A 72,089-nucleotide genomic window follows, 5' to 3' on the forward strand; every position below is an offset into this window, starting at 1 on the left:
AGGCGAGGCCTTTGCTGAGAACTGATCGTTCGTCCTCAGTGAGGGGAAGGGCTGGAGGGATAGTGAAAACTCGGCAGGGCTGGGAGCTGGGATCTGGTGTGGGTGTGGAGCTGAGAGTGGGGGCGGAGCCTGTAACTGGAGTGGGGGGAATGGGGGTGGAGTCATGAGCAGGGTTCCACCCCCATTCCCCCAACGCTGACATCATCATCCTAGGAAAAATACTTCCACTGTCTACCTTTGTCATCCTCTAATCATCTTGTATGTCTCTATCAAATCCCCTCTCGCCTTATTCTTGCCAATGAGAAGAGTTTCAAGTCTCTCAGCCTTTCCTCACAAGACCTTCTCTCCAGACCAGGCAACATTCTGGTAAATCTCCTCTGCACCTTTTCCAATGTTTCCAGATCCTTCTGGAAATATGGGCACCAGAACTGAACACAATATTCCAAGTGTGGCTGCACCAGCGTTTTGTATAGTTGCAGTATGGTATTTCAAATTCGGAACTCAATCCCTCCACGAATGAAACCTAATACACCGTATGCCGCCTTAACAGCACTATCAACCTGGGTGGCAACTTTCAGGGATCTATGTACATGGATTAAAAGATCCCTTTGCACACCACACTACCAAGAATCTTTCCATTGACCCAGTATTCCGCCTTCCTGTCATTCTTCTCAAAGTGCATCACCTCACATTTAGTTGCATTGAACTCTATTTGCCACCTCTCAGCCCAATTCTGCAGTTTATCCAAGTCCCCTTGCAACCTGTAACATTCTTCCACACTGTCCAATACTACACTGACTTTAGTGACGTCTGCAAATTTCCTAATCCATTCACCTATACCTGCAGTGGTCCCAAAACAGATCCTGGTGGCACGTGACTAGTAACTGGATTCCAGTCTGAATATTTTCCATCAACCATCGCTCGCTGCCTTCTTTCAGAAAGCAAGTTTCTAATCCAAACTGCAAAATCACCCTCGATTCTATGCCTCTGCATTTTCTCCAACAGCTTACCATGTGGAACCTTGTCAAAAGCTTTACTTTTGTCCATGTGTATCATGTCAAATGCCCTACCCTCAACTACAAGCTTGGTGACCTTCTCAAAAAACTGTATGAGGTTTGTTAGACATGACCTGTGAGACAAAACCAAGTTGACTATCTGAAATCAAATTGATGTTTGACAGATGAGTATAAATCTTATCTCTCATAATCCTTTCCTAAACCTTTCCTACAACAGAAGTAAGGCTCACTGGTCTATAATTACCTGGGTCATCTCTACTGCCTTTCTTGAACAAGGGCACAACATTTGCAATCTTCCAGTACTCTGGTACCAAATCTGCAGACAATGACAACTCAAATATCCAAGCCAAAGGCTATGCTACCTCCTCCCTAGCTTCCCAGAGAATTCTCGGATAAATCCCATCCAGCCCAGGGGACTTGTCTATTTTCACTCCTTCCAGCATTGATAACACCTGTTCGTATCTAACCTTGATAATTTCTAGTCTAATATCTCATACCTCATTCTTCTCCTCTACAATATTCTCCTTTTCCTGAGTGAAAACCGATGAGAAATGTTCATTTAGCCTCTCTCCGATCTCCACAGGGTCAACACTCATCTTCCCATTCTGTCTGTGATTGGCCCTATTCCTACCCTAATCATGTTTTTATTTCTCACATACCTATAGAAAGCTTTAGGGTTCTCCTTTATTCTATTTGTTAAAGACTGCTTGTGTCCTCTCTTTGCTCTTTTTAACTCTCTCTTTAAATCCTTCTTAGCTGACCTGTAATTCTCCATCGCCTCATCTGAACCATCTTGTCTCATCAACACCTAAACCTCCTTCTTCTTCATAACAAGAGATGCAGTTTCCGCAGTGAACCAAGGTTCCCTTACCTTATCACTTCCTCCTGCCTGACAGGGACATACCTATCAAGGACACGCAATATCTGTTCCTTAAACGAGCTCCATATTTCCATTGTCTGCATCCCCAGCATTTTACTACCCCATTCTGTGCATCTAATTCTTGCCTAATAGCATTATAATTGCCCTTGCCCCATCAATAACCTGTGGTATTTACTTATTCCTTTCCATCGCTAAACTAAACTTAACTGAATTATGGTCACTCTCTCCAAAGTGCTCACCTACAACTAAATCAAACACCTAGTCTGGTTCATTACCAAGGACCAGATCCAATGTGGCCTTCCCTCTTGTCCGCCCTTTAACATACTGTGTCAGGAAACCCTCCTGTACACATTGGATAAAAATCGATTCATTCAACGTATTAGAGTTATAGCATTTCCAGTCAATGTTGGGGAAGTTAAAGTCCCCCTTAATGACCACCCTGTTACTTTCACTCCTATCCAGAATAATTTTGCTAATCCTCTCTTCCACATCCCTGGAACTCTGTGGAGGCCTATAAAAAAAACTCCAAGCAGTGTGACCTCTCCTCTTCTGTTTCTAACCTCAGCCCACACTACCTCAGGAGACTAGTCCTCATCAAAAGTTCTCTCAGCCACCGTTATACTCTCCTCGACTAACGTGACGTGCATGGACCCATTGCAGAGCTTCAAACTCCATGAGGCAGCCATACTCTCTGACAGACAGACTCAGTCTGGAACCTCCTCTGTCCTTAAGACCTTATGCACTGCCTGTGCTCCTCCATTTCCCCTTGGCACGGTCCCTTTTCAACCCACCCTGCATCACTCCATGAATGGTGCTGTCAAGGGCAGAAGTCTGTAGAATACCCTCCCTAACCTTCTCTATCCTCCTTTAAGAGGTATTTTAAAATCATTCTCTTTAATCAACGTTTTAATCATCCATGAAGCACCTTAGGAGATTTGCCATTGTGAAAGATTCCATACAATGCAAGTAGTTGTTGTTATTGCTGTACATTAGGAGAATGTACAGCAAAATTCTAACAAGAAAGTCACTGACAGGTGTAGTGTGCAGGCCACCAAATAATAACATCACATTGGGATGGGCAATAAACAAAGAAATAACTATTGCGTGTAAAAATGGTACGGCTATTACCACAACTGATTGTAATCTACATGTAGATTGATCGAACCAGCTCAGTCAGGGTAGCCTTGAGTTTATTAAGTGTATCCATGATAGTTTTCTTGAACAGTTGAAATGGAATTGACAAGGGAGCAATCTATCCAGCATCTGGCCCTGTGCAATGAGACAGGAATAATTAATGACCTCAGAGTTAGGGATCCTCTTGAAAGAAGTGATCACTGTATGGTTGAATTTAGAATACATATGGAGAGCATGAAGATAAAATCTAATACCTGGGTCCTGTGCTTCAACACAGGGAACTACAATAGAATGAGGGAGAACCTGGATAAAGTAGACTGGAAACAAAGATTTTATAGAGGGACAGTTGATGAGCAGTGGAAGATTTTCAAAGGCACTTTACAAAGTGCTCCGCAATGGTATATTCCAGTGAAAAGGAAGGATTGTAAGAAAAGGCATACTCTGTGATGGGTATCTAAGGAAAGCGATCAAATTGAAAGAGAAGACATGCAAAGTGGCCAAAAACAACCTGAAACTAGAACTGGGAAAACTTTAAAGGTCAACAGAAAGCCACAGAAGAGCTATAAAGAAAAGTAAGATAGAACATGAGAAAAATAAACTAGCACAGACTATAAAGATAGCAAAATTTTATATTGAATGAGAAAAGAGTGGCTAAAGTAAATGTTGGTCCTTTGGAAAAGGAGAAGGAACATTTAATTATGGGATATCACAGTGGAGGACACTAATATCTTGCCAATAATTAGCAAAGAGACAAAGATAGGTGAGGATTTGGAAACGATCATTATTAGGGAACAGCTAGTGTTGGACTGTTGGAGTTAATTGAGCTAATGACAGAAAAGTCTTCTGACCCTGATGGAATGCATCCCAGGGTAATAAAGGAGATGCCAGGAGAAATAGCAAATGCACTGGCAGTAATTTTCCAAAATTCTCTGGACTCTATGGCAGTCCCAGCAAATTGGAAAGCAGCAAAATTGACGCCACTTTTTTTAAAAAGGAGGTGGACAAAAGGTGGGGAATTATACACAAGTTAGCATATTCTCTGTAGTGGGAAAGATGCTTGGGTCTATTATCAAGAAAGAAATAGCAGGGAATCTCGATAGAAATTGTCCCATTGGACAGACAGAGCATGGGTTCATGTAGGGCAGGTCCTACTTCACAAATCTTTTGGAATTCTATGAAGACATTTTGAGCATGGTGGACAACGGGGACCCAGTGGATGCGGTGTACCTGGATTTCCAAAAGGCCTTCAACAAGGTGCTGTGCAAGAGGCTGTTGAATAATATAAAGGTGCATGGCGTTAGGAGTAGAGTATTAGCATGGATAGAAGATTGGTTGACTAACAGGAAGCAAAGTGTGGGGATAAATGAGTACTATTCTGGCTGGCAATCAGTGACTAATAGTGCGCCTCAGGGATCAGTGTTGCGACTGCAAATATTTAGAATTGATATAGATTATTTGGAGTTGGCGACCACATGTAGGGTGTCAAAGTTTGCATATGACACTAAGATGAGTAGCAGAACAATGTGTGCGGAGGACTGTGAAACTTTGCAGAGGAACATAAATACATTGAGTGAGTGGGCAATGGTCTGGCATTTGGAATAGAATGTTCATAAATGTAAAGTCCGACTGTTTGGTTGGAGTAACATTAAAAAAGAGATTATTACTTGAGTTTTTAAAACTTGCATCATTTGCTATGCAGGGCCACCTGAGTATCCTTCTGCATGAAGGTTGGTCACCAGGTACAACAATCAATTCAGACAGCAAATGGAATTTTGGCCTTCATTGCTGAAGGGATTGTGCTTAAAAGCAGAGGTTATGTTCCAGCTTTATTTGGGTGCTGGTGAGGCCACACCTGGAGTGCTGCATGCAGTTTATGTCTCCTTACTTGAGAAAGGATGTACCGGCACTAGAGGGGGTGCAGAGGAGGTTAACTCGGTTGATTCTGGAGTTGAGGTGGTTAGCTTAAGAGAGACTGAGTAGATTGAGATTATATTCATTGGAATTCAGAAGAATGGAAACATATAAAATAATGAATGGAATGGATAAAATAGAAGTAGAGAGAATGTTTCCACTGGCAGGCGAAGCTAGGACAAGAGGGCATCACCTCAAGATTAGAGGCAGCAAATTTAGGACTGAATTGGGAAGGAATTTCTTGACCTCTATGGAATTCATTGCCCAGGGAAGTAGTTGATGCTAGTTTAGTAAACGTTTTTAAAGCTAAGGTAACATTTTTTTAAAAGAATTAATTAATTAATTAATTAAGGGATATGGTGAGAACGTTGGTAAATGGTTCTGCGCCCACGAAATGATCAGCCATGATCTTAATGAATGGCAGAGCAAGCTCAAAGGGCAGGACGGCCTTGTCCTGTTCCTAGGTCTTTTGTTGTTATATTTTGCATTCCTCCCGCACTCTTGACTTTCAGGTGCTGGTGTTGGATTAGGATGGACAAAATTAAAATTCACAGAACACCAGGTTATAGTCCAACAGGTTTATTTGGAAGCACTCACGTTGCAGCTTCTTCCTCAGGTGGTTGTGTGATTTTGAACTTTGTGTCTCACTCTTGTAACTGATAAACAGCAACAAAAGCCACAAAGCAGTGCGCATGCACCAGCCAACAATGGGCCCCTGGTGGTTGATGTCAGCGGAAGACCAATGGAAAGGCAGGGGCAGGGCTGGAGGACCTGGCGGGGCATTTGGCCCTCCGACCAATCACAGTAAATGAGGGACGGGACTAGACTATACCACGTGATCATCCTCACGGTGGGCGCGGATGTGCGGGACGTGTGGATGGAGAGCTGTTGGTAAGGAAAGAAATAAACAGCAGGAAGTGGGACGGAAATGGTGTTGGTATGGGCTGAGAGGTTTTACAAACATTTAGTGCACATCGGAAAATACAAATTTGAAACTTACAGTCCCGTTTTTGCAGTAAACTGGAAAATAACCTCATCGTGTGATTGCCGCCATCTTTATTCGGGGCAAAGATTCACTTGGCACATGCGTGGCCGCCAGCTTTGTCGGGGGCAAAGTTCAGAGGGGTGTATGTAGAGCCCTCCCTGGTAGAGAGTCATAGGGCAGGATTTACCTAGAGCACATTTAAACCCAGAGAAATGGATTTTTTTTTCTGGATTTGTTTCTTCATCCATTTAAATGATTTGGATGTGAATAGAGCCAATACGTTTCGTAGGTTTGCAGATGACACCAAAATTGGAGGTATTGTGGACAGTGATAAAGATTGTCTCAGAATACAATGGGATAATGATCAGATGGGCCAATGGGCTGTGGAGTGGCAGATAGGCTTTAATTTAGATAAATGTGAGGTGCTGCATTTTAGAAAAGCAAATCAGAGCAGGACTCACACTGAATTGTAAGGTCTTGGAGAGTCTTGCTGAACAAAGAGACTTTGGAGTGCATGTTCATAGCTCCTTGAAAGTAGAGTCACAGGTAGATAGGATAGTGAAGAAATTGTTTGGTATTCTTCCCTTTGTTGGTCAGAGCATTGAGTAAAGGAGCTGTACAGGACATTGGTTGGGCCACTTTTGGAATATGGTGCGCAATTCTGGTCTCCCTGTTATCAGAAAGAGGCACTGAAACATGGAAGGCTTGAGAATTGATTTTGTAAGGATGTTGCCAGGGTTGGAGGATTTGAGTTGCAAGGAGAGGCATAATAGGCTGGGGCCATTTTCCCTGGAGTGTCATAGGCTGAGGTGTGATGTTGAAGAGGTTTATAAAATTGTGAGGAGCATGGATAGCGTAAATAGACAAAGTGTTTACCCTGGGGTGGTGGAGCCCAGAACTAGAGGATATAGGTTTAGGGTGAGAGGAGAAAATTCAAAAGGTGCCTAAAGGGAAACCAAAATTGTAACATTTAAAAGGCATTTGAATAGGAAGGGTTCAGAGGGATGTCGGTCAATTGCTGGTAAATGGGAATAGTTTAGGTTAGAATATCTGGTTTGCATAGATAGGTTGGACTGAAGAGTCTGTTTTTGTGCTAGACATTTCTGACTGTGGGATCATAAAAGTGAACACTGCTCTGATTCACCTCTGGGCTCCTTGATGTCCACTTGTTCGTTATCTAGCTTCCTCAGTCTCACATGAGTGTATTTTTGCCATGTTTAGTATTTTACTACTACGTTCACAGATCTTTTTGTAAATGGATTGTCCACTGCTGCCTGACTCTTGACCGTATGCTGCTCCATTATCAGGTTATTTTTTCCACAATATCTTTGACAGTCAAGAATTCTTTTTTCCAATAGTGAGTGGATTTTTCTTCCATTTCTGACAGTCAAATTCTGCACCATTTTCATTCCCTATAATTCATATTGCACTCCCTGAAACATCATGTGTATTTCTCCTTCCACAGATACCAGTGATCATTACCAAAGCCCTGTTGCCTGTGGAGAGGGTGATGTTCGACTTCCTTGTACAGCTGCAGTTTGAATGGTGAAGGCGCTCCCACAACGTGGTTGGGTAAGAGACATTACAGATTATTCACTCAGCGATAGTGAAAAGTCGAAGATATCTGTACAAATCAACATGTTTTTAATTTCACAAAAATATTGAAAACTTTTGACATAAGGCCACAGCTGGAGAATATTATGTCCGGTGACCAAAACCATTGCCAAATAAGCAATTTTTCAGGAATGCCTTAAAGGAAGAAAGCAGATGTTAGAGGGTGGGAATTCCAGACCGTGTTGCCTTGGAATCTATAGAAACAGTCACACAGCTGAACTCAAATAAACACATCATTGGGAGTCTAAACTAAAATGAGTTATTGAGATGTGAAAGTGTGTCTGTTGCATGGAGATAGGAATGATTACAGCCAGGAATTAAATCAAGTGTGTGAAAGTAAATTGTTGTTGCTTATAAATGGGAGCCTTTTGATGGATCAGCAAGTTCTAGTACAAGTGAACACTTGGGCGGTAGAGCTTTCAATATTCTGGAGATTATAGGGAGGGTGATTGTGGGATGCTGGCCAGGAGTGGGTTTAGATCATGAAATCTAGAGTTAACAAAATGAATGAATGAGAGTTTCAGTAAATGAGCTGAGACTGTGGTGAGTTCAGGTGATATCACTGAAGTAGAAATAGTGGTCTTGGAGTGGGAATGGGCTATCACCCTCACCTCACCTCTGGAATTCAGCTGTTTGTCAGTTTGTGAATCAAGTCTGCAACAAGATCAGGAGCTGAGTGGCCCTGGCAGAACCCAAACTGGGTGTCACAGAAGGTTATTGCTGAGCAGCTGCGTGACAGCACTGTTGGTGACTCCTTCCATCACTTCACTGCTGAGGGAGTGTGGACTGATGGAGGGAAATTGGCTGGGTTGGCTCTGTCCTGCGTTTTTGTGTTGAACATCCCTGGGAAATGTTCCACAATGTCAGTAGGTGCCAGTGCTGGACTTGTCTTGGTGGGCAGCAAGTTCTGGAGCACAGCCATCAGTATTATTGCCACAATGTTGGTAGGGCCGACAGCCTTTACTCTCCTTCTCCATTTCTTGATCTGATTTGAAATAAGTTTTCAACCAAGTTGATTCATATCTGTGATGTCAGGGACCAATGGAGAAGGCTCATCCACTTGGCACTGCTGGCTGAAGATTGCTGCAAATGCTGTTGTCTTGTCTGTTGCCTGGATGTGTGAGACCCCTCCATCAGTGAGGGTGGGGATATCTGTGATGCTTCCTGCAGTGAGTTGTTTAATTGCCCATCACCATTCCTGACTAGGTGTGGCAGAACTGCAGAGTTCAGATCTGATCCATTGGTTGTTGGATCACAGTTCTATTTGGTGTTGCTTGCGCTGTTTGGCATGCAGGTTGGGTAGCTTCACCAGGTTGGCACCACACTTTTAGGTATGCCTGGTATTGTTCCTGGCATGCCCTGCGGAACTCTCCATTGAGCCAGGGTTGATCCACTGGCTTGATGTTAATAGTTGAATGGGGGATATACCAGGCCATGAGGTTTCAGATTGGGCTGGAGTACAGTTCTGCTGTTTTGGCCCACAGTGAGACAGAAGTTGCAGGGTCAAGAGGGCTAATAGTGTTGTATTTTCCAGTGCATTGGTAGCTGCAATGTGGTCCATACAGTTTCATTCCTTTGTTGAGACTGTGCAGTGATTAATACAATGAGTGATTTGATGGACCATTGTCAGGAATTCAACTTTTTAATAAAGGTTTTGTGGTTTACACATGAAAGAAGTGAAACTATCATGGTATTCGAACAGATGAAAGACTCAACAGACAATCAAGGTATTTTTCAATGGATAATTTCAGTTACATCACACTACATTTTTGCTATAAATTCTGTGCCTTAGAATTGTGCCCTCCACAATCACCTGATGAAGGAGCGTCGCTCCGTTAGCTAATGTGCTTCCAATTAAACCTGTCGGACTATAACCTGGTGTTCTGTGATTCTTAACTGAGAATATGACAGCACTACTAACAGGGCTGCATGTAAACAGGCTCAGTGCAGTTAATCAATACATTCGGAAGGATTTCCTCCAAGTTTGATGACACAATATTCGTCAAATCCGTCAACTTCAATCTGCAATGTTGTTATTAACAAAAACTTCAGGCTGACACAAAGCTCCCCACCCCACTGCAATGTGGTAACTGGGCCCGGCCCAGGAATTGGAACTGGGACAATTGTGGATTGTGATCTCAAAGGAAGTGAGCAAACACAATTCTGACAGATTAGTCCTCAAAGATGAGTAGCAAGTTTGAGACAAGGCCAGTGGTATACCATCTTGCACGTAGCTTAATTGCATTTCTTATTTACAGTCGTGTTTTGCAAAGTATAAAGAACTATGTGTTTTTTTTCATGGTTGGGGAGTTATATCCCAGTTGATCACAGTTGCTGCCTCTCGCTCCCCAAGTCAAATCATAGGATCGAAAACAAAACAATAAACTGCAGGTGCTGGAGATCTGAACCCAGAAACAAGTGCTGGAGAATCTGAGCAGTTCTGAGGGCATCGGTGAAGAGAAATAATGTTACATTTCAAGTTTACTGACTCTTCCTCTGAATGGACAAATGGTCATGAGACTTGGAGCTTACAATGTTTTCCCCCCTCAAAGATGCTGCAGGGCCTGCGGTTCTCCAGCACTGTGCGTTCTATATTGAACTTTATTTACAAACAGATCGGAAAAATACTGATCTCCAAAAGTGAAAGGTTCAATGCAAACATGAGCATAGTTTCCACACTTGAGTTACACAAGCACGTCTCGGTTTAAAAACAAGATTTAACTCAAATTGACATTCCATCTCAAAATTAGCCGAGTTACACCAGTAATAAAGCTCATCCACCCAATGAGGCACTTCAGCACAACATCCTGCAGTGTTGCACACAGCCAATTTTACCAAAGAATGATCACATGTCACAAAATTGAAGGCCAAGAGCATGTCTCTTTAAAGGAGCTGAAGTCAAACTCTCAATTTTTGGAAGGATTTTTATTAAAGCTGATTGAACATTTAAATCTCAGAGCATAATCTTTGTTTAAAAAAGCAAAGTGTGTGGGAAACATCCCACATCTTGGTAAAGGTTCAGTTCGGCCTGATACAAAGGTCAAGCAAACATCACACTTTCCATTCACTTCTACTACATCACAGTTCTTCAGGATTTAAAGTATTTTATAAATTGTTTGTAAAATCATTTGTCACATTAAAGAACTGGACAATAAATGTCATTGTATGCAATAAGAGTGAAGCCTGTGACAGCAGATTGAGCTTTGGAGGGCAGTATGTGCACTTTCTAAATTCTGGGAGCACTTTGGGAGACTGCTCCCAGATGGTGATAATGAGCATATCTGGAATGCACTGTTCAGATTTGGGAATCCTTGGGAGACAATCTGTGGTTTCACTAATACTTGGTTTGCGTTGTTGGTGTACAGTAAGCAATTCATAAAGTTACTTATGTATTGTTGTTGACTACCTGAATGGTATTCAAATCTGCCAGGTTACCTTCAATAGTGTGAATGCATCTATTGGAAATATTTGGAATATTCCAGAACTGCCCAGTGCTTGGCAAATTCAGGGGGGATAAAAAATCACTGAGTAATTTGAAATTAAGAATCCAAGAGGACTTAACCACTGAAGTATTCAATTCAAATAGTTAAATGGAGTGCTCACATTTAAATTACCTCTTATCCATAGGAATGGATGGACTGACAGAATTGGGATCAAATTCCTAGCTGGGGAGTGTGAAATGTGTTTTCATAAAGTCACCTGCATTTATCAACAATAATTTGGCAAGCTCGGAAATTTAAAAAACAATACGAGCTTCATTGCTGCTCCAGTCGGTTCCTAAGCTCTGTGAAAAAAATAACAATGTTCAGGTTTATTGTTTACAGTCTGAAACATGTGTTCCTTCTACAGATCTTGCAAGTTTCCCCAATGCGCATAGTCCATCTAAATGATGTTGCTAACTTTGGCCAACTCATTTCTTTCCTAGCCTCGAGAGCCTGAAGAGTGACCAGAAGCAATTACTCCCCATATGTGGGAACATTACCAACGAGGAATTTTTTCTTCAGCATTGACTTCCATATATTCAGTGCCCAGAAAAAATAAAAAGCTTGTTACCTTTTATAGAGCAATGATTCAGTGGGAGTAAAACACCAACATTTTCTTGCTTAACAATCACGCTGCCTACATTTAAACATGAACACTTCTTAATAGTTCACTAGATCCTAATGAAATATTTTGTGCAAAACAAATCACATGATACATAGTTATTCAGATAATAAAACAAGTTTGTTCATTGAAGAACCCAGAGGAAAAGGTCATGAAATAATGTGAGTTTGATACACCTCAATCATCATTTCAAGTGCATTCTCTGCATAAATTCTCCTTTTCCTCCTAGAAGTATTCAACTTCTTGAATAATTGAGAGAATGAAGTCACAGTTGTACAACACAAAATCAGACCCTTCAGTCCAACTTGCCCATGCTGACCAGATATCAAAAATTAATCTAATCCCATTTGCCAGCATTTGTTCCATATCCATCTTAAACCCTTTCTACTGATTATCAGTTTTATTTTACTTTATCAGCACTTCAAATACTGACATTTTCTTCTCCCATCATTGGCTAAAGAAATCATAAGTTCATTCATCCAAGTTAATTTTGTAATCTTTCACAAAGAAACAAGTGAGAACAACATATAGCTGAGTGCAAAACAAAATACTACAGCTGTGTGATATCTGGAAACACTCTAAAGCTGAGGCACTGATACTGCACAAGTTTGTCAGCACGGTTTCAATTATTGACAATAATTTAGTAATGTCTTAGCCTTCACATAGTTAAGGTAAATGTGAGATATCTGAATTTCATGAATTCAGATTAAACCAAGAATAATTTTTGTTGATCAAAGGAGAAAGTGATGACCAAAAAAGCTGGACATCAGAGTCGAAAAGTGTCATGCTGGAAAAGCACAGCAAGTCAGGCAGCATCCGAGAAGCAGGAGAGTTGATGTTTCGGGCAAAAGCCCTTCATCAGGAATCACAATCTTCAGAAAATTAACTGGCATAAACTTATGCCAATGCATATGTAGAACGGGTCAGAGCATGTTACTATCAGATTAGAGACTAATTTCAGATTTGGTACCATTCAGTGCAACATTTTAGTATGATATTTACATATGTACATAAAAGAGAAGTTGTCTAAAATTACAAGCTCTAGAATGATTATACGATTAAACCTGGAAATAAAGCTGGTGAACAAGAATGGCAAAGTGAAGTCCCATCAGTGGCGCCTTGGGCAGTGTCAGGTAAGAATTTGACAACAGAGTTGCCACTTTGGTGTAACCTGCAGTCTGGCCAAATTGCAGCAAATATCTGTTCAATTTTATCTGCAAACTATTGCATGCAAAATCCTCCTTGCACAATAATGAGGCAGCATTTTGGGATGTCATTTTTAAAATATATTATTTTCAAAGTTACTCACAATTAAGAGTGATCACTTGGTGCTGTCTGCATAACACAGTCCGAAAAGGAATAAACAGAAAAAAACATTATAACCCAAATTCAGAGTCATTGATTATTGCATGGGTCCAGCATTTATAAGTAATCGATTTTTAAAATTAATACAGATACATTTACAAACTATATTGGAGTACAGTCAAGTTTCTTACTGAACACTGACAGGATTGGACAGAGTCCGCATGGATTTAAGAGAGGGGAATCATACTTAGCAAATCTACTGAAAGAATCTACAGAGTTGAATATTAAAGAAAAAAATTGCAGGACATTTAGAAAAGCTTATCATTAAACATGGGAGACTGGGTTTTGTGAAAGAGAAACTATATTTGACAAATTTACGACAGTTCATTGAGGAGACAACAAGCAGGGCTGATAAAGGGCAATCCAATGATGTTCTGTATTTGGATTTTAAAAATGTAAATTATAAGGTGCTACATAAAAGTTAATTGCACAATTTAGGAGCTCATGGTATTGGGGTAATGTATTAGCATGGACTCAGGATTGGTTAACCACACTGGCTTTTGCTGAGTCCTCACTTGGAGTACTGTATACAATGTTAGCTCCCATATTTAATAAAGGATAAACCAACACCTGAGACCATTCAAAAAAGATTCACTTAGCTGCTTTGAGGACGAAAGGGTTGACATATCAAGAATAGATAAGCAGGGGTGATCTTATGGAAACAAGATTCTGAGGAGCTTGACAGGGTAGATGTTAACTCGATCTTCTAGCACCAGTGAAGTCTCAAAACAGGGGACATTACATAAGGGAACATTCATTTTAGAAAAAGTAAAGAATTTTTTCTCTCAGTGAATGGCTAGAGTTTTCTCGCCCAAACAATTGTGAAAGTTAAATGTGGGAGGGGAATGGTTGGGTTACTCTTCAGAGGGTTGTTCTGGCTTGTTGGGCTGAAGGGCCTGTTTCTACACAGTAGGGAATCTGTGATTCTATCTCAAATTATTTTAAAAGACGGCAGATAGATTTTTGAAATATTGAGCAGTTGAGGGCTATGCGGATCAAGCATAAAAGAGCTGTTGAGGCCTGGGTTGGCCCAGCTGTGATCTGATAGAATGGGGGAACAAGCTGAAGGTGATGAATGCCCTATTCCTGCTCCGATTCCTTGAGGCTCCATTTCATGTTTTTTTTGTTTCCGAGGAAGAGCGTTATACAATGTGCGAAAGATCTCAGATGTTGTGAAAATGGGGTGTTTATGTAATGATTCAGATGGCATTGATTCATCAATCACAGCTATGCAGTCATGAGTAGGAAGGCAATTCCCTCCATGAATAAAGGAAATCTACTGCAGAGCTCACACAAAGGGAATTCTTACCCTCAGTAAACTCTCCCATCCCATTACCCAACATATCAGCTAAAGCAGGACGCACTGCGCATGTTCTCGCCAACAAAGTGACCCGAAGTTGATTGATGTCAGCACCGGACCAATGAAAGGACGGTGGGCGGTGTTGGAGGACCTGGCGGGGCGGTTGGTCCTCCAAGCAATCAAAGTGAATGATGGGCGGAGCTAAGCTAAACCATGTGATCACGAGGTAAAAACAATGACTGCAGATGCTGGAAACCAGATTCTGGATCAGTGGTGCTGGAAGAGCACAGCAATTCAGGCAGCATCCGAGGAGAGGCAGTGCTGCCTGAATTGCTGTGCTCTTCCAGCACCACTGATCCTAAACCATGTGATCACCCTCGCGCGCGGCGCACAGTCGCTGTAATGAATGCTCGGCAAGATATGGAGAGAAAGGATACGGTAAGGAAAGAACTAAACAGGGAAACGGGAGAAAAACTGTGTTGCTATGAGCGGAGAGGTTTTACAAACAAATTGTGCACGTCGGAAAACACAAATTTGAACGTCCCAGTCCCGTGTTTGCAGTAAATGGGGAATTGCCTCAGCGCGGCTGCAGGCCTGAGTGAGCGCCGCCATCTTTATTCGGGACAACGATTCACTGGACATGTGCACCGCCGCCATCTTTGTAGGGGGCAAGGTGCAGCCAGGCGCATGTGCAGCCTTTCTGTTGTATAGAATCTTTGGGATCATAGCAGTCAATACTGCTCTGATTCATCTCTGGGCCCCCTCATCACCACTTTGTCAATATCTAGCTTCCTTAGTCTCGAACCATGAGTGTATTTTTGACCTGTTTACGACTGTATTATTACTATTATAGACCCTTTGCAAATGAGTTATTCACTGCGGCCCAGCCCCTGACCATGTGCTGCTCTATTATCAGATTACTTTTTTTCTTGAATATTTTTGACAGTCAAGAATTCTTTTTTCCAACAAGCAAGTGTATTTTCCTTTCATTTCTGACTATCAAATTTTGCACCATTTTCATTCCCTGTAATCCATTTTGCACTCCCTCAAACATCAACTGTGTTTCTCCTTCCACAGATACCAGTGATTAATGCCAAAGCCCTGTTGCTTGTGGAGAGGGTGATGTTTGACTTTCTTGTACAGCTGCAGTTTGTGTGGTGAAGGTGCTCCTACAATGTGGTTGGGTAAGTGGCATTATAGATTATTCATTACAGCAACAGTGATGATTTGAAAATAATGTCAAATCAACAACAGTTTGTATTTTTATTATCATGCTTATAATTTCACAAAAAATACTATTGAGAACTTTAGACATAAGGCCAGAGATGGAGATATTAGGTCAGGTGACCAAAAGCAGGTTTTGAGGGATGTCTTCAAGGTGGAAAGCAGACCTGAGAGGTTTTGGCTGCGAATTTCAGACCATGCTGCTTCAGCAACTGTAGAAACAGCCACACAGATGAAGTAATGAATTAACAAATGGTTGGGAGTCTCAAAGAAAATGGGTTGTTGAGGTCTCAAAGTGTGTGTGGTGCAGGGAGCTAGGGATTATCACAGCCAGGAATTAAATCAAGTGTGAGAAATTTAAATTGAGGGATATTGGCCACATGCTGGCAGGTGAGACTAGATTGGGTTGGGATATCTGGTTGGCATGGACGGGTTGGACCGAAGGGTCTGTTCCCATGCTGTACATCTCTATGACTCTATGTTGTTGCTTATGAATAGGAGACTTTTGATGAATCAACAAGCAGATATTTAGATGTTCTTGAGATTACAGGGAGGTTGAATGTGGGAAGTTGGCCAGGGAGTGAGTTTGGATAATGAAGCCTAGAGATAACACAATGTGGATGAAAGTATATGAGCTGAGACAAGGGTGAAATCAGCTTGAAATAGTGGTGTTAGAGTGGGACTGAGCTATCACCCTCACCTCACCTCTGGGATTCAGCTGGTTGTCAGGTTGTGAATCAGGGCGGTAACACAATCGGGAGCTGAGTGGCCCTGGTGGTGCCTAAAATGAGTGTCACTCAGCTGACTGTTGCAGAGCAGCTGCTGATTGATTTCCCGTTAATGACATTTTCCATCACTTTACTGCTGATCGAGTGTAGACTGTTGGAGGGAAATTGCCTCGGTTGGATTGCCCTGTGTTTTTGTGTTGAACATCCCTGGGCAATGTTTTGCATTTTTGGTAGATGCCAGTGCTGGAGCGGTACGTGGCTTGGTGGGTGGCAAGTTCTGGAGCGCAAGCTATCGGTATTATTGCCAAAATGTTGGCAGAATCATAGCCTTTGCACTACTTAACCATTTCTTGATGTTATTCAAACTCAGTCGAACTGACATCTGTGATGTTAGAAGCCACTGGAGAAGGCTGAGATGGATCATCTCACTTTACACTTCTGGATGCAGATTGCTGCAAATGCTGTCATCTTATCTGGTGCATGGATGTGTGAGGCCCCTCCATCAGTAAGGGTGGGGATTTCTGTGATGCTTCCTCCAGTGAGTTGTTTAATTGTTCATCACCGTTCACAACTGGGTGTGGCAGAACTGCAGAGTTCCGATCTGTTCCTATGGATGTAGGATCACGTAGTTCTGTTGCTTGCTGCTGATGCTGTTTGAAAGGCAGATGGTCCTGTTTGGTAGCTTCACCAGGTTGGCACTTCATTTTTAAGTCAGCCTGGTGCTGCTCATGGCATGCCCTCCTTTACTGTCCATTGTGATGGGTGAGTGCGGGATTTACAACCCCATGAGATTACAGATTGTGCAGGAGTACAGTTCTGCTGCTGTTGATGTTCCACAGTACCTCATAGATACGCTGTTTGAGATCCTACATCTCTTTGAAGTCTGTCCCATTTAGAACGGTAATAGTGCCACTCAACACAGTGGAGGTTTTCTCAACTTTAAACCAAGACTTGTGTCTCCAAAAGGAACGTGTGATTGTCGTTCTTACTGATACTGTCATGGCCAGATGTATCTACAGCTGGTCAATTCATAACAATGAGATCAAGTATGTTTTTCCCTCTTGTTGGTTCCCTCACCACCCGCTGCAGACTCAGTTGAGCAGCTATGTCCTTTAGGACCTGGCCAGCTCAGTCAGTAATTCTGTTGCAGAGCTAGTCTCGATTGTGGACATTGAAATCCTGTACCCAGAGTACGTTTGACACCATTTTGTTGCCTCAGTGCTTCCTCCAAATGTTGTTCAACATGAAGGAGAAGTAATTCATCAGCCAAGGGAGGACGGTACATGGTAATCAGCAGGAGCCATGAGACTCCCAGGGCGAATCCTCCCTGTCTGTACACCACTGTGCCACCACCTCTGTCTGGTCTGTGCTGCCGGTGGGACAGGACATATCCAGAGATTTTAGGAGAAATTGAAGACTGCAGATGCTGGAGGTCAGAGTCGATAGTGTGGTGCTGGAAAAGCACACCAGATCAGACTGATGAAGGGCTGAGGTTCAAAACGTCGATTCTCCTCCTCTGATGCTGCCTGACCTGTTGTGCTTTTCCAGCACCACACTCTCGATATCTAGGATGGTGAAAGTGGTGTCTGGTCTTTGTTTGTAAGGGATCATTCCGTGAGTATGAATATGTCAGGCTGCTTCTTGACTAGTCTGAGGTACAGCTCTCCACATTTTGGCACCAAAAACTAGATGTTAGTGAGGAGGACGTTGCACCATCTAGAGGGCTGATTCTGTGGTTGTAATTTCTAGTGCCTTGTTAGATGCCACATGGTCCATCCAGTTTCATTCCTGTGTTGAGACTTTGCAGTGATTAGTACAGTGAGTCGCTGGCTGGGCTGCTGTCAGGTTGGCAGGATTTTTTTTCACCATTGACAATGGTTTCATGGAAATCAGGAGATTCGTAATTCCAGTTATTTTTTTCGTGAATTCAGATTCTACCATCTGCCAAGATGGGATTCGAACCAGGACTTCAGTCGCTTGTTTTAATATTCTGGATAAAAGCTAAATACATCAGGTTTGTTCACTCATTTTAAATATCACTAACCCTGAATTTGTTTCTTGTAAAACACTGTCCATCATCCTGTCTCCTCTATCCTCCCCTCCAACAACATGAGTGAGGAGCACATGGAGTTTCTCTGTCACCATGACTGAGATAATCCGATCTGCTGCTTCCCTCCCTCCCACTAGCCCACTGAGCCAAACTGCCTCACGTAGTGTTCCTGGTTTTTGTCCTAAACCTACATCTTTCTCCAGTCTCTTGTTAAGCCTTATCAGAGCTCCTCTTTACAATTTACCAAAGCTCGCTAAACCACAGACTTTCCAACACTCTGTCTCCTCCTTCTCACCGATTCACAGATATTGTTCCTTGTTCTGTCTGTCTGTCTTTTCTGGTTATGCCCTTCTCTCCCCTTCTTTGAAAAACTTCCTTTTGACCTCACGGTTTTTGGAAAATCCTGCTCCATTTCCACTCTCCCTTTCCTTTCTGAATTCCTTGCATTTGGTGTCCCTCCAGTATCTATCCTTGCTCTCTCCTGTATCTCACCTACATACTGCCAGGAGTTGACATTGTGAAAAAGCACCATGTTAGGTTTCACATGGACAATGACACTGCCCAGCTCTCCCTCCCCACCATCCCTCTCCATTACTCCACTGTTACTCAGTTACCAAACTGCTTATCACATTCCCACTACTCGATTAGCTGCAGTTTCCTCCAATGAAACATTGTCATGGTTAAACCCATTGCCTTCAGTTGTTATTCCAAATTCCTTTCTCTTACTGCTGAGCCTCTCCCTCTCCCTGGTAACTGTCTGAGGCAGAAATACGTTCTTCACAATATTGCTGTTATATCTGACCCCAAGATGACCTTCTGATCAGACATCTGCACAATCCCAAACACCAGGAATTCCAATCTCTTAAACATTGTTTGTCTCCTCCTCACCCCAGCTTCATTGCTACTGAAACCCCTTACCTGCCTCTGTGTCGCCTTAAACTTGATGAATCTGAAGCAGAACCCTTGATTCCGCGACTGACCCAGAATTTGGTTCCAGACTCCCTTTTCAGTATTAACACTCGGAAACGTCCACTCAGTATTTATCCTGTCAAACCCCTTAAGAATCCCATCTGTCTCAATGAGATCACCTCTCTTTCTCCAAACTCCAGTGAGTAGTGTCCCAACCTGTTCAGCCTTTATTTAAAAGATAATCCCTCCAAACCAGGGATCATCCCAGTGAATCTCCCCTGCTGAAAAATGTGTTGCTGGAAAAGCACAGCAAGTCAGGCAGCATCCAAGGAGCAGGAGAATCAATGTTTCGGGCATAAGCCCTTCAGCTTATGCCCAAAACGTTGATTCTCCTTCTGCTTGGATGCTGCCTGACCTGCTGCGCTTTTCCAGCAACACATTTTTCAGCTCTGATCTCCAGCATCTGCAGTCCGCACTTTCTACGAGTGAATCTTCCCTGAAATGCCTCCAATAAAGTGACACATTTCCTTATCTAAAGGGACCAAAACTGCTCACTTTACTCCAGATATGGTGGTCTCACCACCACTTCCTCACGTTACTCTCAGGTATATACTCCAAACTCTCATACTGAAAACCCTCTGAACAAAACATTCCATTCCCCTTCCTGATGACCTGTTGTAACTATGTACAGTAATCCTGCGCCAGGAGGAGGGGATGGTGTGGGTTTCTAACTTGAACTGAGAGTGACAGATTTTATAAACTTGTATTACAGGATATTACAGGTGGACATTCAGATGGTAATCTCAGTAAATGTTCTGCCAAACTCTGATTGAATTACTCAGTACATCAGGACCTGGATATTCGCATTGTGAGTATTGCATTCCAGATCAATCCCCTTTGCTGCTTAAAATTTCTCCTTTGAATCATCACATTCTCTCAAAAGGTCTCCCCAAACCATCATGTGTTATGTAATCCTTTTATGATGATGTGATGAATGTAATGTTTATTATTCGAATGTGTAATTTTTGTACAAGGATGCCTCAGAGAGGGAGCAGAATATTCTTAAAGGGGAGAATAACCATTTTGAGGGGTGGCTGTTGTTTATTGGTATCAATGACATAGGAATAGAAGAGTTCACATTGTTGGATCATTCGAATCTCTTGTGGGGTAGAATTGACCTCCATCAGAAGGATGGATTTTACCTGCACTGAAAGGGAAGAGTTGCTAGTGCTATTCAGGAGGCATTAAACCAGTGAAGGAATGGAGGTAAACTCAAAAGAGTGAGGAAAGAGCCAAGTCTGAGGCTGGTACAGTTCAGGCGTCAAACAGTCAAGGCAGGCAAAGGCAAGGCACAGAATGAGGTAGGACTGAGCAGTTACACTGCATTTATTTCAATGCAGGAGGCCCGATAGCTCAGGGTATGGTTTTGAACATGGCACTGGGATATTACAGCAATTACAGAGGTATGACTTAAGCTGCTGGTCCTAACCATTCCTAATGTTCCAAGGTATAGATGCTATAGCAAGGATAGAAAGGGGGCAACAGAGCGGGGGGGTGAGGTGGTTTTGATGAGGGATAACATTATGGCTGGGCTTCAGGAGGATATTCCTGGAAGTACATCCAGGCAAGTTGTACAGGTGGAACTGAGAAATAAATAGTCAGCCGGGAATTGAGAAGCAAATTTACTAACAGATCACTTGTCTGTAAGAATAGTATGATTGTATACAAGACTTGACCTTTTTTAATTCATTCACAGGATGAGGGTGTCACTGGCTGGGCCTCAGGGGCAGTTAAGATTCAACCACGTTGCTGTGGGTCTGGAGTCACATGTAGGCCAGACCAGGTAAGGATGGCAGATTCCTTCCCTGAAGGATATTAGTGAATCTCATGGTTTTCTTTTTGCAACAATCAACAATGGATTCATGGTCTTTAATAGATTCTTACTTCCAAATTTTTATTGAATTCACATTCCACTGTCTGCTGTGACGGGATCCAAACTCTGAGCCCCAGAACGTTATCTGGGTGTCTGGATTATCCATCTAGCGATAGTATTACTAGACCATTGGGCAGGGTGAGTGACTGAGGTATCAATGGGGCAGCACATCAGCACCAAATATCCCATGGTCTCTGTGGAACATAGAAAGGGCTGGGGAGGGAGATATATCCCTGGTGGTGGGGTCTGACTGTAGGTAGTGGAAATTGCAGAGGTTAATGCGCTGTATCTGGAGATTCGTGGGGTGGCAGGTGAGGACCGGTGGATTATATTCTTATTGTGGTTGGAAGGGTGGGGGGAAGGTGGAGGTACGGGATGTGGAGGATATGCATTGGAGGGAATTTTTGATCACGTGGGAGGGAAATGCAGTCCTTGAAATAGGAATCCTTTCTGGGATGTCCTGGAGTGGAATTGCTTCTCCTGGAAGCAGATATGGCAGAGGCGGAGGAATTGGGAGTACAAGTTCATGTTTTTACAGGAATATACTCAAGGGAAATCAGATGAGCAAAAAGGGAACATGAAATATCTATAGGAAATGGTTTAAGTAGAATCCAAAGCGATTCTACAAATATATCAAGGATAAAAGAAAAAATAGACAAAGAATACAACTTCTTAACGATCAAGAAGGCCATCTATGGAACAACAAGAGGTGGGAGAGATACTATGCTACTCTTTTCTGGAGAGTTTGGAGAACTTGATACTTAACAACAGTGATAACTTGAAAAGTGTCCATGTTACAGAGGAGGTGGTACTGGATGTCTTAAATGGCATCAAGATGGATAAATCCCTGGGTCCTGATCAGGTGTATCCCAGAAATTTGTGGGAAGCTAGGAAAACAGTGCCCCTCCCTGAGGTATTTATATCATCGTTTGTGACAGGTGAGGTGCTGGAAGACAGGTGTTGTTATTTTAAAAAGGTGGTAAGGAAAGGCCAGGGAACAACAGAACAGGCAGCCTGAAGTCAGTGGTAGGCAAGTTATTGGAAGGGATTCTGAGGGATAGGATTTACATGTATTTGGAAAGACCAGGAAAGATTAAGGATAGTCAACATGACTTTGTGTGAGTAATTCTCTCTTTCTAACTTGATTGAGTTTTTTTGAAGATGTGACAAAGATGATTGATGAAGGTAGACTGTGGACGTTGTCTATATGGACACTGAAAGATGTTCCACAAAGCAGACTGGTTAGCAAGATGAAGTAGTGGAGGCTGATACAATTACAACATTTGAAAGGCATCTGATTGGGTACATGAATAGGAACGGTTTCGAGGGATACGGATCAATAGCTGGGAATAGGATTCCATTAGTTTAGGATTCCTAGTTGGCATGGACAAATTGGACCAAAGGTCTGTTTCTGTGCTGTACATCTCTATGACACGAATAAATGAAAATAAGATGTGTTCCTCTTTTGTAGAGAGCTATCAGAAGCACAGATAATTGTATTTGGAGCTGAGAAGGTTAAGCAGTGAGTTTGACCAGTTGCAAATTTGTGTCTTGGATATTTAATTTGCAGAGAGAAGGGAATTGTGAACAATGCCACAATTTTAGTAACTATTTTCAGGTAATTGGCAAATAATATGTGAACATGTGAACATTATTTTATTCAGTAAAGTCTGAGCATCTGGAACTGTCTGATTGGCAGCTGGACACAGACTCAGCAGTTATTCATAAACAGATTTGGAATTTTACTTTTTAGGGGAAGATTTGGGGGGCTATGGGCAAATGGGAAGGGAATTGGGACAGATGTGCAGCATCTCCAGAGGGAGAGAGTACAGTCCCAATGGGCTGAATAGCCCCCAGCCCCTGTGCTCTGTGATACTGCCCCATTCACTGTGAATGATGAAGCTCTTCCCAGGGCAGAGAGAGGGAGGATCCCACCACTCACCTCACAATGGGCCCCGATGATTGATGTCAGCGCAGGCCAATAGGGGGCAGAGGGCAGTACTAGAGGACCAGGTCGTACCAGTTTGTCTTCCAACCAATTGGAGTGAATGAGGGTATCCTCAAGGCTGGAACTAAAGAAAGGCACATGTAGCAGAGATTTGAGAAACTGGAGGACATGAGATAGGGAGCGTTCTGTGGCTGGTGAGGAATTATATAAATAAGGAAGAGTTGTGAGGCTGGATGAGGTGACAGTGATCAGGAGAGTTGAGGATGGAGGAATTTAGAGTTAGTGAGGATTAGAGTCATAATGTTATACAGCAAGGAAACAGGCCCTGTGGTGCAACCAGTCCATGCCAACTATAATTCCAAACTGAACTAATTGTACCTGCCTCCGCTTGGTCCACATCCATCCAAATATTTCCTATTTATGTACTTATCTGAATGTATTTTAAATATTGTAATTGTATTCACAGCTACCACTTCCTCTGGAAATTCATTCCACACGTATATATTTTTTAAAAATCCTTATGTCTTTTCTCAAACCTTTCTCATTTCTTCTCAAAATGAATGCACCCGAGTTTTGAATCCCCCTCTCCTCCGGCTATTCACCTTATCTGCACTCTTTTTCTGATTTTATAAACCTCTAATAAGGTCACCCCTCAACCTCATGCACTGCAGTGGAAAAAATTCCCAGCCTATCCAGCCTCTCCTTAGAACACAATCCCTCCATTCATGGCAACATGCTGGTAAATCTCTCCTGAACCTGCTCCAATTTAATAATATCCTTCCTATAACAGCACAACCAGAACTGGACAGAGTATTCCAGAAGAGGCCTCTCCAACATCCTGTACGTTCTCAACATAACGTCCCAACTCCTGTACTCAAAGGTCTGAACAATGAAGGTAAGTGTGCTAAGCACCTTAACCACCCTGTCTACATGTAACACAAACTTCCAAGACGTGAAGCCCTCTGTCTCTTCGTTCCCATATCACTACTCAAGGTCCTACTTTTATTGAGTGTCAGTCCTACCCTCGTTTGTTTTATCAAGATGTAATATTTTGCATTTATTCCAATCCAAAAAATTTTCAAGTATAAAGGCAGTAGGAGTATAATTTAAGAAGGAAATCAGGAGGCAAAAAGGGGACGTGAGATAGCTTTGGCGAATAGGGTTAAGGATAATCCAAAGGGCTTTTGTAAATACATTAAGAACAAAAGGCTAACTAGGAGAAAATAGAGATCAGCAAGGCAGTCTTTGTGTGGGGCTTCAGGCGATGGGTGAGATAGGGAAACAAGTACTTTGCATCAGTGTTTACTGTGAAGAAGTACATGGGAGATATAGAATGTGGTGAAATAAATGGTGATATCTTGAAAAATGTCCATATTACAGAGGAGGAGGAGGTGCTGGAAGGAGCTGGTGCAGGGGAAAATGATTCACATTTTTGCATCATTGTGATCTCCTCTGGAGTAGAGTTGACCTGCATAAGAAGGATGGATTGTACCTGATTTGGAAGGTGTCTAATATCTGGGCAGGGAGATTTGTTAATGCTACTCAGGAGGCATTAAACCAGTGAGGGAGTGGGTGTGATTGCAAATAGATAGTGAGAAAAGAGGTATGTCTGAGGCTGGTGCAGTTCTGAGGTCAAATAGTCAAGGCAGGCAAGGGCAAAGCAGAGAATGAGGTCAGACTGAGCAGTTACACTGCATTTATTTCAATGCAAGAGGCCTGACAGGGAAGGCAGGTGGGCTTAGGGTATGGTTTTGAACATGCCACTGGGATATCATGGGTATTCCAGAAAAGTGGCTCAGGGATGGATAGGACTGGCAGCTTAATGTTTCAGAGTATAGATGGTATAGGCAGAATAGAAACGGGGCCAAGAGAGGAGGGGGAGTAGTGTTTTTGATTAGGGATAGCATTATGTTTGAGCTTAGGGAGGATATTCATGGGAGTACGCCCAGTGAAGTTATTTGGGTGGAACTGAGAAATAAGAAAGGGATGATCACCTTATTGGGGTTGTCTGCGTGGATTTCATCCGGGTTCTCTGGTTTCCTCCCACAGTCCAAAGATGTGCAGGGCAGATTGGATTATCCAGGCTGAATTGCCTGTAGTGCTCAGGGATGTGTAGGTTGGGTGGCCCTGGAAAATGCAACGTTACAGGGGGAGGTTAGGAGGCTCTGAGCGTCAGTATCGATGTGATGGGCCGAATGGTCTCATTCCAGACTGTTGGGATTCTGGGATTCTCTGATAATTCTACTAGTTTTAAAATAGTTACAGAAAATAATAGACCAGATTATCCAATTTCGAAACTTAACTTTTCAAAGGTCAATTTTGATGGCACAAGGCAAAAACTTTCATCTGACCCCTCAAACCTGCTCTGCCATTCAATAAGGTCAGGGTTGATCTTTTCATGGCCTCAGCTCCACATTCCTGCTCTCTCACCATAACCCTTAATTCCTTTCCTGTTCCTTAAAGGCAAATAAAGTTGATAGCTCATCTGCTTCACTCAGCAGGGAATTCCACAGATTCACAACCCTTTAGCTGAAGAAGTTACTCCTGAACTCAGACCTAAATCTGCTCCTCCTTATTTTGATGCTATGTTCTCTAGTTTCACCCACCCCTGGTGAACATAAACTCCCTGCTTCTATCTTTCTTACTCCCTTCATAATTTTGTTTTTTTTACCCCATCCAACCTCCCATTCTTCTAAATTACAATGAGTATAGAACCAGTTTTCTCAATCTCTCCACATAGACCAACCCTCAACTCCAGGCCCAAACTTGTGACCCTCCTCTGCACCCCCTCCAGTGCTAGTACATCTTTGCTGAAGTAAGGAGACCAAACCTGTACCCAGTACTCCAGGTGTGGCCTGTACAGCTGCAGCATAACCATCCCTCTAGCAATGAAGGACAATATTCCGTTCACTGCCTTAATTACCTGCTGCACCTGCAAACCAACTTCCTGTGATTCATGCACAAGGACACCCAGATCCCTCTGCACAGCAGCATGCTGAAGGTTTTCACTATTTCATCATCCAGTTTGCTGTTAGTTCGACCAAAATGGATGACCTCACATTTCCCAACATTGTCCTCCATCTGCCAGATCCTTACCCACTCACGTAACCTATCTGTATCCCTGTGCAGACTTACGGTGGCCTCTGCACACATTGCTCTACCTCATCTTTGTATCAAATCTGAACTCTGACACCGTACACTTGGTCCTCAACTCCAAAACATTTGTGTAAATTGTAAACAGTTGTAGTGCCAACACTAATCCAAACTCACATTTATCCCCATTCTTTACTTTTTGTTGGTTAACCCATCCTGTATCCCTGCTAATACATTACCCATAATGCCGTGCAGCCTTTATCTTATACAGCAGCCTTTCATGTGGCAACTTGTCGATTACTTTCTGGAAATCCAGATACACCACATCCACCGGGTCCCCCTTGTCCAACGTATTTGTGATGTCCTCAAATAGTTCATGTAAATGTGTTAAACATGAGCTGCCTTTCATGAATCCATGCTGTGTCTGCTCAATGGGATAGTTTCTACCCAGATAACTCGCTACTACTTCCTTGAGAGGTTCAAGCATTTTCCCCACTACAGAAGTTAAACTAATGGGTGTTTTTTTTTTAAATAGTGGCATCACATTTGCAGCTTTCCAATCTGTCAGATACGTCCCAGAGTCCAGCAAATTTTCGCGAATTATCATGAACACATTTGCTATTTTCCCGGCCATCTCTTTTTGCCCCTGGGATGCATTCCATCACGGCCAGGCGCCCCTTTTACCTTTAGGCTGTTACCTTTCCCAACACTTCCTCTTTACTGAGAATGATTGATTCTCTGTCCACATCTGCCATTGCCTCCATAGACCTGTAAAAATGAGACAATGAGAGTACACAGACAGTATATTCCTGTTAAGGCCAAGGCTGGGAAGTGTAGAGAATGCTGCCTGTCGAGAGAAATTGAGGCTCTGGTCAAGAAAATGAAGGAGGGATATGGCAGGTACAGACAGCTGGGTTTGAGTGGATCCCTGGAGGAGTATAGAGACAGTAGGAGAATACTTGAGGGAAACCAGGAGGGCAAAAAGGGGACAAGCGATGGCTTTGGGAAATAGGTTTAAGGAGAATCCAAATAGATTCTAGAAATACACTAAGGACAAAGAGTGACCAGGCAGAGAATAGGGACCCTCAAAGACCAACAAGACTGACTATGGAACCCCAGGAGTTTGGAAAGATTCTATATGAATATTACACATTGGTTTTTACTGAAAAACGATGTGGAAGCTAGAGAATTTGCACAAATAAATAGTGATAACTTGGCAAGTGTCCATGTTACAGAGGAGGATACCCTGAATGTCTTAAAATGGATAAAGGTGGATAAATCCCTGGGACCTGATCAGATGTATCCCAGAAATTTGTGGGAAGCTAGGGAAGTGATTGTTGGGCCCCTCCCTGAGATATTTGTGTCATCAATAACCACAGGTGAGGTGCTGGAAGATGTGTGCCATTATTTGAGAAAGGTGGTAAGGAAAAGCCAGGGAACTATAGACCGGTGAGCCTGTAGTCAGTGGCAGGCAAGTTGTTGGAAGGGATTCTAAGGGACAGGATTTGCATGTAATTGGAAAGGCAAATAATTGGGGAGAATCAGCATGGCTTTGTGCATGGACATCGTTAACTCGGACTTCAGGAAGACACAATGTTCCACATAACAACAGACTGGTTAGCAAGTTCAACATCATAGAATACGGGGAGAACTAGCTATTTGGATAAAATTCATCACAGAGACATACAGCACAGAAACAGACCCTTCGGTCCAACCCATCCATGCCAACCAGATATTCCAGCCCAATCTAGTCCCACCTGCCAGCACCTGGCCCATTTTCCCCCCAAATCTTTCCTATTCATATACCTATGAATGTTACAATTGTACTCGCCTCCACCACTTCCTCTGGCCACTCATTCCACACACGTACCACCCTCTGTGTGTAAACGTTGCCCCTCAGGTCTCTTTTATATCTTTCCCCTCCACCCTAAACCTATGCCCTCTAGTTCTGGAAGCCCCCACTCCAGGGAGGAGACTTTGTCTATTTATCTTATTTATCCTGTCCATGCCGTTCATGATTTTATGTTTCTCTGTGAGGTCACTCCTCAGCCTCCGACACGCCAGGGAAAACAGCCCCAGCCTATTCAACCTCCCCCTGTCGTGATTTCGACCAGGAGCAGATTTGTCTCCAGGATATTTAGTTGACAGAGAGGGAAAGTAGAAAGTTTGTCACAATTTTTAGTAACTGCATTCATGTAACTGGCAAATAATGCAAGGTAAAAATGAGAAGATTATTTTACTGAGTCAGTTCTGAGCATCTGGAACAGTTTGAACAAGAGCTGAATGCAGATTCAACAGTTAGTGTCAAAACAAATGTGGAATTCAACTTTTTAAGGAAAGATTTGGAAGGCTATGGACAGTTGGGAGGGGAGTTGGGACAGATTTGCAGCATCTGCAGAGGGAGAGAGTACAGCCCCAATAGGCTGACTAGCCCCCAGCCCCTATACCCTGTGATAATGCCCCATTCGCTGTGAATGATGAAGCTCATCCCACCGCAGAGCCATCGAGCCATAGAGATGTACTGCACAGAAACAGACCCTTCTGTCAAACTCGTCCATGCTGACCAGATGTCTTAACCTAATCAAGTCCTATTTGCCAGCACTTGGCATATATCCCTCTATACCCTTTCTATTCATATACCCATTCAGATGGGGTAATTGTACCAGGCTCCACCACGTGTCCTGACCGAAAATTCAATGCATGTAGCAACCTCTGATTGACAGAAGCCCGTTAGGTCCCTTTTAAATATTTTCCCTGTCAACTTAAACCTCTCGTTCTGGACCTGTCTATTTATCCCATTCATGCCCCTCATGATTTTATAAAACTCAATGAGGTCACCCTTCAGCCTCCAACACTTATGGGAGGATCCCACCAACATGACACAATGGGGCCCAGGTGATTGACAACAGCTGCAGACCAATAGGAGAGTTGGCGTGATCCTCCAGCCAATAGAAGTGAATGAGGGGTGTGGCCAGCAGGCCAGCACGTGACCATGAGCTGTGCAGGCGCAGTGTCACTGTGAGTGGGGACTCAGTGAGTGTGAAGGGAGTGGCATAGACTGGGAGAAAAATGGAGTTTGTGGGTACTGGGGCGGTTTATAAACACACGGTGTAGGCTGCTTGACATGAATTACAAGCTCCCGCTAAATAAAAACCAGAAAAAATTGTGGATGATGGAAATGATAAACAACAACCAGAAAGTGCTGGAAAAGCTCAGCAGGTCTGGCAGCATCTGTGAAGACAAGTCAGAGTTAACATTTCTGAACCTATGAACCTTCCTCAGAACTGATGTGACTGAGGGAAAAATGTTGGTTTATATGCAGAAGGTATAGGTAAAAGAGTAAATGATTGGGAATAGAGTGCAAAGAGAGAGATAGGAGACATTGGACAAAGGAGTGTATATCGATCTGGCTGGGGGAGAGTGAATAGCTGTTCATGGGGACTGTTGGTGGCTAATCACAGATAGTGTGTAATAGCAGGCTATGTAATAACAAGGCCTGGTGTGTGGGGTGTAGGGGGCTAGGATGCTAGGACGTGGGAGAGTTCAGGATCTAAAATTATTGAATTTGATATTGAGGCCAAAGGGCTGAAGGGTCCCCGAGTGAGTGATGAGGTTTTGTTCTTCCAGCTTCGTTAACATGTGGCACTGGAAATGCACAGCAGGTCAGGCAGCATCCAAGTAGCTGGAGAATTGCCGTTTTAGTATATGCCCTTCATCAGGAATGTGCGGTGTGGGAAAGAGTGCTGAGAGATAAATAGGAGGGGGTGTGTAGGGCTGGGGGGGAAAGGATCTAGGAAGGCAATAGGTAGATGCAGGTGGGAGGTAATGGTGAGACGGTGGAGTGGATAATGGGGAAGGAAGATGGACAGGTGGGTCAGTTCAAGAGGCCAGTGCCGAGTTGGAGGGTTGGAGCTAGGATAAGGTGGGGTGAGGGGAGATGAGGAAACATTGATGCTGTGTGGTTGAAGGGTCCCAAGGCGGACGATGAGGTGTTATTCCTCCAAGCTTCGGGTGGCTTGATTTGGCGATGGAGGCAGCCCAGAACCTGCATGTCCTTGGCGGAGTGGGAGGGTCCGTTGAATGTGTCGGCCACAGGGCAGTGGGGTTGGTTGGTACATGTGTTCCAGAAATGTTCCCTGAAATATTCCGCAAGTTGGCATCCTGTCTCCCCACTGTAGAGGAGACCACATCGAGAGCAAAGGACTCAATAGGTGAGGTGTTTGAATGTAAGAACTATCTCTGCTGAATGTGGAAGGATCCTTTGGTGTCTTGGATGGAGGTGAGGGGAAGGTGTGGGCACAGGTTTTCCACCTCTTGCAATGGCGAGCGAAGGTGCCTGGGAGTGGAGGATGGGTTCGTGGGGAGCGTGGATCGAACAAGGAAGTCACAGAGAGAATGGTCTCTGAGGAATGCTGAAAGGACTGGGGAGGGAAATATATCTCTGATGGGGTCTGATTGTAGGTGGTGGAAATGGTGGAGGATGATGTGTTGTACCTGGGTGGAATGTGAGGACGTGGGGGATTCTATCCTTGTTGCAGTTGAAGTAGTTGGGTTCAAGGGTGGAGGTGTGGGAAGTAGAGGAGATATGGTGGAGGGTATTGTTGACCACATGGGAGGGGAAATTGCTGTAATTGAAATACGGAGCCATTTGCTATGTTCTGGAGTGTTCTGCCAATTTGTATCAAGCTTCACTGGAACATTGCAGTAAGTATGAGACAGGGATGTTGCCCAGGGAACAGGCTCGTGTGTTGAAGTGGCAGGCAACTGGAAGCTCAGGGTCTTTTTTGCGGCTAAATGTACATCAGCCACCATTTCCATCCCATCCACTGAGATGCTGCTAGACACCAGTTCCTGTTCCCTCCATTAACAGCTATGCGCACTCCCAGCCAGATCGCTATCCAGTCCTTTTTCTTTCCAAATGTTCCTTTGGGCTCTGTCCCCACCTATTATTCACTCTTTAACCCCTATCTCCTTTGCCATTGCACTGGGAGCTAAATTGCCCAGAGTTTTCAGAGATGTGTAGGTTAGGTGCAAGATAAATATTTGTCTTTACTATTCATCCTGCACTGACTGTGAGTGTTGTTGTGTGAATTCATTTTATGGGATATTAATTGAGACTGGGATCTCAGAAACAGGTTTTTACAGTCAGCAGAGACATCAGGACCTGAATATAATTGGCATTTAACTGTGAAAACAGAAAGGTTTGTCTGTTCTGTCTGTGAGAAAATATCTTCAATACTTTTGTCAAGCAAAAATCAGAGAGATGGACAAATTTGTGGCTGGATCACCCTTTGGGTGTGTGCTCTGTTCTGGGCCCTGCAGCTGAGGAAGGAGATATTGCCCTGAGAGGGAGCACAGATTTATCCAAATTGCACCTCATCTCTTTGCAGCAACTGTCAGATTTAGTCCCCCAATCACCCACTTCGTAATGTTAACCTGTAAACTCCTTATTTTCAGTTCTCTGCAAACTACCCACTAAAATTCCTTATGGACTCAAATTCCTTATGAACTAAAATTCCAGCATCTTTTCAGGTGGAATGTTCCAGATTCTGACAACTGAAAATGACAGGGCTGCACTGAGAGTGCTGCTTGGCTCAGTGAGTGTGTTTTGGAATTGGGTGAAAACAGTGAGGTGAGACAGGGAGAAGGTGATGCTGAAACTCAGGTTTAGTTCAGGCCGTTCAGAAATTCATATGCTCCCAATGGGAATAGCCAATTTTTATGAGATACCTGCTGAATATTTTGTAACAGGTTTTAAAGTATAACATGTCAGCTTAAGTAAAGGTCGGGGATTTAGATTATAATGGACATGCTTGAAGTGAAGAAAGGTTGCTAGCTCATTAATGTTCTCGCGATGGGAGAACTAACTGTATCTAGAGAGACATTGTTACAGGAGACCTCAGATCCGCGGTGTTCTCCTCTTGCACAATGTGGGAAATAAGGGATGCTTCCAGTGTCCCTGGCGACAATATGTGCAGGAAGTGTGCCCATCTGCAGTTACTGGGAAACTGCTTTTCAGATCTGAAGCTGTGAGTGGACTCACTGTGGAGCATCTGCAATACTGAGGATGTTATGGACAGCACGTTCAGTGAGTTAGGAAAGGGAATGGATGACTATCAGATCAAGTAAAAGGCTCAGGAAGGAAATGCAGGAGTTCCCAGTGATCATCCCATTATCAAACAGATACTGTATCCCGCTTCGGATTCTGCACCGAACGGAGGAAAGAGAGTAACGGGGATTCAATAGTCAGAGGTACAGATAGGCACTTCTGTGGCCACAGACATGAATCCAGGATAGTATGTTACCTCCCTGGTGCCAGGATCCGCGATAGCATGGATAGGTTATTGGACATTGTGGAGCTGGAGGGTAAACAGCCAGTGGTGGTGGAATCCTCTCACTATGCAGACCATGTATCATTTACATTCTCCACTGCTTCTCACTCATGTCTGCTTCAAAAAGAGGGAATCACTGAGAAACACGGAATAAAATGGGGTCAGAGTCTCTGGTATAAAACTGTTGAACACAATGCCCCCATCTTCTCCATATTGGTCATCAAGCACACAGACCCACTGCGATCATCACATACCTTTTTGATATTAGAATAGATGATAGATGATTGGTTAATGTTTTGGGGAGGCAAATGAGCAGAGAGGTTTAGTAGGAAATTCTGGAGCTCAGGGTGCAGGAATCTGAGTTAAAAATGGGCTATCCTCAAGGCTGGAATTACAGAAAGGCACTTAGCAGAGAGATTTGTGGGGATCGAGATTACAGAGATAGGGAGGATTGTGTGATTGGAGGATGTTACAGAGATGCTTATGATAGCAGAGATAAGGAAGAGTTGTGAAGCTTCATGAGGTGACAGTGATAGGGAGAGTTGTGAACACGAAGACACCGAGAGTTAGAGTTTCAAAGTTATATATCATGGAAATGGACCCTGTGGTCTAACCAATCCATGTCGACTATAATTCCACCTAAACTAATCACACCTGCCTCTGCTTGGCCTATATCCCTCCAAATATTTCCTATTTATGTACTTATCCAAATATCGTTTAAGTATTGTAATTGTGTTCACAGCTACCACTTCCTCTGGGAGTTCAACCCATAAGTGCAAAAATAGAAAAACTCATGTCTTTTTAAAATCTTTGTCATCTCTTCTCAAACTGTATGCACCGGTGTCTTGAATCCCCCTCCCATGCAGCCATTCATCTTGTCTACACACTCCATGATTTTATAAACCTCTAATAAGGTCACCCCTCAACCTCCTGCTCTCCGGTGACAGACATCCCAGCCTATCCATCCTCTCCTTCTAAAACAATCCCTCCGTTCATGGCAACATCCTGGGAAACATCTTCTGAACCTTTTTCAATTTAATGACATCCTTCCTCTAACAGGGGGACCAGAACTGAACACAGTGAAGAGGCCTCACCAACATCATGTATAACCTCATGATAGTGTCCCAACTCCTATACCTAAAGGTCTGAGCAATGAAGGTAAGCGTGCTAAACACCCACTTAACCACCCTGTCTACATGTGACACAAACTGCAAAGACCTGAACCCCTCGGTTTCTTTGTTCCACATCACTACTCAAGGCCTTACTTTTAATTAGTGTAATTAATTAATGAGGCTAAAGGAGATTTTGTTTTATAAAATATAATATCTTACATTTATTCAAATTAAATTCCATCTGCCACATTTCAGCCCATTCACCCAATTGATCAGGATCCCTCTGTATTCGTGGATAACCTTTTGTTACTGTCTACCTTAACAGTTTTTGATGTCACCCACAAACAAACCATGCTTTGTGTATTCTAATTCAAACCATCTACACACATGACAAACAAAAATGGACCCAGCACCGATTCCTGGAGAACACTGCTGGTCACGGGCCTCCAGTGTGAAAAACAACCCTCTACTATTACTGTCTCCTATTGTTAAGCTAATTTTGTATCCAGTTGGCAAGCTCTTGCTGAATCCCATGGGATCGAACTTTACAACTTCGTCTCCCCTGCACAACCTTTTTAAAGGCTTTACTAAAGTCCAAATAAACAATGTCTGCCAATCTGCCCTCATCGATCTTCTTGGTGACTACCTTAAAAATCTCAATCAAGTCTGTGAGACACCCTGTTAAGTAACCATGTTGAGTGTCCCTAATCATTCCTTAACTCTCCAAATACATGCAAATCCTATCCTTCTGAATCGCCTCCAGCGGCTTACCCACCACTGAGGTCTACAGTTCCTAGGCTGCTCCTTATATCCCTTCTTTAACAAAGGTACAACATTAGCCACTCTCCAGTCATCAGGCAGCTCACCTGTAGTTATCGATTACACAACTATTTCTCCATGGTGCCCACAATTACCTCTCACCCAAACTGTTCCTGTCCTATCACTTCCGTCACTTGCCCTGTCTGATCAGACAAGAAAAGGTCAGGTGTTGCTTGCTTCCTGATAGGAACATTTAAATATTGATAAAGAACATTTCTTGAACTCATTTAACACATTCTTTACCAACCAAACCTTTCACACTATCGTAATCACCTACTACTATAACCTTATTGTTGTGACTGTATATCGGAGATCTCTCTGTATATTTGTTCCTTATGTTCTCCCTGATTATTGCAGCGTCTATAGTGCCATCCGACCAAGGTGATTTTTTTTTAAAGTTTGAAAACACAATTTTGTTTTTAAAAAAGCTTTCCTCTGTGATTTAAATATAAATCTCTTTTTGTTTATTCACTCAGATGTGGATGTTTACCCTGAGGGCAGTTGGTCGTTAACCACATTGCTGTGGGTCTGGAGTCACATGTTGGCCAGACCGGGTGAGGATGACAGTTTCCTTCCCTAAAGGGCATTAGTGAACCAGATGGGTTTTTTCCTAACAGTCGACAATAGTTTCATGGTCATCATTAGCCTTTTCATTCGAGATTTTATTGATATCAGATGCCACCATCAGCCATGATGCTACCATCTAACCGTAATCCTCGGAAGATTGCTCATTTTACTCGTCTAGCAAGAAGTATCATCTGGCCATTGCCTCCCTTTTTAGCAATATATTATTTTTTAAAAAAGCTCCATCATTCTCCGTGTACAATTTGAGGTAAAATTACACACATGCAATTTCTGAAGCCGGAGGGGGATTACAGAGACAGAGAGGGATGTGGGTCTAGTGGGGGATTGTTGTCCAAACATCACTGTGGTGTACATGGACTGCAGCATTTCAGGGAGGCCGTTCACCACCATTTCTCCAAGACACATAAAGGTGGCCAATAAATACTGGTCTGGGCAGCAAAGGCAACCTCCAGTGAATAAAACCGAGCAGTGACCTCTCCCAGCTGACTACTTGTGAAGGTATAAACCTCTCTGGAAATGCAGCTTGGAGAAAAGAGAAACAAACAGTGACATTTCACAGCTGCCCTCAGAGAGACCTTGCTCTCTGAGCTGCTCACAGCCGGGATCAGCTCAGTGGGTTTCAGTCTCTTGAAACATCAATTTTAGACGGTTTTATTATATTAATAGTGAGAAAGGTGAGGGTTTCTTTTTCATGTCTTTCGGTCTGTTGTTTAAATGTTTAAAATATAAAGCGTAAGCATTAAGTTATTCTCGGGCAGTATTTTTCGAGCAGTAAGACTGTGCCTTTGTCTTGGTCTGTAGATTGTTAAGGCGGAGAGATGGCCTGTTGTAGAGTGGTGTGCTGTTTCTGTCGGATGTGGGAGATTAGAGAGAGTTTCAATGATCCTGATGATTGTGTCAGCAGGAAGTGTTTTTGCAAATCCTATCAGATCACATGGATTGGTGGAGGAGTGATTAAAGGCAGTGAGGAATTGACAGGGGTCAGGGGTGTGATAGGTGGCAGTCTCAGGATTGCAGGATACTGCAGATACAGTCAGGTACATGGGTTACCTCCAGGAAAGCTAGGAGGGGTAGGCAAGTACTGCAGGAATATCCAGTGGTTATCCCCAGCTCAAACAAGTGTACTGTTTTGGAAAATGTAGGGGGTAATAGACTTTCAGGGGAATATAGCACTGACTGCCAAGTTACTGCAACTGAGACTGGCTCTAACATAAGGTATATCCAGTTCCACGCAAACGATGGTGATAGGGGACACTCTAGTCAGGGGCACAGTCTGCCATTTCTGCAGCTGACAGTGAGACATCAGAATGGGGTGGTGCCTCCATGATGCTAGGGTCAAGGATGCCTCGGAGAGGGTGCAGAATATTCTCAAAGGGGAGAATAGCCAGTGGGAGGACATTGTACATTGGTACCAATGGCATAGGAAGGGGAAAGCATGGGGTCCTGATGAGCAGGGAGATTTGCTAGTTCCACTCGGGAGGCATTAAACCAGTGAGGGAGTTGGGGCAAACCTAAAGAGATAGTGAGAAAAGAGGGATGTCCGAGGCTGGTACTGTTCAGATTAGACTGTCAAGGCAGGCAAGAGCAAGCCACAGAATAAAGTGGGACGGACTAGTTACACTGAATTTATTTCAGTGCAAGAGGCCTGACAGGTCAGGCAGATGTGCTCAGGGTATGGTTTTGAACATGGCACTGGGATATTATAGCAATTACAGAGGCATCACTCAGGGATGGATAGGACTAGCAGCTTAATATTCCAGGGTGTAGATGCGATAGAAAGGGGGCAACAGTACAGGGGGACTGGCGTCTTTGATTAGGGATAACATTACAGCTGGGCTTCGGGAGGATATTCCTGGGAGTACATCCAGGCAAGTTACTTGGGTGGTACTGAGAAATAAGAAAGGGATGACCATCTTATTGGGATTGTATTATAGACTCTGTCCCAATAGTCAGCGGGGAATTGAGACACAATTTTACCAGGAGACCTCAGTTATCTGTAAGAATAATATGGATACAATGATAAGGGTTTTAACTTTACCAACATGGCCTCGGAGTGCTGTAGTGTGAAGGGCTTGGATGGAAAGGTATTTGTTCAGTGTGTACGAGAACATTTCAGATTCAGTTTGTAGGATGTACCTACTAGAGAAGGAACAAAACTTGACCTGTTTTCTTTATTCATTCACAGGATGAGGCTGTCACTGGCTCGGCCAGCATTTATTGCTTCGTTTAACCAGAGGGCAGTTAAGAATCAACCACGTTGCTATAGGTCTGGAGTCACATGCAGACCAGACCAGGTAAGGATGGCATTTTCCTTCCCTAAAGCTCATGAGTGAACCAGATGGGATTTCCCAACAATTGACAATGGATTCATTGTTGTCACAAAATTAATTTTTCCAGATATTTATTGAATTCACGTTCCAAAATCTGCTGTGATGGGATTCAAACCCAGGTCTCCAGAACGTTATCTGGTTCTCAGGATTAACTGTCTAGCGATAATTTCACTCCGTCATCGCTGCCTCTTAGGAAATGAGGCAGGGTGAGTGACTGAGTTATCAGTGGGGTAGCACATCAGCACCAAAGATATTGTGGCTTAGTGGTTAGCGCTGCTTCCTCAGCACCAGGGACCTGGGTTTGATTCCAGCCTCGGGCGACTCTGTGTTGGAGTTGGCACGTTCTCCCCAGTGTCTGTGAGGGTTTCCTTCGGGTGTTCCAGCTTGTTCCCAGAGTCCAAAGATGTGTAGGTTAGTTGGATGAACCATGTTAAATTTCCCATAGTGTCCAGATGGAGTAGATGAGGTTTTGGGATGTGCGGAGAAATCTCTGCCTAATGTGAAAAGATCCTTTTCGGGTCTTGGACAGAGGTCAGAAGGAGGTGTGGCCGCATGTTGTACATCTCCCGTGGCGGCAAGGGAGGGTCAAGGGTGTGGAGCATGGGTTGGTTGGAGGGGGTGGGCCTAACAAGGATGTTGCTGAGGGAATGGTCTCTGTGGAACGCAGATAGGGGTGGAGAGGGAAATATATTTGTGGTGGTGGGATCAGACTTTAGGTAGCAGAAATAACAGAGGTTAATGCACTGTATCTGGAGATTAGTGAGGTGGAAGGTGAAGATTGCAGGGTTATAATCTTATTGTGGTTGAAGTGGTGGGATAAAGGTGGAGGTGCAGGAAGTGGAGGGTACGCATTGGAGGGCATTGTTGATCAAGTGAGAGGGAAATTGTGGTCCTTGAAGTAGGAGGCCTTTCTGGGATGTCCTGGGGTGGAATTGCTCCTCCTGGGAGCAGATATGGCAGAGGCAGAGGAATTGGGAGTACAGGATCACGCTTTTATACTTGAGGGAAATCAGGAGAGCAAAAAGAAGACATGAAATACCTTCAGGCACTGGTTTAAGTAGAATCCAAAGAGATTAAACAAATATATCACAGACAAAAGATTAACTGGACCAGAGAATAGGACCCCTTAAAGATCAACAAGGCTGTCTATGGAACCACAGGGAGTGGGAAAGATATGTGAATATTTCATGTCATTTTTTACTGGAGAAGGATATGGAAACTCGAGAGTTTGGAGAAATAAACAGAGAGAACTTGAAAAGTGTCCATGTTACAGAGGAGGTAGTACTGGATGTCTTAAATGGCATCAAGGTTGATAAAGTCCTGGGATCTGATCAGGTGTATCCCAGAACCTTTTGGAAATCTAGGGAAGTGATTGTTGGGCCTCTCCTGAGATATTTGTATCGTTGATAGCGACAGGTGAGGTGCCATTATTTTAAAAAGGTGGTAAGGAGAGGCCATGGAACAAGAGAACAGTGAGCCTGAAGTCAGTGGCAGGCAAGTTGTTGGAAGGGATTCTGAGGGACAGGATATCCATCTATTAGGAAAAGTAAGGAATGATTAGGGAGAGTCAATGTGGCTTTGTACATGCACAATCATGTCTCACTAACTTAACTGAATGTTTTGAAGTGACAAAGAAAATTGATTAATCCAGGCGGTGAATGTTGTTTATGTGGACATTCAACAAGGTTCCACAAAGCAGACTGGTTAGCAGGGTTAGATAACATGGAATACAGGGAGAGCAAGCCATTTGGATACAAAACTGGCTTGAAGGTAGGATACAGAGGGTGGTAATGGACGGTTGCTTTGCGGACTAGAGGCCTGTGGGCAGCAGTGTGTTACAAGGATCGATATTGGGTCCTTAAATAATTGACTTGGATGTGAATGTGTAAGGTATGGTCAGTAGGTTTACAGAAGGCACCAAAATTGGAGATGTAGTGGACAGTGAAGAAGGTTAGTTCAGAATTCAACAGGATCTTGATCAGATGGGCCAATGGAGCAAGGAATGGCAGATGGAGTTCAATTTAGATAAATGTGAGCTGTTGGATTTTGGAAAGGCAAGTCAGGGCAGGACTTGTGCACTTAATGGTAAGGTCTGGGGAGCATTGCTGAACAAAGAGACCTTGGAGTCCAGGTTCATAGTTCCTTGAAAGTCGAGTCACAGGTAGGCGGGTAGTGAATGCAGTGTTTGGTACATTCCCCGTTATTGGTCAATGCATTGAATGCAGGTGTTGTGACGCCATATTGTGGTTGTACAGGACATTGATTAATGCTCTTCTGGGATTCTGTTTTCAGTTCCAATCTCCCTGTTCTAGGAATGATGTTGTGAAACTTCAAAGGTTTCAGAAAAGGTTTGCAAGGACTTTGCCAGGGTTGGACGCGTTGAGCTATTGGGAAATGCTGAATAGGTTGGGACTATTTTCCTGGAGAGTTAGAGACTGAGAGGTGACCTTAAATGTTTATAAAATCATGATGGATCTGGATAAGGTGAGCAGTCAGGGACTTTTTCCCAGGTTCTGTGGGTTCAGAACTAGAGGGCACAGGCTTAAGATGAGAGGGAAAAGATTTAAAAGGGATCTTAGGGCATCTTTTTCTCAATGAACAGAGTTATCAGAATTTGGAACATTCCACCTGTAAAGGTGCTAGGATTTGAGTCCATAAGGAGTTTACAGGTTAACATTATGAATTGGGTGATTGGGACTAAATCTGACAGTTCCTACAAAGAAATGAAGTGCAATTTGGATCATTCTGTGCTCTCTCTCAGGCCAAAAAAGACCCTGAGCTCCCGGTTGCCTGCCACTTTAACACATGAGTGTGTTCCCTGGCCAACATCTGTCTCATGCTTAGGTGCAGTGTTCCAGTGAAGCTTGATGCAAGCTGGCAGAACACTCCAGAACATACCAAATGGACCATATTTCAAGGACTGCAATTTCCCCTCTCATGTGGTCAACAATGCCCTCCAGTGTATCTCCTCTACTTCCGACACCACTGCCCTTGAACCCCACCCCTCCAACCTTAACTCACACACATTGTTATCACATTGCCTGCCATTACACACTACCCACGATTAACCACTAATTGTCTCCGTTGACAGCTATTCCCCACCTACATCACTCCACGATTGGAGCTGCCAAGGACACAAACCTCTAGAATATCCTCCCTAACCCCCTCTGTCCTCCATTAAGATTGTTGGGCCTCTCCTGAGACATTTGTATCATTGATAGCGACAGGTGAGGTGCCATTATTTTTAAAAAGGTGGTAAGGAGAGCCCATGGAACAAGAGAACAGTGAGCCTGAAGTCAGTGGCAGGCAGGTTGTTGGAAGGGATTCTAAAGGGCAGGATATACGTGTATTTGGAAATGATTAGGGAGAGTTAAAGTGGCTTTGTTTGTGCAAAATCGGGTCTCACTAACTTGAGTGTGTTTTGTTTCTTGAAGAAGTGACAAAGACAATTGATGATGGCAGCCTGTGAACGTTGTCTCCATGGGAATTGAACAAGGTTCCACAAAGCAGACTGGTTAGCAAGGTTAGATAACATGGAATGCTGGGAGAACGAGCCATTTAGATACAAAACTGGCTTGAAGGTAGGAGACAGAGTGGTGATGTAGGGTTGCTTTGTGGACTGGAGGCCTGTGAGCAGCAGTGTGCTGCAGCAATGGATATTGGGGCCTTCAATAAATGACTTGGATGTGCATATATGAGATATGGTCAGAAGGCACTAAAATTGGAGGTGTAGTGGGCAGTGTAGAAAGTTAGTTCAGAATACAACAGGATCTTGTTCAGATGGGCCATTGGAACGAAAAATGGCAGACTGAGTTCAATTTAGATAAATGTGAGCTATTGTATTTTGGAAAGGCAAATCAGGACAGGACTTATGCACTTAATGGTAAAGTCCTGGGGAGTGTTGCTGAACAAAGAGACATTGGAGTTCAGGTTCATTGTTCCTTGAAAGTAGAGTCGCAGGTCGGCAGACTAGTGAAGGTGGTGTATGGTATGCTTATATTTATTGGTCAATGCATTGAATACGGAAGCTGGGACGTCATATTGTGGCTTGACAGGACATTGATTAAGCCATTTCAGGAATTCTGCTTTCAGTTCGAATATCCCTGTTCTGGGAAGGATGTTATGAAATTTGAAAGGAGTCAGACAAGATTTGCAAAAACATTGCCAGGGTTGAAGGATTTGGGCAACAGGGAGAGACTGGGGCTATTTTCCCTGAAGAGTCAAAGACAGAGGGGACTTTATGGAGATTTATAAATCATGAGGGGCATGGATACGGTGAACAGCCAGGGTCTTTCCCCCCCCAGGTGAGGTGGGTCCAAAACAAGAGCACATGGGCTTAAGTTGCTAGGGCAAAGATTTAAAAGGGATCTAAGGGGCAACGTTTTCAAGCTGAGTGTGGTGTGTGTGTGTGGAATGAGCTGCCAGATGAAGTAGTGGAGACTGATACAATTACAACATTTGAAAGGCATCCATGAATGGGATGGGTTTTGAGGGATAGGGCCCAATAGCTGGCTAATGGGACTCCAGTAGTTTAGGATTCCGAGTCGGCATGAACGAATTGGACCGAAGGTCTGTTTCTGTGCTGTCCATCTCTATGACACTAATAAATTAAGATGCGTTCCTCTTTTGTGGAGACCTAGCAGAAGCACAGATAATTGTCCTTGGAGCTGAGACGGTTAAGCAGTGATTTGGACCAGGTGCAGATTTGTTTCCAAACAATTAATTTGCAGAGAGAGAGGAATTGTTAGCATGATCACAATTTTTCGTAACTACTTTCAGGTAACTGGCAAATAATGCAGAGTGAAAATGGGAACATTATTTCATTCAGTAAGTTCTGCGCACCTGGAATAGGCTGAACGGCAGCTGGACACAGATTCAGCAGGTGTTCTCAAACAGATTTATAATTTTACTTTTTAAGGAAGGACTTAGTGGGCTTTGGGCAAGTGAGAGGGGAGTTGGGACAGATTTGCAGCATCTCCAGAGGGAGAGAGTACAGTCCCAATGGGCTGAATAGCCCCAGCCCCTGTGCTCTGTGATACTGCCCCATTCACTGTGAATGATGAAGCTCATCCCAGGGCAGAGAGAGAGAGGATCCCACCACTTACCTCACAATGGGGCCCGGCTGATTGATCTCAAACAAGTACACTGTTTCGGAAAGCGTCGGAGGTCACCCTCTCGGGGCATATCGCACTGACAAGCAAGGTACTGGTACAGAGACTGGCTCCAATGTAATGTGAGGTATATGAGGTTCCTGGTGATCGATGGTGATAGGGGATTCTCTGGTATAGGGCACAGACTGCCGTTTCTGCAGCTGACAGTGAGACATCAGAATGGGTGGTATCTCCCTGGTGCCAGGGACAAGGATGTCTCGGAGAGGGAGCAGAGTATTCTCAAAAGGGAGTATGATCAGTGGGAGCTCATTATACATTAGTACCAATGACATCGGAAGAGGAAAGGATGAGGTTCTGACGAGAGAATATAGCAAATTATCCTGGAGGATAAAAAGTAGGTCTTCGTGGGTAGTAATATCTGGATTACTCTTAATACCGCATGCTAGTGAGAGTAGGAACAGCAGGATAGAGCAGATGAATGTGTGGCTAAGGATCTGGTGCAGGGGAGAAGGATTGCCATGTTTGGATCATTGGAATCTCTGCTGGGGTAGAATTGACGTGCATAAGAAGGATGGATTGTACCTGAATTGGAAGGTGTCTAATATCCAGGCAGGGAGATTTGCTAGTGCTACTCAGGAGGCATTAAACCAGTGAGGGAGTGGGGGGTAAACCTAAAGAGATAGTGAGAGAAGAGGTATGTCTGAGGCTGGTACAGTTGAGAAGTTAGACAGTCAAGGCAGGCAAGGGCAAGGCACAGAACGAGGTGGGACAGAGCAGTTTCACTGCATTTATTTCAGTGCAAGAGGCCCGTCAGGGAAGGCAGATGAGCTGAGGATATGGTTTTGAACATGGGACTGGGATATCATGGATATTACAGAAACGTGGCTCTGTGATGGATAGGACTGGCAGCTTAATGTTCTAGGGTGCAATGGGAAGGATAGAAAGGGGGACGAGAGGAGGCAGAATGGCGTTTTGGATTAGGGATACCTTTATGGTTGTGCTCAGGGAGGATATTGGGAGTATTTCCAGTGAAGTTACTTGGATAGAATTGGGAAATAAGAAAGGGATGATCACCTTGTTGTGGTTGTCTGCTTGGGTTTCGTCTGGTTGCTCTGGTTTCCTCCCACAGTCCAAAGATGTGTAGGATGGTTGGGTTATCCAGGCTGAATTGTCCATAGTGTTCAGGGATGTGCTGGCCAGGTGGATTGCTCATTGGAATTGCAACGTTATAGGGGTAGGGTAGAACGCTCTGATGTTCAGTGTGGATGTGATGGGCTGAATGGCCCGCTTCCACGCTGTCTGGATTCTCTGATAGTTCTACTAGCTTTAAAATAGTTACAGAAAATAATAGACCAGATCTAATAGGTAGCCTTCTAAATTGGACAATTTCGATGGCACAAGGTAAGAACTTGCAAAATTTGTTTGCGGGAGGTTATTTCCAGGGAAAGGGATGGCTGGACAAAAGAGTAACCAGGCAGAGAATAGCAACCCTCAAAAATCAGTAAGGCTGTCTATGGAACCGCAGGCGGTGGGAGAGATTCTGTAAGTATTTCACATCAGTTTTTACTGAAAAATGATATGGAAGCTAGAGAGTTTGGAGAAATAAATAGTGATAATTTGGCAATTGTTCATATTACAGTGGAGGAGGTCTTAAAAAACAGAAAGGTGGATAAATCCCAGGAATTGAGCAGGTGTATCCCAGAACTTTGTGGGAAGCCAGGGAAGTGATTGCTGGGCCCCTCGCTGAGATATTTGTATCATCAATTGCCACAGACAAGGTGCTGGAAGATGGGTGCCATTATTTGAGAAAGTTAAAAATCACACACCAGGTTATAGTCAAACAGGTTTATTTGGAAGTGTGCTTCCAATTAAACCGTTTGGACTATAACCTGGTGTTGTGTGATTTCTAACTTTGTACACCCCAGTCCAACACTGGCATCTCCAAATCATTATTTGAGAAAGGTAGTAAGGAAAAGCCAGGGAACTATAGACCGGTGAGCCTGAAGTCAGTGGCAGGCAAGTTGTTGGAAGGGATTCTCAGGGACAGAATTTACATGTCATTGGAAAGGCAAGAAAAGATTAGGGAGAGTCAGCATGGCTTTGTGCATGGAAGTCATTAACTTGGACTTGAGAAAGACACAAGGTTCCACATAACAGGCTGGTTAGCAAGTTCAACACCATAGAATACAGGCGGAACTAGCTATTTGGATACAAAATTGTTTGGAAGATCAAAGAGTCATAGATGTACAACACAGAAGCAGAGACCCTTCGGTCCAACCAGTTGACCATGCTGACCAGATACCCCAACGCAATGTAGTCCCACCTGCCTGCACCCGGCTCATATCCTTCCTATTCATATACCCATCAAGATGCCTTATAAATGTTGCATTCGTCCAACCTCCACCACTTCCTCTGGCAACTCATTCCATACACGTACCACCCTCTGTGAAAACGTTGCCCCACAAGTCTCTTTAAAGTCTTTCCCCTCTCACCCTAAACCTATGCCCTCTAGTGCTGGGATCCACCACCCCAGGGAAGAGACTTTGTCTATTTATCCTATCCATGCCCCTCATGATTTTATATACCTCTATAAGCTTACCTCTCAGCTTCCGACGCTCCAGGGAAAATAGCCCCAGTCTATTCAAAATCTATTCAACCCCCAGCTGAGCTCAAATCCTCCAATCCTGGTAACTTTCTTGTAAATCTTTTCTGAACCCTTTCAAGTTTCACAACATCCTTCCGATAGGAAGGAGACCAGATTTGTACGCAATATTCCATTAGTGGCCTCACCAATGCCCTGTACAGCCACAACATGACCTCCCAACTCCTGTACTTAATGTTCTAACCATATGCCGCCTTCACTATCCTATCTACCTGTGGCTACACTTTCAAGGAGCTATGAACCCGCACTCCAAGGTCTCTTTGTTCAGTAACACTCCTCAGGACCTTACCATTAAGTGTATAAGTCCTGCTAAGATTTGATTTCCCCAAATGCCACTCCTCAGCCCATTCACTCATTTGATCAAGATCCCATTGTACTCTGAGGTAATTGTTTTCACTGTCCACTACACCTCCAACTTTGGTGTCATCTCACTAACTATGGCTGCTATGTTCACATCCAAGTCATTCATATAAATGACGAAAAGTAGTGGATCCAGCACTGACCCTTGTGGCACTCCACTGGTCACAGGCCTCCAGTCTGAAAAACAACCCTCCACCACCACCCTCTGTCTTCTGCCTTTGAGCCAGTTCTGGATCCCAATTGGCTAGTTCTCCCTGTATTCCATGAGCTCTAACCTTGCTGAGCAGTCAGTGTCTTGGTGGGGGGTGCTTTTAGGACTGGAAGCCTGTGGTGAGCAAAATGCTGTCAGGCTGGGTGCTGGGTCCATTGCTTTTTGTCATTTATATCAATGATTTCCATGTGAATATAGGAGCTATGGTTAGTAGGTTTACAGTAGACACCAAAATTTGAGGTGCAGTGGACATTAAAGTTACCTCAGAGTACAATGAGACTCCGATCAAATGGGCTGAGGAGTGGCAGATGAAGTTTAATTTTGATAAATGTGAGGTTCTGCATTTTGGAAAAGCAAATCAGGGCCGGACTTCTACACTTAATGGGAAGGTCCTGGGCAGTGTTGCTGAACTAAGAGACCTTGGAGTGCAGGTTCATAGTTCCTTGAAAGTGGAATCATAGATAGGCAGGGTAGTGAAGAAAGTGTTTAGTATTCTTGCCTTTATCGGTCAGTACATTGAGTACAGGAGTTGTGACGTCATTTTGCGGCTGTACAGGACATTGATTCAGTCACTTCTGGAATTCTGCTTTCAGTCCTGGTCTCCCCACTATCGGAATGATATTGTGAAACTTGAAAGGATTCAGAAAAGATGTGCAAAGATGTTTCCAGGGTTGAGGGATTGAGCTATAGGGAGAGGCTGAATAGGCTGAAGCTGTTTTCACTGGAGAATCGGATGCTGAGGGGTGACCATAGAGGTTGATAAAATCGTGAGCGGCATGGATAAGGTAAACAGCTAGGGTCTTATTCCTGTTTAGGTGAGTCCAAAACTAGAAAGCACAGGCGTGAGGGAAAAGATTGAAAAGGGATATTAGGGGCAAAGTTTCAAGCTGAACATGATACGTGTATGGAATAAGCTGCCAGAGAAAGTGTGGACGCTGGTATAGTTACAACATTTAAAACGCATCTCATTGGATATGTGATTGGGAAAGGTTTAGAAGGCTATGGGCCAAGTGCTGGCATATGGGACGAGATTAATTTAGGACATCTTGTCGGCATGGACAATTTGGACAAAAGGGTTTGTTTCTGTGTTGTACATCTCTACGACACTAATAAATTAAAATTAAGATAGGTTTCTCTTTTATGGAGAGTTAGCAGAAGGTCAGACAATTCTCCTTGGAGCTGAGAAGGATAAGCAGTGATTTCAACCAGTAGTTGATTTGTTTCCAGGATATTTCATTTATAGAGAGACAGAGTGAGAAATTTTTAAAGTCACAATTTTTAGTAACTACTTTCAGGTAACTGGCAAATTATGCAGGTTAAAAATGTGAAGATTATTTTACTCACTAAGTTCTGAGCATCTGGAACAGTTTGAAAGACAGCTGAATGCAGATTCAGTAGCTATTGTCAAAACAAATTTGAAATTTAACTTTTTAAGGAAGGATTTGGAAGGCTATGTCCAAATGGGAGTTGAGTTGGAACTGACTGGTACCATTTCCAGAGGGAGAGAGTACAGCCCCAATGGGCTGAATAGCTCCCAGCCCCTGTGCTCTGTGATACTGCCTCATCCACTGTGAATGATGAAGCTCATCACAGGACAGAGCTGTAGAGATGTACAGCATGAAAATACACCCTTTGGTTAAACTGGTCCATGCTGACCAGATATCCCAACCTAATCTAAGTCCCATTTGCCAACACTTGGCTCATATCACTCTGCACCCTTCCTATTCATATACCCATCCAGATGCCAAATGGTATAATTGTACCAACATCCTCCACTTCCCGACAGAAGATTCCATACACGCACCAACCTCGGTGGGAAAAGAAATTGCCCCTCTGATCCATTTTAAATTCTTCCCCTCTCATGTTAAACCTATGCTCTCTCATTCTGGACTCACCCACCCCAAGGAAACGACCTTGTCTATTTTTCCTATCCATGCCCCTCATGATTTTATAAACCTCTATGAGGTCACCCCTCAGCCTCTGATGCACCTGGGAGGATCCCACCACTCAGGTCACAATGGGGCCTGGCTGATTGACACAGCTTCAGACCAATAGGAGAGTTGGCATGATCCTCCAGCCAATGGGAGTGAATGAGGGGTGGGTCCAGCAGGCCAACACATGACCATCAGCTTTGCAGGCGCAGTGTCACTGTGAGGGGAGACTCGGTGAGTGGGAGAGACAGCAGAGACTGGGAGAGAGATGGAGTTAGTGTGGACTGGGAGGGTTGATAAACACTGTTTCAGTCTGCTAGAGCCGAATTAGATACTCCGGGTAAATTGAAAGAACTGTGGATGCTGTAAATCACACAGAACAACTGAAAGTACTGGAAAAGCTCAGCAGATCTGGCAGCATCTGTGAAGTGAAATCGGTTCGCATTTTGGATTCGGTGACATCCTCAGGAACTGATGCTACTGAGAAAAAAATGTTGGTTTTTATGCAGAAGGTAGGGGTTAAGGAGTAAATGATAGGGGGGGATAGAGTCCAAAGAGAGAGATAGGAGCAGTTGGACAAAGGAGTGGATAACGATCTGAGGGGGAGGGTGAATAGCTGTTTATGGGGACTGTTAGTGGCTAACCATAGGTAGTGTGTAATGCCAGGCTATGTAATAAAAAGACCTGGTGTGTGGGGTAAGGGGCAAAGACACTAGGACGTGGGAGAGTTCAGGACCTAAAATTATTGAATTTGATGTTGAAGCCAGAGGATTGTAGGGTCCCTGACTGGGAAATGAGGTGTTGTTCTTCCAGCTTGTGTTAAAGTGTGGCGCTGGAAAAGCACAGCAGGTCAGGCAGCATCCAAGGAGCAGGAGAATTGACATATTGGGCATGTAAGCACTTCATCAGAAATGTGGGAGTTGGGGGAAGAGGGCTGTGTGATAAATAGGGAGGGATGTTTGGGGTTGGGGGGTAAGGGAGCTACGAAGAGACTAGGTAGAGGTCGATGGGGTAGTGGTGAGAGGGTGGAATGGATAATTGGGAAGGAAGATGGACAGGTGGGACAGTTCAGGAGGCCAGTGCCGAGTTGGAGGGTTGAATCTGTGATGAGGTGGGGGAGAGGAGATGAGGAAACCTTGATGCCGTGGGGGTGAAAGGTTCCAAGGTGGAAGATGAGGTGTTCTTCCTCCAGGCGTCGGGTGGCTTTGATTTGGGGGTGGAGGACACCCAAGACATGCATGTCCTTGGCAGCGTGGCGGCGGAGGGGATGTAGCTGAAGTGGTCAGCCACAAGGTGGTGGGGTTGGTTGGTGCATGTGCCCCAGAAATATTCCCTGAAATATTCCACAAGTTGGCGTCCTGACTCCCCAGTGTAGAGGAGACCACATTGAGAGCAAAGGACACAATAGTTGAGGTGTTTGGGTGGGCAGGGAAATTTCTGCTGGATGTGGGAGGATCCTTTGGTGCCTTGGATGGAGGTGTGGGCACGGGTTTTACACTACTTGCAGTGGCAAGCAAAGGTGCTGGGTGTGGAGGATGGGTTGGTGGGGAGCGTGAACCTAACGAGGAAGTCACAGAGGGAATGGTCTCTGTGGAATGCTGAAAGGGGAGGGAAGGGAAACATATCTCTGGTGGGGTCTGATTGTAGGTGGTGGAAATGGTAGAGGATGATGTGTTTTATCTGGGTGGAAGGTGAGGAGTGGGGGGATCCCATCCTTGTTGGGGTTGGAAGGGTGGGGTTCAAGGGCAGTGGTGTGGGAAGGGGAGGAGATACACGAGAGGGGAAATTGCAGTCCTTGAAATAGGAGACCATTTGGTATGTTCTGGAGTGTTCTGCCAGCTTGTATCAAGCTTCACTGGAACACCGCAGTAAGCATGAGACAGAGATGTTGGACAGGGAACAGTCTTGTGTGTTAAAGTGACAGGCAACTGGAAGCTCCGGGACCTTTTTGCAGCCACAATGTAACTCATCAGTCACCATTTCCACCACCGCCACTCAGATGCTACCAGGTTCCTGTCTCCTCCACTAACAGCTTTCCACCCTCCCACCAGATCGTTATTCACTCCTTTGTCTTTCCAAATGTTCCTGTCTCTCTTTGCGCTCTGTCCCCACCTATTATTTACTCTTTAACCCCTATCTCCTGTAGTCCAAAGATGTGCAGGTTCAGTGAATTGGCCCAGCTAAATTTCCCGTAGTGTTCAGCGATGTGCATTAGTCCGGGGAAATGGTGAGTAATAGGGAGGGGAATGGGTCTGGGTGAAATGAACTTCAGAGGGTGGGTGTGGAATTGTTGGCCCGAAGAGCCCGTTTCCACGCTATAGGGATTCTACGTTTCCCAGCTGTTTTCGGTTCTAATGAAGGGTCACAGAACCCGTGATGACCCTTGGTGTTTGCAGGAGGCGGAAAGGGGAGAGTGGCAGCAGAAACCGGATGAGATGTATCAGTGTAGACTGGGAGGGTTTAGTCATACTCTGTGTAGGTCGTTAATCTGAATTAGAAAATCCTGGTCCCACATTTGCAGCAAAGGGGAAAACAGCTGTGGGCCTCAGGCAGTGAGCGGTCCTGGGTTATGGCCGCCATCTTTATTTGGGGTAAGGTACAGCAAGGCGCATGCACATGTCCTCTTTTGGGGGAGGGGGGCGGGGTGATTTCAAGAGGAGTGTTTACACATCAAACACATACCAAGAGAAGTGTTCGCCTTCACTATTCATCTTGCACTGATTGTGAGCTTTGTTTTGCGAATTCATTTTATCGGATATTAATTGAGAATAATTGAGACTGGGATCTCAAAAACAAGTTTCTACAGTCCACGGAATAATCACGATCTGAATATCATTGGCATTTAACTGTGGAACGAGAAAGGTTTGTTCAGTCTGGGAAAATATCACCAATAGTTTTGTCAAGCAAAAAGCAGAAAGATGTTCAAGTTCATGGTCAGATCACCCTTTGGGTATGTGTTCAATTCTTGGCCCTGCAGCTGTGGAAGGAGGTATTGGCCTGAGAGAGAGCACAGATTTATCCAAATGCCAGATTTAGTCCCAGTCACCCATTTCATGATGTTAACCTGTAAACTCCCTACTTCCAATTTCCTGCAAGCTTCTCATTGGATTTCCTTGTGGACTCAAATTCCAGCACCATTTCAGGTGGAACATTCCAGATCCTGACAACTGTCTGTTCATCCAGAAACTGCTGAAGTCCATGTTGACTCTGGGGTTGCAAAGGGCTGAATTGAAAGATGAGATGCTGTTCCTGAGCTCCCATTGAGATGCATTAGAACAGGACAGGAGGCCGAGGGCAGTGTCGGTGTGAGCAGACATTGAAAATGACAAGGCTGTACTGAGAGTGCTGCTTGGCTCAATGAGAGTGTTTTGGAGTTGGGTGTAAACAGAGTGAGGTGAGACTGGGAGAAGGTGAAGCTGAAACTCAGGTTTAGTTCAGGCCATTCAGTAATTCACGTGGTCCCAATGGGAACAGCCAATTTGTCAGTGATACCTGCGGAGTATTTAAGTTTTTAAAGTATGACATATCTGCTGAAGTAAAGTTTTTTTTTATTATAATGTACATGTTTGAAGTGAAGGAAGGTTGCTCACTCGTTTAAATTTTCTTAATGGGAGTAACGAGATGAATGTAGAGAGATGTTGTGATATGGCACCTCAGACCCGTGGTGTGGTCCTCTTGTACAGTGTGGGAAATAAGGGACGCTTCCAGTGTGCCTGACGGCTATGTGTGCTGCAAGTGTGTTCATCTGCAGTTACTGGGAAACTGCTTTTCAGACCTGGAGCTGTGAGTGGACTCACTGTGGAGAATCTGAGAATGTTATGGACAGCATGTTTAGTGAGTTAGTCACACTGCAGGTGAGGGCTACACAGGCAGAAAGGGAATGGGTGACCATCAGATCAAGGAAAAGGCTCAGTAAGGGGGTGCAGGGGTCCCCAGTGGTCATCCCCTTCTCATACAGATACTGTATCCCGCTTGGGATTCTGTAAGGGCGGGAATGGGTGGGGTGGCCTCTCAGGAAATCAGCACCAGCTAGGGTCATGCCACCACAGAGAGCTCCGCTGCACAGAGCGGGAGGAAAGAGAGGAAACACGGCTATAGTGACAGGGGATTCAATGCTCAGGGTTAGGGCGGACCACAGACATGAATCCAGGATGGTATGTTACCTCCATAAAGCTAGGATCCGCAATATCATGGGGAGGCTGCAGGACTTTCTGGAGCTGGAGTTAAACAGCCCGTGGTGTGGAACACACAGATACCAACGACATCGCTAAACAGGGGGATGAGGGCCTGAAAGCTAGATATAGGGAGAGCAGAGATGCATTAAAATGTAGATCATGAAATGTAATAAGGTCAGACTTACTCCCAGTGCCATGTGCTCGTGAGAGCAGGAATAAGAGGGTAAATCAGCTGGATGTGTGGCTGGGGAAATGGTGTACCAGAGAAAGGTTTAGATTCTTCAGGCACTGGGACTGTTTCTGGGGGGGTGCTATACCAGCCTGACCGGTTACCCCTGGGCAGAGCTGAGACAAATCTGATGGGGGCTTTTGCAGTTCCATTGGTGAGGTTTTAACTAGTCTGGCAGGGGGTTGGGAACTAAAGTGTCGGCTTAGATGGGTACGATTCAGGTCAGGGAATGGGAGGTAGAATATTAGTGATGTAGTCAGCAGCTCAGAAAGCCAAAGAAAAGGAGGATTAAACGAGGATTGAGTCCCTCTTCAGCCATCAGTCCTGCCATCTCAGAAATGTGAGTCAACAAAATATGGAGCTGTATACATGTCTATGACTTTGTGCTTCAACAAAATGGTGGACATCTGCAATAAGAGCATAAATTGCTGGACATCCTCAGCAAGTCTGTCAGCATCTGAAATGGTGACAGATGCAGGAAACATTGCAGCCTTGCAGAAGTGTTTAGATGATCACACCAAGATGTTACATGGAGTGCCAGAACGTGGGACTAGAATAAATAGGCGTTTGATGACCAGCATGGATACGATGGGGCAGGAACATTGATGTTTCGGGTCAGGACTATTCATTCGGACTGACAAACTGTCCTGACCCAAAACATCAACTTTCCTGCCCCTCTGATGCTGCCTGACCTGCTGCACTTCCCCAGATCAACATTGTATAAACTCTGACTTCCAGCATCTGCAGCCCTTAACTATCTACACATCCCAGGACTCAGGCTGGTGACCCTCCTTTACTCTCTCTCAATAACCAGGCTAGCTCCCCTTGGGAAAGGGGAACAAAGGTACACACAGTACCCCAGGTGTGGTCTCACCAAGGCCCTTCCAGAAAGGGATCCCTGCTCCGGTACTCGAATCCTCTCACTAGGAAGGTCACACATCATTTACATTCTCCACTGCTTCCCACTCCTGCCTGCTTCTGAAAAGAGGGAATCTCAGAGAAACACGGAATAAAATGGGGTCAGAGTCTCTGGTATAAAACTGTTGAACACAATGCCCCCATCTTCATATTGGTCATCAAGCGCACATGCCTGGTGTAATCATCTAAACACTTCTTCGAGGCTGCAATGTTTCCTGCATCTGTCACCATTTCAGATGCTGCCAGACCTGCTGAGGATCTCCAGCACTTTTTGTTTTCTCTGTTGTATAGTACTGAAAGGGGGGATTTGTAGTTGAGAAATTCACATTGAATTTCCTGTTCAGTTTTGATAATTACTTGATGCGTGCCGATCTGGATATCATTGGCCTTTTCATCTGGAACGAAAGGTGTACATTCTGCCTGTGGATGAATATCTAAAATGTCAGCGTGACTGGAAAAGTACTGAGACAGCAAAGTCCGTGTTAGCGTGGGGACTGTGGAGAGAGATTTCATTTGGTTTTTGAAAGTCTAAAACATCATGGCACATTTCCCAGGAACAGTTAAGCCACAGATTGGTTTTGTATGAGGACAATTTACCATGAAACCAGAAAGACAAAAGGATTCCTGCATCATGGAAAAAGCTGTGAAAATGGAATTGTTGTAACGGAGTTAATTATCGATCATGGATTGTAATCCATTGGTGTTGTCACGTCGGTTCCAACGCCGTGGGGAAACACGGGAAATGTGATGGATGCAGTGTAGGTTTCAGTTATGAAACTGGAAAGGTGCAGAAGAAATTTACAAGGATGATACCAGATCTCAGGGGTCTGAGTTACAGGGAGAGGTTAGACAAGCGAGGACTTTTTTGTTTATAGCAGAGGAAACCGAGGGGGAATATATTAAAGAAGTGTATAAGATCATGAGAGGCATGGGTAAGGTGAATGCACTCAGCCTTTTTCCCAGGGAATAAGGACTGGAGGGTATCAGTTTAAGGTTAGAGGAGAAAGACTAAAAGGGAACCCTGAGAGGCAACTGTTCTACACAGAGGGTGGTATGTATATGCAATGAACTGCCAGTGCAAGTGGTTGAGGCGGGTCTGTTAACAACATCTAAAGGGCATTTGGACAAATACATGGATAGGAAAGTTTCAGAAGCAGATGAGCCAAGTACATGGAAATAGGGTTAGCGTGGATGGACATTCTGATCGGCATGGGCCAGTTTGGGCCAAACTGCCTGTCTCTGCTGTAGGATTCTATGACTTAAGTGCATTTGCTATTTCTCCCCCTAACTCTGTTGGTATCTTGGGATGTATTCCATCAGAGCAAAGAGACTTGTCTACCTTTAGCTCCATTAGGTTGCCCAGCTCTAACTCTCTCATGATAACGGTTATTTATAGGTCCTCACCTTCCTCAGTCTCCTTATCAATTCCTGGCATGTTCTTCATATCCTCCACTGTGAAGTCTGACTGCTGTGTACTCATATTCCTGAACCCTGCTGAGTAGGAATAAATAGGCACAGAACTCTGAGAGGTCTTCTTTGAGTCTTTATTGATGAGACATGGTAGTTACCGGGATATTTGACGTGCAAAATGCCTCCAGGCAGCATCAGGTAACTCCCTGCCTGTCCGGTGTACGGCTCCCATTCTTCTACCTTTGTGGTTTGTGACTTTGAATAGAGACTATCTCTCAGGATTATCTCCATGGCAACAGCAGTTAAAAAGTCTAGTTCTGTTCAGCACTTTGTGGTTAAACCACACACCCCTCCCCCCACGCCCCTTTGGCTCCCTCAAGTGCCTGACAGGCGCTTCAGTTTCAGTGGGGCTGTCTGCCAGGATTCTGATTTGGAGGAGCTGGGATCAACAAAGTTAAAAACCACACAACACTAGGTTATAGTCCAACAAGTTTATTTGGACATACAAGTTTTTGGAGTGTGCTGTGATTTGTAACTTGATCAGGATTATCTCTATGGTAACAGTTAAGTGATTCAACAATTACAGAGGCCATATGTTCCCCAAACAATAGGTTCCCCTCCAGCAGTGTAAACTGCTATTCTGGCCCTGGAGATAGCTACTCATTACATTTTATCCCGAATCCCATCAAGCTTTCTGTTGATCTTTGAAGTTTTTCTAATCTCCTGGTTTCTCCTTGGTCTTTACCAATTTGTATGCCTTCAATTTCAATTTGACAGACTCCATTATTTCCTTACCCACCCATGGCAGATTACTCCTTTTCCTACAGTCCTTCCTTTTCACTGATATATCCTTTTGCTGAGCAGTTTGAAAAATTCTTTGATATTCCTCCACTGTCTGTCAACTGTCCCACCCTAAAGTCTTTGCTTCCAGTCTACATTAGCCAACTCCTGCCTCATCCTATTGTCGTCTCCTTTGTTTAAGCACAGGATCTTGGGATTGGATTTAATCTTCCCGTTTTCCATCTGTGTTCTAAATTCAACCAGACTTCTCAAGTCTTTTATCAGATTACGTGGGGAGGCGGTGTTTTGGGTTTCATTGTCAGAGACCTTGGCTTTGTAGTAAAGTACAGGATAGATATTCATAACAGAGTATTCTGGATGCTGTGAATGTCCTACACCGTCGAAAACCATAAATCACTGTGTCCCCTCAGTGTAAAATTGCAAAATCATTATCTCCTACTCGCTTCCTCACTATCTAAGTTTGGAATGCTAATCCATCTGAGTATCCTGCATTTTCTGAAGGTGGTGATTTTTGGATTCAGCTTTCCAATTATTACCGTAAGAAGATAAGCACTGGGCACAGGAGAGTCAATGCAGCCCTTCAAACCATCTCCACCATTTAATACGGTGATGATTGAGCTCACCTTGCTCTCAGCTGGATTTTCCCGCCTGCGCTCTCTCACCCTTCAACTCATTGCAAATTAAACATCTGTATCTTTTCATTAAGGTTGCTCATTGCCCTGGCATCCACTGCATTTTGAATAGGGAATTCCACAAATTCAGAACACATTGAGATAGGTACATTCTTCTTCATGAGAATAGAATAGAATTCCTATAGTGCAGAAACAGGGTATTCATCGATCGAGTCCACGCCAACCCGATAGTGAGCATCCCATTCAGACCCATCCATTCCCTGTAACCCTGCATTTCCTGTTGTTAATTGTCTAACTGGCACATGCGTGGACCCTGTAGGCAATTTAGCATGGCCAATCCATCAAACTTGCGCATCTTTGGACTGTGGAAAGAAACCGGAACACCCAGAGGGAACCCACGCAGACATAGGGAGAATGTGTAAACTCCACACAGTTGCCTAAGGCAGGAATCAAACCTGGGTCTCTGACGCTGTGAGGCAGCAGTGCTAGCCACTGAGCCACCTCTCTTAAAATTTGCTGCCCCTTATTAACCTCCCCACCCCACAATTGGCTGAATGTATATTCCTTACATCAGAAATCGAGTTTTCTAAGCGGATGTCTCAGTAAAACCCAGTGACAACCCACATGTCCTGTGTGTCTGAATGGGGATCGGATACACAACACCCTCCACCCCACACTTTTCATTCACTTTCCAGAAGCAGGTCTCCAGAGGCTTCATGGGGACTATAACTCTCACAATCCCTGAGGCAGGGATCACATGTGTGCAGGGAAACCTGGTACTGTACATGTACAGAATGTGGATGGGTTTTGGAGCATGTGTTTTGGGTAACCAGCAGAAAGCATTCACACTGTGATTGGGTGGAGAAGGGGCACATCTGCTTATAGTATTGAACAGTTGGGGGGGGGGGGTGGTCAAAGTGCCATCACACTCACGTGGAACCAAGTTCCATTCCCAACTTGTTGTAATGCTGGGAATCGACCTCTGAGAAACAAAGAAGGATCTGACCCATTCTCCCAGCCTGAAGGTTTCTCTTCTGTCCAGGATCTGCCACCTCCCTGTCTGTTTCCTTTTGTTTCATTCTGCTGCTACATTATTCACTTGCAGCAACTGAAGGGAAAGGAAGTGAACCCAGAAAGGGTGCAGAGTCTAACCAGGGACGGAAAGTGGTGGCATGGATCTGTTTATCAGTTACTCCATGAGAATGGGGAGGGTGTACATTAGGGGACAGCAGAGTCAGAATGGTGGGAGAGAGTAAGTGGGCTGGACGGTTACAGCTTTGGGGAAACAAAGGGGAAAAATATACCAGAGAAATTAGAATTATCTGTTCTGAATTTCTAATCTGGACATATTCCTTTATACAGGGTGCGAGATGGTGAAGATTTGCAGACTGGTGATTAAGTTTAACAATATTTGAAGAGCCAAAGATAGAGAATCACTGGGCCAAAATCCTGCAACGCTCTCCCTCCCAGCATTGTCAGTCTCTCTGCACCAAATGGACTGCGAGTGGTTCAAGACAGCAGCTCACTACCGTGTTCTCAAGGGTAACTAGAGATGGGGAATAAATGCTGGCTGAGTCAGTGATGCCCATATCCTGGAAATGGTATCTATCTCTAGTTGCTGAACCCCGGTTGATGTTACTGCAGGATGATGAGGGATGTTGAGTACATCCTCCAGGAGGCAGCACCATCACATTACCCCTGCCTACACCCACACAGTAACACAGCAACATCACTGGAACAAAAGGCAGTGAAGCCAAAGGAGGACTTCGATATAGTTCTTCGAGGTAAAGTCATGAATGGGGATTGGAGCACAGCAGGGACAGGAGACTGAGCTGAATGGTCAGCTGTTTTCCCTTGAATGGTGGAGCAGGATTGAAAGGCTGAATGGCCTCCTGCAGCTATCTCCCAGGTATGTATGTAGTCATGGAACCTGGATAGGAAGAAGTGGGCAGGGATTCTCCAGGGGATTGCACTTCCACAACAGTTTTCAGTGAGGGATGGTTTGATGGATTTTATGTAACATTTATCTTTAACACAAGGTTTGTACATTTTGGCTTTAAAATGTTGTAAACGTTTTTTGCACAGCAAATAAATTTAAAGAAAATTAATTGAACTGTCTGAATATAACAGTTTTAAAACTTTCAACCTCCTGTAAAACAAAATCCTGTCTATTCCTGGACATCATCACTTTCCAGTTACTCAAACCTCAGGGAAATATTGCCTCCCTGTCTGAGGTTTGATTTAACAGCTTTTCAGTTCTCGTTCAGTGAGCTGTGAAGCGTTCTTTTTCCCCATTTCTCCGACCCAGAAATGTTATCACAGCAACCTTTCCACCATCAAAATCATCATTACGCCATTTTGCTTTTGGCTAACATATAATCAACAGCAGTGCAAAAGTGAGGACTGCAGATGCTGGAAACCAGAGCCTAGATCAGAGTGGTGCTGGAAAAGGGCTTTTGCCAAGACATTGATTTTCTGGCTCCTCGGATCATGCCTGACCTGCTTTGCTTTTCCAGCACCACTCTAATCTAGACATATAATCACCAGCAGTAAACCATTTGTGTTACCAATTGAATATTTATAAACAAAGCCCATTACTGGCCAAGCAAACCATTACAAGTGACAGAATGAGAAGGGACAAAATCAAGGTAGAGTTGTGGGGAGGGGGGCAATGGTGGAGGTAAAGCACTGTATCCCCTGAGATGCCCACCTCTATCTGAAGGCATCGAGAGCACTGATGCATACCACATGTTCCTTCTCCAAGGACACCCTGCTGTGTAGCCTTTATCCTCAATCATAGAATAGAATCCCGACAGTGTGGAAGGACAACATTGGCCCATCAAACCCCAGCGACCATCTGAAGAACATCACGCCCAGAGCACTCTTACTGTAACACTGCATTTCCCATGGCTGATCTACCTGGTCTGCACAATCCTGGATCCTGTGGACAATTTAGCACGACTGATCCACCTAACCTGCACATCTTTGGACTGTGGGAGGAAACCAGAGCAGCTGGAGGGGACCCACGCTATCATGGGGAGAATGTGGGAACTCCACACAGGCTGTTGGCCAAGGCTGGACTCCAAGGCTGTGAAGCAGCCGTGCTGCAATCACAATTTAAATCAAAACAGATGGTCCCTGCTCCTTGTCACATTGCTGTTTGTGGAGACCGACTGCCCAGACAGACATCCTGAGGTTCAGAAAGTGGCAATGTAAGTTCAGTCAACTCCAGCCCAGTTAATGTGGTTAACAACAACAACATCAATACTCCAACAGTGTAATCATGTACAAGGTCCACTCCTGACTCTGATGGACAGTACCATCAGAATGAGAATCCTGCAGTCAACACGGTGTAGGTGTATGACCACTTCCCTGTGAGTACTCACTGGTCTCTCAATCGTGTTGAAGATGCAGCAAATCCCTTGTCACACAGAGGGGTGAACAGCTCCTACCTAGTATAAACCCGCTGGGGTCTCAGGGGCAGGAATAATCACTGAATCCCTTCTCCCACACTAAGCATCTGAATGAGCTCTCCCGCGGTTTGGGCTCACTGGGTTCTCAGTGGGGCAGGATGAATTACTGAATCCCCTCTCACACACTGACCATCTGAATGGCCTCTCCCGCTGTGTGGGCTCACTGGAGACTCCGCAGGTGCTGCATTTGAGTGAATATCCCCCCACACTGGGAACAAGTGAATGGTCTTTCCCCAGAGTGAGGTCGCTGGTGTTTAAGCAGGTCAGAGGACTCAGTGAATGCTTTCCCACACACTGAGAAGGTGAATGGCCTCTCCCCAGTGGGAATGCACTAATGTCTCCGCTGGTGAGAGATTTGAATGAATCCTTTCTCACACATGGAGCAGGTGAAGGGTCTAAATCCACTGTGCCATCTCTGGTGCCTCAGCAGGTTGTAAGAGCGAGTAAATCCCTTCCCATACGTGGGGCAGGTGAATGGCCTCTCCGCAGTGTGACTGTGTCGGTGTGTGTCCCACTGGGAGGGGTAAGTGAATTCCTAATTCTAATTGAGTACATCCTCCTATTTTGTCAGTTGTTATTGACAATCTCATTCCCCTCGCACCAGAACCTGTTCCAGTGTGACAGAAACAGCAGAATGGACAGCTGCAGCTGGTCACCGGACTGGTCACTGGACACGAACGGTTCACTCTCCACCGATGCTGCCAGAACTACTGAATTTTTCCAGCAATTTCTGATTTTGTTTCTGATGTCCCAGCATTTGCAGATGTTTAGTTTTACAATAATCATCTTGTGTGTTGCAGAGGAGTTTATTGATGAAATTAGAGGGTTTTGAAAGTTGCACGTTAGGTCACACATCAGCTATGATCATCATGAATGGCAGAGCAGGGTTGAGGGGCTGAATGGCCTCCTCCTGTTCCAATGCAAGTTATCCATCGGCAGCTTGTGGTAACATTTCCCCTCACTGTTCACTTCACCTCCATGTCTAACACACTGTTACTGACTGAACAAACCTCCTGTGTTTGAACTAAACCTGCCCATGCTCAGTGGCTCCCTGTCTTGCCACCCGGGTTTAAATCATCATGGAATGCTGTCTTGGATTACTGCAGGAATTCTCACAATGACTAATCCTGGAGTCTGTATCGCCTGGGATCCACAATCACCGTTTATTTTCTTCTTTCTATTTCATTCTGGCTATTAAACTCTCGGTTTCAATACATTCTCCTGACATGCTCTTCAACATGCCCATGTGGGTGGGCTAGAGGCAGCTGGGATTTAATGAAGGGAAGTCGAGGTTAGGCGGAAGCACGAGGAGTGGTGACAGCAAAAACAGTTCTCATTGTAACGGCAGAGTTTCCCCATGACCCAGTGAGTGGTGAGGCACCTGAGATTGTGGGGGGAGACATTCAATCAGGGATTTGGTAAGACACTCAGACATTGACCTGTCCATCTGATTGTTAACTCAGACAGATAGAAAGAAAGATGCACATTTAGATAGCACCTTTGATGATCTGGGGCAATGAAACATGCTTCCAACCCAATGATTTCAACCACAAATCTCTGAAAACACAGACACAAAGCTTTCTACTTGTACCAGGCTGTCTCTGAGCCTCCCCTTTTCTTGCAAAAAGCGTTTTCAGCTGTTCAGCCTTTCCTGGTAATTATAACCGCTATGTTCCTGTAAGATTTGTGACTGAACCTTTATTTTCCTGTTCCTTGTGAGTGATGAAAGTAGCAGAAACAGGTCCTGACCTGTGAGGGGTTTCGGTTGGAGTATTTATATTTACACACCCATTCCCACCCTCACATTCAGTGTGAAATTGATGTAAAACTGAAGGGAAGGAGTGAGTGAGCACCCACAGAATCATATGTATCTGAGTTGAATGAACCTCGCATGAGGAAAATGTGACAACAATCACAACTAGTTAGAATCACAGAATCCAGTGGGTGCAGAAAGAGTCTATTTGGCCCATCGAGTCCACAATGACCTGCTCACCCACCCTATCCACATAACCCCACATTACCCATGGCTAGCCCAACCCACCTATATTGCACACTGCGGCCATGTCAGCATGGCCAATCCAGTAACGTTACACATCTGTGGGAGGGTCACAAATTACATCCAAATGCTGGGAATTATGGATAAAGGCTCACAAATACTTGACTCTGACACAAATGCTCTGCTTTTCAAAATAAAATCTGGCGGAAACTGCAACCGGAAAGATTTCTGATTATCTCAGGAGGAAGAGAATTCAAAACTCGCGCCATTGACCCAGGGGGCGCAGTGATAGTTACAGAGGTCTGGGGACCATCAGAAATGTCGCAAGGTGGGAGTGAGACAAGGACAAAAAGGCAGTCTGTCACACGGGGGAATGCAGGAGAGATTAAACAGCAGAAATGGTCGTCCCGCAAGGCCACGGGGAATGGAGTGAGGGCTGGGAAAGAAACAAGGAAACAAGGTGTGCAGCTGTCAAAGAAATACATTTATAAAACAGATTATAAAAGCATATTTGGCAGAGTTCACAGTCTGAAATTGTTGCTTTCAATGGTGAGTACAAAAAGCTGTAAAGCCTGGGGAGTTCTATTACAGTCAACACATATGGGATGGGCCAAGTGGCCTCGATCTGTGCTTTAACTTCCTGATAAGTTTTTTCTGACATTTGTAGTTCAAGTCTGATGACGCTAATAACTTTTCAAATTGTACTGGAGTTTAATATTCTGGAGAAATGTTAAATAAATCACACTGATCACATTCTGCCAATCTTAGTCCATAACCCTGCATGTCCCAGCATTTCAGTTACATCCATGTCCTGCCGGTGGGACAGGACATACAGGGATGGTGACGGTGGTGTCTAGGACATTGTAAGCTAAAATTCTGAGCGTATGACTGTGTCAGGTTGTTCCTTGACTAGTCTGCATTCCAATAAGATGTTGGCAGGGTGAGACACTACAGTTGGAGCTCCTCTGCTCGCCAGTTCCTTTCCTTTCTGCTTTTTTAAAATTTCTTTCTCTCTCACTCTCCCCTTTGCAGACTCTGACACAAGTGTCTCAACATTGAATCATGACAATTAAAAAAAACCATGTCTCTACAAGAAAACCAATGGAGGAAAATATATTATTCTTGCATCAACTGCATTTTTAAACAAAAACAATCCTTTTCAATAAACACTGTCTCATTTTTTCCCTCAATTCTATCAAGTGAGCTATTATATTTTGTCCCTCAGTTTACGGATCTTAATAAATATCCAATCAATTTCAGAGCAACAGGCTGACAAATTATTGAACCAATGTATCTGTTTAGGATTTAGCATTTGTTATTAAGTCATTACCATTACAATAATTTGCATAATAATTGGTCTGGGAACAAGTATACTGAGGTTCACAATTTAATTTACTGAATGTTTGAAAAATGGTGCAATATATCTTTTTTTCAGAATTCTAACAGTAATTATTAAGGCATTTGCATGATAATAATTATTATATACTTTAGTTTAGTCTTGCTAACACATCAGTGAAGTTTATATCTGAATTTAATCCAATATTCCCTTGTACCTATACAGTAATATAAAAATCAATTTTATTTCCAATCAATGCACCTACAAAAGAATCCATTATTTCTGATGCAACACGCACTGTTAAAAATATGACTTTTGCTCATTTGAATGATCTGTGTAATCCCAGCCTTATAAATTTAGAAAAACCTAATTACTTTTCCCTACAATAATTCCTGGTCATTTTTGCAGATAGCACAGTCAAATAGCAAGATGAAATTTATCATTATTCTTAAGTATGCTAATAGATTTTTGAAAATCTATATGTTGCTAATATGTAATAATTGTTCATTTCAGTCCATAGAATATAGAACAGTACAGCACAGTACAGGCCCTTTGGCCACGATATTGTTCCAACCTTTTATCCTACTCTAAGATCAAACTAACCAACATTCCCTTCAGTTACTATCATCCATGTGCCTATCCAAGAGTCGCTTAGATGTCCCTGATGGATCTGAATCTACTACCACCACTGGCAGTGCATTCCACGCACCCACCACTATCTATAAAGAAACTATCTCTGACATCTCCACACAACTTTCCCAATTCACCTTAAAATTATGCCACTTTGTGGGGAAAAGTCTTTCATCATCCACTCTATCTATGCCTTTCATCATCTTACACAAAGCTATCAAGTAAGCTCTCACCCTCTTTCCCTGCAATGAGCAAAGCCAAAGCTCCCTCAATATTTCTTCAGAAGACATGCCTTCCAGTCCAGGCAACATCTTGATAAATCTCATCTGCACCTTCTCTAAAGCTTCCGCATCCTATGTACAATGAGGTGATCAGAACCGAACACAATATTCTAAGTGTAGTCTCACCACTGATCCATAGAGCTGCAGCATAACCACGTGGCTCTTAGACTCAATCTCCCTGCTAATGAAAGCCAACACACCATACACCGTCATAATAATCCTATCACCTCGGATGTCAGCTATGAGGGATATATGGACGTGCACCCCACAATCCCTCTTTTCCACCACATTGTCAAGAATCCTGCATTTAATCTGAAAATATGCACTCAAATTTGAAATTCCAAAATGAATAACTTCACATTTTCCCAGGTAGAATTCCATCTGCCACTTCTCAGCCCAGCTCTGCATTATGTCAATGTCCTCTAGCAGCCTACAAAGGCTCTCCACACTATCCATAACTCCACCAACTCTCGTGTCATTGGAAACTTCCTAACACACCATTCCACTTCCTCATCCAAGTCATTTATAAAAGATCACAAAGAGCAGAGGCCCCAGAACTAATCCCTTCAGAACACCATTGGTCACCGTGCTCCAAACTGAAAACTATCCATTTAATCTCACCCTGTCTTCTATGGGCCAGCCAATTTATTATTTAACCAGGCAGGTTTCCCTGTATCCCAGACCTCATTACTTTCTAAATGAGCCTACCATGTGGAACCTAATCAAACACCTTGCTAAAGTCCAGACATACCACATCCACTACTCTGTCCTCACCAATGTGTTTGTCACATCCTCAAATAATTCAATAAGGTTTGTGAGGCATAACCTGCCGCTCACAAAGCCATGCTGACCATCTCTAATCAATCTATCCTTTTCCAAATAATCATAAATCCTGTCTCTGAGAATCCTCTCCAATAATTTGCCCACAACTGATGTAAGACTGACTCATCAATGATTCCCAGGAATATCTCAGTTGCCTTTCTTGAATAAGGGAATGACGTTTGCCACCCTCCAATCATCTGGTGTGACTCCAGTGGACAGTGAGGATGCAAAGATCATCGCCAAAACACAGTAATCCCTTGACTCCCTTCCCATAACAACCTAAGTTATATCCTTTCTGGCCCAGGGGACTTATCTATCCCTATGATTTTTCAATATTTTCAGCACATTCTCCATCTTAATATCGACCTGTTCGACCATATCAGCCTGTTTCACATTGTTCTCACAAAGAACAAGGTCCCACTCACTCGTGAATACTTAAGCAAAGTACTCATTCAGGACCTCCCCTACCCCCTCTGACTCCTGGCACAAGTTTGCTTCACTCTAAGGGGTATAAATGTGGAATTATATCTCAGCACTGAATTAAAGATATTGCAGTGTACAATCACTCGATTACTTTGAATATTGAACTGTATTTTAACTGAGAAAACACAGTTAAATTAATTTGATTATATTCACTTCATGCTCACATTTATTGTATGTCGAACCACAATAAGTTTCCTTTTTACGTATATAAAACTTACTTAAAATTAATCACATGTTTATGTAAAGAAAATCGAATTACCATCTGCTTGTTCCTTTTTCAATGCCTGTTCAGTTTGAATTTGTGAAAGTTGTACGTTGTTGAAAGGAAGGGAAATTGTCTTCAGCTGAATATTCACATTGAGTGACTGATGCATATTAGAAATCAAAGTACAATGATCACACAGTTTTGTCAATGTGTCTATGAAAGAATTGTCATGAGATTCCTCTTCATTTAAGACTATCATTCATTTATTTTATTTCCAGTCCATTACACACAGAAAGTACCTAATTAATTCCCATTCGAATTACTACAATAAACAGCTGATTAGTTTTCATTTGTGTAACCACTTTAAACATAATATTGCAGTCCTGCCGTCCTGAGTGGGAACATTATGAAAGGAGTTTGTGGAGCTGTGGCAGGGTCTCTATTACTAGACCCGAGGGAAGGTTTCAAATCACAACTTCAACAGAAATATATCAAGAGCTGCTCTGAATGGTGATTAGAGAGTACACAAGCACAGATTGAATTGCTTTTCAATCCAACATTAGATCTGCTTTTATCTATTATAAGAATAATCACAAAATGTGATACTTATTTGTGTCAGGTTACCAAGAAATATGTGTACACGTATCCCCTACTTTTGGAAAGTTTGCTTTAGCCACTTTGCTTTTACAAAAGACTTACATCTGTCCCTGCTTTCTCTAACTGGAAGAAATCTGAAGAGGATTTTCACTTTTACGAAAAAAAGGAAAAAGATTAAAGCTTCTTCGATTTATGCCTTTTCAGCTTATGTAAGGTTTCATAATAACGCTGTACTTTCAGATAGTGGGGATACGTGTATCTAATTCTATTGATTATAAGTTCCTGGAGAATATTTGAAAATGTTGCAGAATTAAAGATTACGATGAGATTGATCCTTTATTTTGTTGCAAAGGGCAAGTTCAAACAATTGATACACATTAAACATTGTTCTGTCGTGCTATAAATTGGAAATAAAGTTGATATCTTCTTCAGGAAACTAACAAATGCTCCCACCTATTACTTGTCAGTCAGCTGGTTACCTACTATGTAACTAAATGTTGTGATTCATCTAAATATTACTCTGTCCTTTGATCAAAGTGAATATGTAATTGTTGTTCAGTTTATGAATTGTCAGAAGCTTGTTTTTATTTTTCTATTCACCTGTTCATTTTGACCGTAAGATTGAAATGCTTTGAAAATATTCGAGTTTGTTCATTTAAAAATAAGATTTGCACATCTCTCACATATCTCACTTCTTGTATTATGATTCAAGAATGTTTTCTGGTGGAATTCTAGTAAATACCAAACATTTGTTGGCTTCAAATAAGGTCTTTCACACCCAGTTATCAATCTGTTGTCAATGTTTTAGCTGGTACATTGACATTGATTAGGTACTCATTCAGAGACATCAACTGACAATTATAAACTACTTGCAGGATTATTGAATTGAGAAAACGATACAGACGTGGAAACATTTTTTTAGAAGGAATTGCTTTTTCATTCATATGTGTAGGCTGTTCAAGAATTCTATATCGCCTTCCATTGGTTTTCTTGCCCAGAATGTAAATTTACAATTCATGTGAATTTTATTGTGTTCTGTATTTTGAAATTTGTATCAGATTTAAGAAGAAAAAGAGGAGCAATTAACATGAAAACTTCAGTGAATAGAAAGCGCAGTAAATTAAATTGACAGAGGTAAGTTTTAGTATTGTCTCTGAATGTTCAGTCAAATATTTCTAATAGCAAGAGCGTTATGCCTGTAAAGCACAGCAGGTCAGGCAGCATTCAAGAGAAGCAGAATCAACGTTTTGGGCATAAGCCCTTCAGGAATCTTTTCGATACACCAGGTTTGGAGTAGTGAATCCTATATATGTATTTGCTAAACTCTGTGTGCCTTATTCCAGGCACCACGCTTGCAAGCGTCTAATAAACAAACTGATTGCTTCAGATCTTGTCTTGGGCTGAAATTATTGAAGTAAGTGAGCATTGTTTCTCACAGTCTGTAATTTAAATTTACTGTGCTTTCTATTCTCTCAACTTCTCATATTAATTGCTCCTCGTTTTCTTCTTAACTTTGAGACAAATCTCAAAATTCCGGGCACAATTAAAGCGATATCAATTATAAATTAGTATCTGGACAAGAGAACCAATGAACAGCTACATAGACCTCTTGAACATGGGGGCTGGGCATTGAGAACAGAGGATCAGTGGTTAACACTCCTGTCTTACAGTGTTATGCACTTGGGTTTGATTCCATCCTCGGCCATATGTTTGTGTGGAGTTTGCATGTTCTGGTTTTCTCCTACAATCCAAAGATATGCAGGTTAGGTAAATTGGCCATGCTAAACTGTACGTTCTGTTCAGGGATGTGTAGGTTATGTGCATTAGTCAGGGGTAAATGTCCAGTAATCTGAGAGCAGAATGGTGCCGAGTGGATTATTCTTTGGAACGTCAGTGTAGACTTGTTGGGCCAAATGGCCTGTTTCCACACAGTAGAGATTTCATAAATTTAGAATTGTGTTTCGCTAAACAAAACTGACAATTTTTTTAAATGTTGCATTTAAACCTTATCTTTAACAGTTAATTGTCAATCTTGTAAAATATCTCAATGCTACAGAAATCAATGTTCAAACAAAACAGTGCACATAAAGCCACACAAAGATCTTCATGACCATCTAATTACTGTGCAGTGTAATAATCACAGTAAATATCTTATTGTTCCTGAGATCAATCACCACTATCACAGTAAGGATCTGGTTATCATTCCCTTCAATAAATGCAATCGTTATCCTCTGGTATTTCAGTTCAGTCGTTATACACCATACTGGTTGGTCAAAGCATGGTTATTCTTTATTATGAAGGCCCAAGGGTTCTAACGGCAAGAGATGTTGTTCGATCTGATTTGTTGCACGTTCTCAAACAAGTTTTCACTATAAATATTGCAAAAAATGTGTTTATTTGGTCTTGTTCAACTGCTGATCCTAACATTTTCAGTTCATGTTCATTAAGCATATTTGGAGAAAGTGAGGAAAGCTGTGGTGTTGGAGAAGTGCAGGCACATTCAAAGAGCAGGAGTATCGAAAAGATTCCTGATGAAGGGCTAATGCCCAAAACGTCGATTCTGCTTCTCCTTGAATGCTGCCTGACCTGCTGTGCTTTACCGGCACCACGCTCTTGCCATTAGAATTATTTGACTGAATATTCAGAGACAATACCAGAAGTTACCTCTGTCAATTTAATTTACTGTGCTTTCTATTCACTGAAGTTTTCATGTTAATTGCTCCTCTTTTTCTTCTTAAATCTGATACAAATTTCAAATAAAGAACACATTAAAATTCACATGAATTATACATTTACATTCGCGACAAGAAAACCAATGGAAGGTGATATAGAATTCTTGAACAGCCTACTCATTTGAATGAAAAAGCAATTCCTTCTAAAAAATGTTTCCATGTCTATATCTTTTTCTCAATTCAATAATCCTGCAAGTAGTTTATAATTGTGAGTTGATCTCTCTGAATGATTACCTAATCAATGTCAATGTAACAGCTGAAACATTAATAACAGATTGATAAATGGGTGTTAAAGACCTTATTTGGAGCCAACAAATGTTTGGTATTTACTAGAATTCCACCAGAAAACATTCTTGAATCATAGTACAAGTGAGATTTGAGAGAGATGTGCAAATCTTATTTTTAAATGAACAAACTCCAATATTTTCAAAGCATTTCAATCTTACGGCCAAAATGATCAGGTAAATGGAAAAATAAAAACAAGTTTCTGACAATTCATAAACTGAACAACAATTACATATTCACTTTGATCAAAGGACAGAGGAATATTTAGATGAATCACAACATTTAGTTACAAAGTAGGTAATCAGCTGACTGACAAGTAATAGGTGGTAGCATTTGTTAGTTTACTGAAGAAGATATCAACTTTATTTCCAATTTATAGCACGAGAGAATAATGTTTAATGTGTTTCAATTTTTTGGACTTGCCCCTTTGCAACAAAAAAAGATCAATCTCATTACTTAGACATCGTAATCTTAAATTCTGCAACATTTTCAAATATTCTCCAGGAACTTATAAGCGACAGAATTAGATACAGGTATCCCCACGATCCGAAAGTAAAGCGTTATTATGAAACCTTACATAAATTGAAAAGGCATAGATCGAAGAAGCATTAATTTGTATGGGAAACACCTCCCCTTTTTTCGTAAAAGTGAAAATCCTCTTCAGTTTTTTTTCAGTTAGAGAAAACAGGGACAGATGTAAGTCTTTTGTAAAAGCAAAGTGGCTAAAGCGAATTTTCCAACACATATTTCTTGGTACCCTGACACAAGTAAGTATCAGATTTTGTGATTATTGATATAATAGATAAAAGCAGATCTAATGTTGGATTGAAAAGCAACTCAGTCTGTGCTTAGGTACTCTCTAATCACCATTCAGATAGCTCTTGATATATTTCTGGTGAAGGTGTGATTTGAAACCTTCCCTCGGGTCGAGTAATAGAGACAATGCCACAGCTCCACAGGCTCCTTTCATAATTTTACAATAACAATAAAATAAATGAATGATAGTCTTAAATGAAGAGGAATCTCATGACAATTCTTTCATAGACACATTGACAAATCTGCGTGATCATTGTACTTTAATTTTAAAAATGCATCAGTCATTCAATGTGAATATTCAGCCGAAGACAAGTTCCCTTCCTTTCAACAATGTACAACTTCCACAATTTCAAAATGAACAGTCACTGATAAAGGAAGGAACAAGCAGATGTTAATTCTATAAATACAATAAATGTTAGCATGAAGTGAAATGTAATCACATCAATTCAACTGTGTTTTCTCAGTTAAAATACCGTTCAATATTCAAAGTAATCGAGTGATTGTACACTGCAATATCTTTACATTAATTCAGTGCTGAGACATAATTCCACATTTATACCCCTTATAGTGAAGCAAACTTGTGCCAGGAGTCAGAGGAGGTCGGGGAGGTCCTTAATGAGTACTTTGCTTCAGTACTCACGAGTAAGTGGGACCTCGTTCCTTGTGAGGACAACATGAAACAGGCTGATATGGTCGAACAGGTTGATGCTAAGGCGGAGAATGTGCTGAAAATATTTAAAAATCATGGGGATAGATAAGTCCCCTGGGCCAGAAAGGATATAACTTAGGTTGTTATGAGAAGGGAGGCAAGTGATTACTGTGTTTTGGCAATGATCTTTGCATCCTCACTGTCCACTGGAGTCATACCAGATGATTGGAGAGTGGCAAACGTTATTCCCTTATTCAAGAAAGGCAATTGAGATAATCCTGGGAATCATCGATGAGTCAGTCTTACATCAGTTGTGGGAAAATGTTTGGAGAGAATTCTGAGAGACATGATTTATGATTATTTGGAAAAGCATAGATTGATTAGAAATGCTCAGCATGGCTTTGTGAGCGGCAGGTTATGCCTCACAAGCATGTGAGGTTGTGGCAAACACATTGGTGAGGACAGAGTAGTGGATGTGGTGTATAAGGACTTTAGCAAGGTGTTTGATATGGTTCCCCATGGTAGGCTCATTTAGAAAGTAATGAGGCATGGGATATAGGGAAACCCACCTGGTTAGATAATAAATTGGCTGACCCATAGAAGACAGGGTGAGATTAAATGGATAGTTTTCAGCTTGGAGCACGGTGACCAATGGTGTTCTGAAGGGATTAGTTCTGGGACCTCTGCTCTTTGTGATTTGTGAAGTTATTCATTTTGGAATATCAAATTTGAATGCATATTTTCAGATTAAATGCAGGATTCTTGACAATATGGAGGAACAGAGGGATCGTGGGGTGCACGTCCATACATCCCTCATAGCTGACATCCAAGGTGATAGGGTTATTAAGATGGTGCATAGTGTGTTGGCTTTCATTAGCGGGGAGATTGAGTTTAAGAGCCACGAGGTTATGCTGCAGCTCGATGGATCCCTGGTGAGACTACACTTGGAATATTGTGTTCTGTTCTGATCACCTCATTAGACATAGGATGCAAAATCTTTAGAGAAGGTGCAGATGAGATTTATCAAGATGTTGCCTGGACTGGAAGGCATGTCTTATGAATAAAGGTTGACAGAGCTGGGACTTTGTTCATTGCAGTGAAAGAGGATGATAGTTTACTTGATAGCTTTGTGTAAGATGATGAGAGGCATAGGTAGAATGGACAATGAAAGACTTTTCCCCACAAAGTGGCATAATTTTAAGATGAATGGGGGAAGTTGTGGGGAGATGTCAGAGACAGTTTCTTTATCGATAGTGGTGAGTGTGTGGAATGCACTGCCAGTGGTGGTAGTAGATTCAGATCCATCAGGGACATCTAAGCGACTCTTGGATAGGCACATGGATGATAGTAAATGAAGGGCATGTTGGTTAGTTTGATCTTAGAGTTGGATAAAAGGTCGGAACAACATCGTGGCCAAAGGGCCCTGACTGTGCTGTACTGTTCTATATTCTATGGACTGAAATGAACAATGATTATATATTAGCAACATATAGATTTTCAAAATTCTATTAGCATACTTAAGAATAATGATAACTGTCATCTTGCTATTTGACTGTGCTATCTGCAAAAATGAACAGGAATGTTGCAGGGAAAGCAATTAGGTTTTTCTAAATTTATAAGGCTGGGATGAAACAGATCATTCAAATGAGCAAAAGTCATATTTTTAACAGTGCGCGTTGCATCAGAAATAATGAATTCTTTTGTAGGTGTGTTGATTGGAAATAAAATGGATTTTTATATTACTGTATAGGTACAAGGGAAGATTGGATTAAATTCAAATATAAACTTCACTGTAGTTGTTAGCAAGACTAAACTAAAGTATACTATAATTATTGTCATGCAAATGCCTTAACAATTACTCTTAGATTCCTGAAAAAAGGATATATAGTACCATTTTTCAAACAGTCAATAAATTAAATTGTGAACCTCAGTATACTTGTTACCCAGACCAATTATTATGCAATTATTGTAA

The 72,089-nt window shown here is 43.2% G+C and overlaps 1 long non-coding RNA gene across 3 annotated transcripts; it reads left to right on the forward strand.

The window, feature by feature from the left end:
- Nucleotides 1–14,639: 14,639 nt before the first annotated feature.
- LOC148138578 (uncharacterized) lies at nucleotides 14,640–57,897 on the forward strand. 3 transcript variants are annotated; one of them, XR_015753947.1, is made up of 8 exons: nucleotides 14,640–14,747; nucleotides 15,387–15,493; nucleotides 18,193–18,275; nucleotides 19,993–20,088; nucleotides 20,977–21,063; nucleotides 34,934–35,011; nucleotides 37,228–37,336; nucleotides 57,175–57,897. It is a non-coding gene; the product is annotated as an uncharacterized LOC148138578 (long non-coding RNA). The 3 variants fall into 3 exon arrangements; XR_015753948.1 differs by lacking the exon at nucleotides 34,934–35,011; XR_015753949.1 differs by lacking the exons at nucleotides 34,934–35,011; nucleotides 37,228–37,336; nucleotides 57,175–57,897 and adding an exon at nucleotides 23,892–23,997.
- The last annotated feature ends 14,192 nt before the right edge of the window (nucleotides 57,898–72,089 follow it).

The sequence above is a fragment of the Chiloscyllium plagiosum genome, unplaced genomic scaffold (genome assembly GCF_037043375.1).
Source record: "Chiloscyllium plagiosum isolate Xiang-an unplaced genomic scaffold, Cpla_swu_hap1 HiC_scaffold_40, whole genome shotgun sequence".
Classification (NCBI taxonomy): Eukaryota; Metazoa; Chordata; class Chondrichthyes; order Orectolobiformes; family Hemiscylliidae; genus Chiloscyllium; species Chiloscyllium plagiosum.